At 34.7% G+C, this 71,346-nt stretch overlaps 6 protein-coding genes and 1 non-coding gene across 9 annotated transcripts; 2 read left to right on the top strand and 5 right to left on the bottom strand.

The window, feature by feature from the left end:
* Nucleotides 1-924: 924 nt before the first annotated feature.
* LOC131645096 (ribosome biogenesis regulatory protein homolog) lies at nt 925-4,336 on the bottom strand. Its single transcript, XM_058915753.1, has 8 exons — nt 4,048-4,336; nt 3,800-3,950; nt 3,636-3,695; nt 3,403-3,523; nt 2,775-2,892; nt 1,614-1,797; nt 1,365-1,478; nt 925-1,252 (listed from the first exon to the last, which is right to left on the bottom strand). Exons 1-8 carry the CDS (start codon nt 4,140-4,142, stop codon nt 1,112-1,114), a joined length of 984 nt encoding a protein of 327 aa, XP_058771736.1. The 5' UTR covers nt 4,143-4,336; the 3' UTR covers nt 925-1,111.
* An 8,561-nt stretch (nt 4,337-12,897) lies between these two features.
* On the bottom strand, nt 12,898-15,546 carry LOC131645097 (probable protein phosphatase 2C 10). The gene is made up of 5 exons (XM_058915754.1): nt 14,901-15,546; nt 13,862-14,092; nt 13,480-13,756; nt 13,234-13,388; nt 12,898-13,154 (listed from the first exon to the last, which is right to left on the bottom strand). Exons 1-5 carry the CDS (start codon nt 14,934-14,936, stop codon nt 13,017-13,019), a joined length of 837 nt encoding a protein of 278 aa, XP_058771737.1. The 5' UTR covers nt 14,937-15,546; the 3' UTR covers nt 12,898-13,016.
* A 3,309-nt stretch (nt 15,547-18,855) lies between these two features.
* On the bottom strand, nt 18,856-28,763 carry LOC131645098 (calmodulin-binding transcription activator 2-like). Its single transcript, XM_058915755.1, has 12 exons — nt 28,604-28,763; nt 26,413-26,532; nt 25,721-25,836; nt 25,437-25,525; nt 25,101-25,140; nt 24,637-24,814; nt 24,127-24,419; nt 22,871-23,398; nt 21,839-22,491; nt 20,823-21,402; nt 19,326-19,649; nt 18,856-19,237 (listed from the first exon to the last, which is right to left on the bottom strand). Exons 1-12 carry the CDS (start codon nt 28,641-28,643, stop codon nt 19,124-19,126), a joined length of 3,075 nt encoding a protein of 1,024 aa, XP_058771738.1. The 5' UTR covers nt 28,644-28,763; the 3' UTR covers nt 18,856-19,123.
* Nucleotides 28,764-32,323: 3,560 nt separating this feature from the next.
* LOC131645101 (copper-transporting ATPase PAA1, chloroplastic-like) lies at nt 32,324-35,126 on the top strand. Of its 2 annotated transcripts, none has more exons than XM_058915760.1 (5): nt 32,324-32,606; nt 32,693-32,746; nt 33,458-33,614; nt 34,693-34,742; nt 34,909-35,126. In XM_058915760.1, the coding sequence occupies exons 1-4, from the start codon at nt 32,358-32,360 to the stop codon at nt 34,710-34,712; spliced, it is 480 nt and encodes a 159-aa protein (XP_058771743.1). In that variant the 5' UTR covers nt 32,324-32,357; the 3' UTR covers nt 34,713-34,742; nt 34,909-35,126. The 2 variants fall into 2 exon arrangements, with proteins under 2 accessions (XP_058771743.1, XP_058771742.1); XM_058915759.1 differs by having other exon boundaries at nt 32,325-32,606; nt 34,906-35,126.
* A 1,136-nt stretch (nt 35,127-36,262) lies between these two features.
* LOC131645099 (potassium transporter 7) lies at nt 36,263-43,360 on the bottom strand. Its single transcript, XM_058915756.1, has 10 exons — nt 42,919-43,360; nt 41,531-41,759; nt 40,954-41,202; nt 40,721-40,771; nt 39,466-39,726; nt 39,158-39,210; nt 38,930-39,044; nt 38,559-38,813; nt 37,337-37,859; nt 36,263-37,155 (listed from the first exon to the last, which is right to left on the bottom strand). Exons 1-10 carry the CDS (start codon nt 43,186-43,188, stop codon nt 36,618-36,620), a joined length of 2,544 nt encoding a protein of 847 aa, XP_058771739.1. The 5' UTR covers nt 43,189-43,360; the 3' UTR covers nt 36,263-36,617.
* Nucleotides 43,361-44,122: 762 nt separating this feature from the next.
* Nucleotides 44,123-49,407, bottom strand: LOC131645100 (uncharacterized). Of its 2 annotated transcripts, none has more exons than XM_058915758.1 (10): nt 49,220-49,407; nt 48,816-49,026; nt 47,760-47,885; nt 47,511-47,669; nt 46,643-46,769; nt 46,425-46,466; nt 45,876-46,058; nt 45,726-45,768; nt 45,486-45,563; nt 44,123-44,653 (listed from the first exon to the last, which is right to left on the bottom strand). In XM_058915758.1, exons 1-10 carry the CDS (start codon nt 49,303-49,305, stop codon nt 44,587-44,589), a joined length of 1,122 nt encoding a protein of 373 aa, XP_058771741.1. In that variant the 5' UTR covers nt 49,306-49,407; the 3' UTR covers nt 44,123-44,586. The 2 variants fall into 2 exon arrangements, with proteins under 2 accessions (XP_058771741.1, XP_058771740.1); XM_058915757.1 differs by having other exon boundaries at nt 45,867-46,058; nt 49,220-49,406.
* An 8,530-nt stretch (nt 49,408-57,937) lies between these two features.
* Nucleotides 57,938-58,044, top strand: LOC131645390 (small nucleolar RNA R71). Its single transcript, XR_009297015.1, has one exon. It is a non-coding gene; the product is annotated as a small nucleolar RNA R71 (small nucleolar RNA).
* Nucleotides 58,045-71,346: the final 13,302 nt, after the last annotated feature.

A 71,346-nucleotide genomic window follows, 5' to 3' on the forward strand; every position in this document is an offset into this window, starting at 1 on the left:
TTTGATGATGTGTGTATGTTACTTATGTTACTTTAATAATGTATTCTATCTTATGCCCGACATTATTTATATAATGTTTTTTTTTGTATACCTACTATGGTGTTTAAAATGCATTACTTTAATTTTACATTTTTGTAACCAAAATTTAGTTTTAAAATAAAATGAACATGATTTGAAAATATAGTTTTGTAGATGCATCTATGGAACACTCTTTTGTAACCACGTTTCGTAGATGCATCTACAGAAGCTTTCCTCAACTGAAATCATTTGCTTTTAAACTATACTATACTATTTTTTTTAATGCTTCCGTAGATATATCTACGGAAGAAAACACATTATTTTGCAAAATAGAGGTGCTTTCGAATGTGCATCTACGAAATCAATGGGCAAAATTAAAATTTCGCGTGGTGTCTAAGAAATATATGGGGTGTATTGAAAAATCGTCTTTGTAAGAAACTCATATAATTTACATTTTGCTGGTGCTTTAAATAGAAATATATTATAAGAATATTAAATTTAGCACAAAATTTTATATAAAAAAATTGTAAAAGGGTTGTATACGCTACTTATAGAGGAAGTAAAAAATTGTAAAAGGGTTGTATACAATTTACACTACTTCTTTCTGATTTTTTATTATAAATTGTTTTAAACTTTTCATACATATTAAAATACATATACTAAAGATATGTAATTAATTTCGTATGAAACAAATTAAAAGAATGAGTAAAATATAGTAGAAAGCATAATAAAAAAGTAAGATAAAAACAACATACAATTTTAGACAAATTTCTAATGGTATGTTTGGAACTGCTTTGTGTAACTCTGTAAGAAAATGCCACATTCAGAATTTGGGGTTATTTATAATGATAGTAGTTCATTTTGAAGAGGTCAATTTGTTTAACAAATCTGTAAAAAAAGATAATATGACAATAAATTTGCTCTATTGATACAAGTAACTTCTTGTATAATAATCACTTGAAATATCTGATGTTCTGATAGCTTAAACAACATGCAAAAATGGTTAACAATAGATATATGAAATATTCTTCTACAAAACTTCAAACCACTAAAAAGTGTTTCCAAAAAACTACAAGCTTCAATAAAATCTAAATTACTGTGCTTTTGGGTTGCCTTTCTTTGCATTTCCCTTCTTAAAAGACTTCTTCTGAGGTTTCAATTTGTTGCTTGATGAAACCTTGGATTTATCACTCTTCCTGTTTTTCTCTTTCTTCACATTGTGCACTGTGACAGCCTAGAATACAAAAAATACAATTATGAAAAGAACAAAAAAACAGCTAGCAAAACGTGATAACAATGGAAATCAATGTCATTGGTTACTAGTAGATGACTTAAAATGAATATACCTTGTTAACATTGAGTATATCATGGTTATTCTTGGACATGATCTTGTTCAATATTTTATCAGTTTGTTCCCTCTCCATTGATCCGATCCCTGTTCCTTCTGCCACTGGCAAGAACTAGATGAAAAGAGAACAAAAGGAAAATAATCAGCCAAATTAACGAAAGATAATGGCTTCTACACATAATAATTTATATTCTTTTACATGGATAAGATTAAGATAAACTAGTTTCTGCAAGAGTATAGTGCACACCTTTCGGTATTTTCCTTTATGTTGTGGAGGCTTTTCTCCTGGCAATTTCTTGTCAAATTTCCCACCACTAGCTGTGGCAGATGCTGCAATTCCTGCTACATTGCCCAATTCATCCTTGGTAGCTTTCTTTGGGGCTGCCTGGGTTCCTGTGATGGGCAAAGATGTAGCAGCCAACTGGACATGGCTGCATAGGAAATTAATTAGATCTCATTCAAACTGTGTTTGTTACAGCCTTACAGGTGTAAAACAATGAAAACAAATAAGAGTGAGGGTCGCAACAGATTAGCATGAGTTAGTTCTATGTAACAGCTTCTTTTGGCCAGCTAACGTCTTGCATATTGAGCACTCTAATAAATCTATGATGTTCGTAATTGGTTATTTCTTCCAACATTATCAATTTGGCCGTGACAGTACCTATGATTTTAACTAGGTCCAAAAATGCACTTAGTAGTTTAAGGATCTGGGTTGATTGGTTCTTCCTATGTATGTTGACAAAACCTAAAACATTATTAATTTTACACATAGCAGCAACTAAAGTGAAACCCAAATTACGGTAATCAAACATGCATTTTTGACACGTGACAACATCAAATTTGGCACCCAATCACATCTCTAACACCGCTTTTCTACCTTAATCTCAGTTTTATGTTTCAAAACTCATCAAAGCTAAGTTTATTGTTCGAGAAACGTTATGGGTGTAACAAATTTCTAGTAGCTACCAACCATGGACCCTTTGGCAATGGACCCTTTGTCCAAATTGGCTACTTTTCATAGTCATGAGAAATGGAATGCAAACACTTCATTATCAAATATTTATAGAGAAAACAAAAATTACTAGGAAAATTCTATTTATCTATTTAAATTTAGCACTGAAATAAAGTTCCAGGTTTTGATGGAACCAAAGAGTGGAAATAAAAGAAGGCTTGTCTTATATTCTCTTTGACAGTACTAAGGATTCTATCGGTATGGGAAGTTACTTATGTGTGGAAAAATAGAGGGGTGTCAATTACGTTCAAACAAACCTCGAGGGAGATTATAATAACTTTCCCATACAATAAACTGCATGCACAAGTACAAGCATACGGTGATGGATAGATACAAATAGAATGCCACCATGCAACAAAAAACTCAAGGCTAATTGTAAATAGTTAAGAGAGCAACCTGGGTAAGGCCCCAAACTTTGCAGCATTCTTCAAGTTTTGTAGCCGATTTTTCTCCTGTTTATCAACTCTTCCCTTTTTGTTTTCTCTTCTTTTGGCAAAAGGATCCTCATCTGGATCTGCAAAATGTTACAATACCATTATCAATATAGAATCTTATAGCTTTGAATAGAGTACAAATAAAATAGTAAAAATGGGAAGTATCAGTTTGAACATGCACTCATTAAAAGTAAAACATAAACGGTTAAAGTAGTCTGAAAAATAATAACAATAACGCAAGAGGCTCGCCCATATCATTTGTAAGTGATTTGAAATAAATACATGTAAATCTCATTCGAACTTGATCTAGATTATCACAAACACAAACATTAATGTCCAAAATACATAATGCAAAATTTAGTACAAAAAAGATAAGGTGACTGTCATGTTATGCTAAGTATTTGCAAAATATATATAGACCAGAGTTCCAAATTCTGAAGTCATAATCAATGGATATACAATGTAAGGATGCATGATACACTACTCTTGAAATCTAAGAATGTGACCGTATGTTATGATTAATCATTAGCAACAACAAAGAAAAAAAATAACAGCAGCCGTGGTTAGTGAATGCATATCCAATTACTTACCATCAGTAGGTTTAGCTTCAATAATAGGTATAGCTTCTTCATCATTTGCACGGTCATAACCATGTCTGCGTTTCCATGTTCCAGATTGCTCATCAAACACAACTTTGTCCTTCTTCCGATTCTTAATGCCTACAAAATAACACACAATTAACCGTTCAGCAAACAATAAAACGAATTAAAAAAACAAGTCTAAGCCAAACCCAAATCAAATCAGAAAACACAAACAACGGGACGCAGCTAACCTTTCTTTGAGCAAAAGCTTCCCATTTAGTAGGAGGCTTAGGCCTTGGAAACTGAAAACATTACAACACTATATGAATGAGCAAATGATTTCAATGATTAATAGCAATAATAATATTAATAATAATGAAACTGAACATAATTGAAGGGTTAATACGTGTTTCTCTCTGGGTAATCTGGTAGTCGGTGGAGGCAATTTAACAAGCGGTCCATCAATATCTTCAGTTGACGGTAAAGTAAATAGAGAATCAGCAATAGCTTGAACTAACTCAGTACCTTTCTGCAAACACTCGTTCACTAGTTCAACCCTAGAAAATTAATTAGGGTTAGAGAAATAATAACATCACATGAATCATAGATTGAAAATTGAAAATCAAAATAAGAAGAACGAGAAGGAAAACGAACCTGGATTGTTGTTGGGAAGGAAAGGGATGGTGAGAGTCGAAGGCCATTAGGTTACCGAGGTCGACCTCGAACGTTTTGTCGCCTTCCATCTCCATCACGTTCAGAGTTCAAAGGAGAGACAGAACCCTAAATAGTGAAAGAGGAATGGTGAAGAAGAAATGTAAATTCACAATAGGAACCAGCGGCGGCGTGATTCAGTTACAGTGGTGAGTGGTGGCGGCGTGGTTGAGTTACTAGGTTAAAGGAAAAGGAGAAGAACTGAAACTTTGTGTACAAATAACGTGATGAAATAGGAAATATATTATTTAGTAATAAAAATAAAGAGCATAAATTGAATAAATAAATAAAATATATTAACAAGATATTTAGTAGGCTGGTGAATTTTTTGTGAAATGGAAAACTTATAAAAATTATAATAATAGTTTTATTTTATAATCGTATCATTAGAATTTCTGCATTATTTGTTGCATAATAATATATTTAGAGAAAATATTTTTATTAAAAAATATTAATAAGTAAATTATTAAATTTGTTTATGAAAATTTAATGTATTTTGTGTTTTGCGAAGGAATCAGAATGGGTCAGTTACCAAAGGAGGATGAGGATTGCAACGATGAATTTGAGTTTCTGGTGCGGTGGGAGAAGGCTGACCTGCAAGTTTAACACTTCAATGCTCAAGTTAGTATGAGAGTAAGATGAGTGAATGAAGTTCGAATTTAAATTGTACATGAAAATTGATGCGGTTAACTCTTATATATTGGGGTGGTTATAACAGCTTGCTAAACTTTAGGTGTCAAAGGTAAAAATTCGTCTAATGGGTCTTAGATTTAAATCACCTGCACTTTAGACTAGGAAAGCGTCCTTGCTCCGTGAGTGAAGCGGTGGATTAGTGTGCACTCAAGTTGGTAACTATTGGGCCTTCTGACTTGTCTAGAACAATTGCTCTCAAAGTCATTGCATCTGCTCTATAGGATGAGGATTTTGTTGTGTTTGTCTTATTTTGTCAATCGTAGTCCGACTTGAGTGAAAAGTCAATATCTGATGTCATTGTTATTGGGAACTTGCACGGTCATAGCCTGGATTTACTAAGGGCTCGGGGAGGAACTTCCCTAGTATCTAATCCTAAAGTTGAAATTCTTGGGAGGTACGTGAAGGGTGTTGCGCACTCCAAGCATTCCAGCTCCAATTTTCTTGGCTTGTCTGAGGCATCATACTCCAAAGGAGCATCAAGTGTCTATTTCGGAAGAAGATTGCGCTTACCTTGTTAGCCTGGTTGACGAAACCCTCGGTGAAGAGTTGTCGACCATGACGTATTTGTTTACCCAGAAATATGGTAAACAATCGCTAGTTTCCTTTTTAAAGGTTACTTTTGCGGAATCAACTAAAATATTCCAGGACTAATTGTTTTTCTTTGTCTGTTACGTGTATCTAATTTGTATTTAATGCAGCAGTAATTTTACAGTAAAAGAACACACTGAAATTTAAGGCTTTAAAGTAAATAAGAACGATAAAACGCAGTAAATGTACACTGAAAATGAAGCATAACGTAAATGATTGCATAAATTAAATTGGTGCGCATACATACATTCCAAAGCAGCACTCATTACTCATTTTTAGGGGTGGCAAAACGGGCCCGGCCCGCGGGAAAAGCCCGTTTTACCCGCACTTTTTCGCGGGGCGGGGCAAGATTTTAGGCCCGTTCTCTTTAATGTGCCCGCCCCGCCCCGTCCCGTTTTTTTGTGGGCTTTTGCGGTCATTTGTTTTTTCATAGAATTTTACTATTTTTAGGCCTAAAAAGCCGAATGCCCGCGGGCTTTCCCCGCCCCGCCCTCACTTTTTTGCGGGGCGGGACAAGGTTTTAGACCCGCACTCTTAAAAAAGCCCGCCCGCCCCGCCCCGTTTTTTCGCGGGCTTTTACGGGCCGGGCCTAAACGGGGCGGGCATGCCCGTTTGCCACCCCTACTCATTTTGCACAGAGATTTGAGTTTCACTTGTGTTTTGTAGAAAATGCGGACCCTAAACTATTCATCTGAAACTTGCTTAAATAGTAAAAATAAAATAACTACTGCTAACGGTCGACTAATTACTAGCCAACACGTGTCCTCGACATGCAGCATCTTCGTCTGTGAGACTTCCACGCGTCTTTTAGAAACTGCTGAAAACCGTCTAAAACTGTTGCTTTTGACTTCTGATATCTTCCGACTTCAAGTCTATACTTGGCAAACGCCTAAGTTTTCTACATATTTTAGTCGACCAGACATGGCAATTTGTCAATTTTAGTCGAACCACCTCGACTGACAAGAACTCTTTAGTCGAACTGTTTCGACTTAAGACATTTCAAAGGAGCAAGTACGGCTGGATCAGATTGTTAAAGATGGGAAAGGCAATCAGAGATCCTTGGAAGGATTTGGCTAAATTTTATGAGACGTGTTCGATGTGCAAGTCAATTGATGTGACCGAAGACCGAGTAAAATTAAGATGGCTTAAATTCACTTTTGGTCCCTGTAAGTTAGCGAGTTTTTGATTTTTGTCCCTGTTAAAAAAAATTGGTCTAAGTCCCTATATTTCACTTTCGCGTTCGTTTTAGTCCCTAAAATCAAAATTTGCAAGAAAATCCGCAAGAAACCTGCAGATTTTCCTGCGGATTTTGGCTTTAGGGACTAAACCTCAAGCAAAAAGTAAGATATAGGGACTCAAACAAAAAAAAAACTTACAGGGACGAAAATCAAAAACTCGCTAACTTACAGGGACCAAAAATGAATTTAAGCAAATTAAAATTATTTGGTTTTTCTCTTATAGGTCAAGTAAAAGATTGGTTGCAATGAATATCAACTAGTACGGTCTAGACTTTGAAGGAATTGGAAGACAAATTTCTGGAGATGTTTTTCTCTAATGCTCAGTTTGTAGAAAGGAAAGCATAAATCTCAAATTTCGACCAAGGTGAATTTGAGCCATTGTCTGATGCATGGGAGAGATTCAAATTGTTACTCCAAAGATGTATGAATCATAATATGAATGTTATGAAACAAATGCCACATTTTATCAGAGGTCTCAAAGTTCAAGCGAAGTTTTTTTTTGATGCCTCAGTTGGATGTATCATAAGAACTAATAATGAAGACGGGTAGAAGAACTAATTAAAAAATGTGCCAAAATGAGTATTGCTCAACAAGTGATCGAATAGTGAAACCAAAGGGTGTGCTTGAATTAGATTTAAATACAACAATGTTAGCTCAACTTAAGGTTATTTCAAAGCAGTTAGCTGCATCCGCACTCGTTCAGACAAATGTGAGTCAGGTTTAGTCACTAAGGTGTGATTTTTATGGGGCGAGACATTAAAATGGAAACTGTGTACCACAAGGAGCTAGTATAGAAGGTCAATATGCAAACTTTCAGAAGAATAATCCTTATCCCAACACATATAATCCTTGAAGTATGACGAGAACATTGCTTTGGAAAAAAATACAGTGCAATAATCCAACAAAAGCTTTCACCAAAAGTCACCTTATGCGAGTAGATTTATTATTCCATGTTTTATTGGTTCACTAACTATTGATTATGCTTTGTGTGATTTAGGAGCTAGCATTAATCGATGTCATTGTCTATGATGAGAAAGATAAATTGTAGGGAACCCAAGTCAACTCATATGACTCTAACATTAGCTTATCGGTCTATTACTTACCCATATGGAGTTATCGAATATATACTTGCTAGAGTGGATGATTTGTTGTTTCCAACACATTTTTGTGATTCTTATATTTGTCAAAAGACTCTCAAACACCATTACTTCTTGGAAGGTTGTTCATTAGTTCCCTTAAGGACAACTTACAATGCATCCCACATAACTTTAGCAGGTTCACAATGGGAAATGTAACACCCGAGGCCAACAAGGACGGGGAGTGGTTGTCGGTGCACGAGGCATGATAATGAGACATTCTCGAGGCCGAAGATGGCGAGGAGTGGTCACCAAATTCACATCAAAATGAGAGGGATCTTAAGGTTGTGTAGGTATGAGATTGCATGGTTGAAGAAAGACTTATAATGATTGCTTGGTACTACCTATACCAACAAGATGCATCTTCTTTTTGGTAGCCTAACAGATAATAATTCCATAGTTAAGTGTGCTTGACTTGGAGTAGTATTTGGATGGATGGCCTGGAGTAGTATTTGGATGGATGAACTTTTGTGAAGTTTCCCAGAAAGCGTGTGAGTGAGAACAAAGCATGCTGAAAAGACCCGTGTTAGTTTGCGGGGTCAATTAGTAATCTTGAAAGAAGTCTAGGGCGTTACAAGAAACACGATAATATTCATCAACACCAAGAGCGGATATGAGAATATTTTGTGCTTTCCAACTGTAACCCCGTTTTTCTTATCATTTTCATACCATTGTGGTTTCGGTTTAGGTATGACAACACCATTATCATCAATTATTATAATTTCAGTTGGACCATTGATAATAGCGTCCCATACACTCTTATCATATGAATTGATATGAATGTGCATACAAGCTTTCCAATATTCATAGTTTTTACCAGTGAAAATAGGCACTTTATTGTACGCCCCTTTCTCGCAAACTGAGCATTTCTCCTTGGACTATTTGCACAAGGACCTCTTTCGGGAGGTGGAGGAGGTGGATATTCCATCGTTAGAGTAACAATGGGAGTTGTTGGAGTATTATTAGAAGTTCCCTCGCTTTCTTTTCTTTCTTTAGCTAGTTGTCTTCTTCGCCTGGTCTTGCTACTATGTTTACGAGCAATTCTTTCGATTTTAGGATTGAAAAGAAGTTGATCTGCATGTACTCTTCCTCGCATAAACAGAGTTCTGAAAAGCTAACCAAGCAAATTAAAAACACAAGAGATAAGATATGAGATAACATAGATTAGTGCAAAAAGACTTAAAACAAGATAAACTATTGCAATGCCTGCAATATCATAATAACAATCCTCGACAACGACACCATTTTGTTTAGAATATTTCTCAGTGAGTATTTATTTTATCGTATCCACAGATATTGTAATGATATTACCGTTGTTCTACAGTTTACAATGTTTTACGTTATGATTCGATTGGTTTTGGTTTGGGAAAAGTAACATTCATAAGATTTTGTAGCAATGAGTAAAGTTATAGAAAGAGTAAGGTTTAAAGGGGCATATCAAGACTAGATTTCAGCAACCTATATTGTATGTATTTGATTAATCAAGCATGTGGACTCATTTATAATCAATATAACCAGGTATCGCTCATCTATACTACTTATGTCTAAGACGGTATTCTGATTTTTACCGTATTGTTTTATTAACGATATCTCAACCTATTAAAAAACACAAATAACTTTTATGAACCGATACAAAGTGAATAACAAATTCCACTTCCATGTTTAGACTTGGTCTTTGATAGATAATAACATTTGATCAAGACATAAGAGATGCATCTCACAATCCTTTAAACTACAAATATTCAATAAAAGAAAAATATTATCATATATATATTGATTATCAAGTTGTTCACGCACAGATGATCAAAGGAAATACATACAAGTGAAGATTGATTACATCTAATCTTGATACAAAAGAAGTTTTGCTATCCATTGACATGGTAGCTTGCTTGATAAGGAAAATGAGAAGATGATCAAGCATCAAGGAGGATTCCTCGATGATTGATGCGTAAATCAGCTCTAATTCTTCAAGATTCAGCTTCTATGTTGTTTCTAAGATATTTTTCTCTCTAAAAAGTAGTAAGTTCCCCAAAATATATGAATGGTTCTATTTATAGAACCCAAAAATACGCAGACCGCATTTAGCCCAGAATAGCACGCTTTCACTTAAAAAATACCAAACCGCCACAAAGCTCGCTAAGCAAGATATTTCTGTGCTTAGCACGCTCACCCCAGCCAAGCCTTCAACCTGTGTGCTGACACTGCACTTAACCCAACATGCAGCTTGATTTTCTTCACAAAAGTTGCACTTGAAGCCATTCTTTAGCCTTTCAATGCTCAATGCTTCATCAATGCTATCAAACCTACAATTCGATCTAAAAAATGGTTAATCTGCACTATATTTACTCGATAAACCAAAATGCGATTATTTACACTAAAAGCAAGGGGTTTTAACAAGAATATACAATGGATCGAGCTAAAAGGAATCACAAAACTATACGAATTATTAACACAATTTGGTCCCTAACAGGGGGTAAAAACTGTCTCCAATCCACCCCGTTGTCATGCCTACTGCCAAAATCTAACAAAAAAACTAATTTAATTGAATGTAGATGTGAAAAAATCGAGTTTTTAATCACAAGAGCGGGATGGTGGTGTTAATATTCTTGCCGCATCCACGCTGCCCTGCTCAGACATATTAAATTTATCTTACTACCTTTATTTTTAATAATTTTATTACTTATTCACTTCTTAATCTTAAGATAGCAAGTTTATTCGATTTATTTTCTTAAAATACAAATCAAGTGAAAATGACCTATTAAAAATAAAATGTTAAAGACAACGACGAGAAAAATCACTAAAACGTCACGAAAAGAAGCCAAGCCCTATATAGTTGGTAATTTGACCCAAATTACACTCATTAATCTCATGTTTTCAAGCTCCTAACGATATTTTATTTGTCAAGCACAATTCGTGAAGCATTCTTGACCAATAGCATCGCTATAAATAGTATTACTCTTATTAAAATGATCAACTATTTAATTTAATTATTGATTTTTGATGCTATAAAAAACATGCATTTAAAAAAAAAACTTTTTTACATGTGGGTGCGGAGGCAGAAAGGGAAAACCTGTTCCTCATTGGAAGTAGGTGGGTGATCAATTGTTACCTCCGAGACTGTCGTAGCGATTCATAGCATGTCTTAAACAATTACTGATAGAGCAGAGGTATGATAGAATATAATGGAGAAAATTATTTTATTAATAAATATGAAAACAGAAAAGAATTCCAGAGCTGCTGCTCCTCAGTCAGAGAAACAATTCTCTCACTGCCTAAACCCTAATAAGGAAAACAGAAAATAATAATCATACTAGCTACTACCCCATACACTCCTATTTATATGGGGAATACTAACTAAACTAACTCCTATTTATTTGGATGATAAAAACTAACTGACTAAGCCACTCCTAATTATTTGCGGAATAAAAACTAACTAATTGAGCTAACTCCTATTTATTTGGTTTGGACTAAGGCCCAAACCAATATCCTAACAATACCGGCAACCAAAAATACAACCTTGTCCTCAAGGTTGAGATGAGAAAATGTCCTTCAACATATAACAATGACATGCCAAACACTTCCCTTGCAAGGTAATGATGGGTCTAAAACAAGACCAAATTTGCACTTCAGCAAACCACAAAACCATACTTGGAGTTCATTTTCTTGAAAGATAACAACAACACTACTATAGCTTTTGCATCTCCCTGGATCCCATTGTTGAGAACTTGATAGACCGACTTCAAATAATCGAACCTGTTGCACATCTTCATTCTTACTATCTCTTGATGATCTGCAGCTTTTCTCTTTAAAACCCCTTTGAAATTGTCGCTTTTGCCTCAACTTTTTTGGATCCTTCCCTCCTTCAGCAACCATGATGCACGCTAAACTGATATTGTAACCTGCATATGGCGGATCTGGCGGCGGCAGCCGCATGCACATGCGACGCCTCATCTTTTTCATCTTTCCTCTCTTCTCTACTCTCTCTCTGACCACGGATTCACTGAGATCTGGCGGCTTGGCCGACGGTTTTTGCTTTAGAAGGTGCTTCACGAATGAACCAATGTCTGGTGGTTTCGGCGGCAGTGTGCGAGCCACCGATATATAATTTTCGTGCTTCTCCTTGGCTTGCGTCAGATGTAGAAACTCCATCCATGATTTCCACGAATATGATGATTTGGAATGGGGGGACCCTCTTCCAACAATATCTGACCGGTGACGACGCGGTCAAAGTCTTTTGAGATGGAGGTGATATTAGTGACTCTAAACTCTGTGACTTCATCAGTCTCTTCTCTGGCTTCTCAGCCACAAGGATCACATCTTTGCTGACCCCATTGGTTTCCTTCTTCTCCATTGCATCTCCCTTTTCCGACTTTGCATCTGTATGAAACTCTGTTCCACAGTTCTCTTTCATAACATTTGGTATCGGCAACACACTCCAATCAGAGCTAAGATTCTCCGCGGGAATATGCCCCACATGCTTAGCCAGCTCTGTCCTTAGCAATTGACGAAACTCCAACTTAAAGGATTTAACCGATTCTTCCAATCTTCCCATTCTCAATTCAATTGCGTCAGTTCTCTCAACCATTCCTTCTTCTAACACTTCTTCTTCTGCAATCATCTTTGAATGACACAAATGCTGGCACCTCGACGATCCGGTAGGTCGGACCAATTGATAGAGCAAAGGTATGATAGAATATAATGGAGAAAATTATTTTATTAATAAATATGAAAACAGAAAAGAATTCTAGAGCTGCTGCTCCTCAGTCAGAGAAACAATTCTCTCACTGCCTAAACCCTAATAAGGAAAACAGAAAATAATAATCATACTAGCTACTACCCCATACACTCCTATTTATATGGGGAATACTAACTAAACTAACTCCTATTTATTTGAATGATAAAAACTAACTGACTAAGCCACTCCTAATTATTTGCGGAATAAAAACTAACTAATTGAGCTAACTCCTATTTATTTGGTTTGGACTAAGGCCCAAACCAATATCCTAACAATTACCGTATTCAAAATAGCAGCATAAAACTTAACAATTAAACTCACTCCAATTTATAGCCATACTCCAATATTCAATGTCACAAACAATGCAAATTACAAAGAAAAGAAAAAACACTATCAATCTACATAGAAGAAATCAATAAATACTAATTTGATTCAAGAGCTTCAATTTTTTACATAGGAAAAAAAACCAAACCTATGTAACATAAAAATTCCAAACTTGAGATTTCCAAACTTGTATCATCATCACTTGAAACGAACTACAATGCATGAAATATCATCCCTACTCTCTCTTTTCAGTGCCTCTGCAGTTAAATGCTTAGCTGCTTTTTGTGGATCTTTTATCTTTATTGCAATATCAACTGCTTCTTGGTTCGCCATTACCTGACACGTAACCACTCGAGCTTAAACTCGAGTTCAAAGACGACGAGTACAAAAAAGATTGGTTCGAGGTTTTACTTACCTTCCATAGACCGTCACTAGCAAGTATCAAGAGCTCAGTATCTTGATCGATATCGTCGGGTTGTACGTCTGGATCAGACCGCAAGTGTGACTTCAGGTTTCTGTCTCCGAATGCTCGAGAAACTGCGAGCTGTCCATTCACTCTTGCAACATCACCTGATATAGCAGCATATAGCAGCAGCCAAGAGTGAGGAACATACGATAAACTCTATACCATCTTAAAATTAATTAAGGTTTATTAAAGAACCTGGAAGGTTTGAGACAAAGCCGCCTTTATTCTCGATTATGCGTCTTTCAGTATTGGGCTCGTGATCGATGCTCATCTGTATAGCGGCCCCTTTCCTCGACAGAACAGCTCGCGAGTCTCCAACGTTTGCTATCCATAACTTCTGGTTGTTTATAAGAATGGCAGTCACTGCAGTCGATCCTCCGCGTCCCAAGTCAGGACTGTGAGAAAGAATGGCCTGATCTGTTGACTCATACGCTTCAATGATCGAACTGTTCGGATCGGTCCAGAAGTCTTCCTACCATAACCAATCAATTCCAAAAGACATTACAACATATATGTAAACATAGAACGGAAAAGAACGGAATCAAACATGACGATTTAAGATCGGTTGAAAACTCACTTCCTTCAAGATATTAGCGAAGAGATGTTTTTGTAAGTAGGCAGGCACGGTGTCGCCCGAGTGTCCGTCAAATATGGCGAAAAGTCCTAACTCTCGCCCATGGAACTGTACGATTTTCGCAACGTGAAAGTCCTCCATTGGGTGATCTGGTTTCCCTTCAACTAAGCAAAAACCATACTTAAGAGGGTACTGATTGCTCTTGCCTTTGCCAGAGCTACATGATCCAACAGCCTAGAAATTCGAAAGTTAAAACACAATTACAAAAGAATATACCACTCTTAACAAATACTCCATCTAGTCCATATTAATGACTCTAGACTATATATAGACTAGATATATTGACTACTTAACGAATAAGGACCAGAGGAAGTTAGACCAGATATATTGACTACTCAACGAATAAGGATTAGAGGAAGTCGTTTTTCTCTTGTAATAAGGACCAGAGAAAGTAATTAGCACAAGTAATTTCAATGGATAAATGCAATGCAAGAAAATAGGAATCATATACAATGATTCATTAAATAAAACACAAAAATACCCTAAGTACTCAATTTTGGTTCCTATATGAAAGTAAAACATATTTACGGAAATTGAACACGACATAGACATAGACGTCAACACTAGTAAAAATTTGAGAAAACATTAAGCTCATTTACTCGGCATCGTTACAAGTGCCGTCTTAAGTTTTTAGAGTCCTACGTAGGTTTGTCACCGTCACAGTTCAACCATGACAAAACAATTACAGATTCTATTTATCCATGTTTTAACAATGAGAAAGATTTTATGAAACCCTATTTAAGTACAGTTTAACGAATTGTAGACCCTGGGCGATATCTCGCGTTGCACGTCCTCACAAACAGACCTGTTTGTTAGTATTATGAATATGATGTTACTGATGTCCATAAGTTTCAAGCTTTTTCATAAGTAAGCTAACAAAAACAAAATTTGGGACTATCCTCAAATCACCAAAACTTTTATACAAATAAGAAAAATTCAAAAACTATTTCAAAGATTAAAGAAAGAGATAAGAAATCATCACCTTGCTGACAGAGTTGAAGCAACAAAGACTATCCATTTGTTTCAACTATCTCTCAACATCTACTTCTTCACCTGTCAAATTCTCCACACCCCAGATGATCAATATGATGAAAAACTCACAAACCAATCCAAAAGCTTCAACTTTTTGCAGAATAACAAAGAGGGAAGATCTATATAGAACGTGGGTGGTCACGGATTCTGCCGTTCTGTTGCGGAAAGGAAGAGAAAGAGACAAATTAATCACTCAAGAACAAACACATAAAAGCTTATTAAGATAGAAACTACAAAAACAACTTATTAATATTGAGAAGTCCAAAAGTCATGTTTACTTTCAATGGCTGCAAAACACAAAAAAAAAACAAAAAAAAATAAGGTTGCCCTTGTTGACTTTTTGCAGTTTTTGTGGTACAAGTAATAATTTATTTGAAGATAATAATTTGGTCTGCATATAAAAAAAAAAAGTCAACCCTGCAGGTTTAGTTTTTTCAGGTAAGTCTTTTGTCATGTTTGGAGCATAGTAGTACAATGAGGAAATGAAGACAAGAAAGTGTCATGGGTTTAATCTTCACTTTTTTTTAACTTGTTTCAAGTGAAAGATATGATGGGAAATATGAGAGAGAAGGAGTTTGTTTGGTATGCTTTGAAGAGAGGGAATCTTGTGAGGCTGTTGTTTGTTTGATTTGAGATGAGGTTAAAAATTTGTTGAGGGTGGAAAATGGACTTTGCTGACAGTTTTTCTGAAAGTCAAAAAGTTTCCTTCTCTACATGTATAGCTTTTGTTTTTTGTGTTAAATCCATGTATTGGTGTATAGTATATAGGAGTAAAAGGTAAATGGTCAAATTACAATGGCAGAGTTATTTGATCATCCTTGGGACCTAGTACTAGTAGTACTTACCCTATGCTCAAGTACTTACTCCTTGCTTAGTAAAAAATTTATCATGATAAAATAATTTTATTTCTCCATATAACTCATAATAACATAATAAACTTGTCATAAATCAAATGTTATAGTTAATTAAAGTCAAATTATCTGGGTGTTGTTCACTATACCTCATGTAATGATCACTCACCTTTGAAAATTTCAAAATGTTCTTTATATTGTCTAGATTTTTAAATTTGAACACCCCTTTTATTTACATTAAATTACTAAATCAGAAAGGCACCACCATTTTAACCAAAAACGTATTTGAATTTTAATCGAACAAATCCTATGCATTGATTGTGCATTTTATCTATTTTCATACAATGAGGTGTGTTGCCTATGTCTTTTATGTGTTGCCGAAAAAAATGTCCAAATTTTAAAATTCGGACAAACTCCATAACAGTATTTTACCCCCTTCAGTAAGTTAGGAGAAATTTAACATTTTTTAATAAATTTTACATTATATGTCATTTATAAATCAATCTCACAATAAATCATACATATTTGTCATTCAATAATAAGATTAAATATTCAAACAAAATGTCGGTAACCTATACATCAGTATTCAAAAAATACGACAAACCATAATATAAATTTTTAAAATGTTAATATCAGAATACAAAATAAAAGACAACTAATGTGTATATATGACACTCATGTTCCTCCTCTGTCTCATGTACAACAATGCATGTTATGTATCTGCTAAGATGACATGTAGAGTGGTCATATGAAGAGTGTCTTCCTCAAACTCTTATTTATGAGGTTGTCCCAATAGCCACAATATAGTTACATATCGGCAACACATCAGCGACATGGTCCACCCTTGTCTGCTCCTCTTCTAGTATCTCTTGATGAGCTAGCCTAGGGAGATCTCCTTATGTATTTGGTGTCATGTAAGGATGTGACACTTTATAAAACCAATGGATATAGTCATATATCGTACTCCATGGATGAGGAGCTGGCACACGAAGTACATTCTCTAGGACCAAAAAATCATAGTATTTCGCTCCATCAACATCTATGTGGAGGACAATGGCAGCAGCAACAACCATGGAGTCTCTAAATATACCATGAATATACTCGAACTGATATAGGACTTGCTCAGGTAGATGATATGTATATAAGTCGAGACCCGCAGACTAATCATCTAGAGTACAAGAATATCCAGAGTACAAGAATATCTAGAGTACACAAGTAATTAAGAATTTATGCTGATTTTTTCTCCCACACATGTCTAGCAGCATGGCCTGGATACAGATGAAGTATTGAAAGGTCTAAGAGGCCTCCCGAAAAACCATCAAGCACGGCAGCATCGAGTTAAATAGCACGGATTGGGGCAGCAAAGGCTTTTGGAGGAAGCAAGTGATACATGAATTCAAAAGGACGATGTGTCAGCGTTAAATAAAGTTTTTTCAACTATGAGTCGCGATGGTCTAGCTTTCTCCCTGCGAACGAAAGCATATTCAATCATTTTACCATGTCTCATTCTTTGTTTATTGTAATTTATTTTTTTCTATAATCAAACAAGAAAAACTACATCATAATCAAATAAGGTATTGACAAAACGAACTAAAAAACAAAACTAACACGTAAATTTGGATTTTTTTTATCCAAACTAAAGGTGGAATGGACGAAACCAGCATAGACGAACCAGACATAAAGAATGCATGAACCTTAAGCTCAAACCTTCAAAATTGCAAACCAACTATAATTAGGACAAAACTAAAATGTCAATTTTATTGCATGTAACCTAATGTAGCATAACTACAACTTATTTAGTCAATGCATGCATAACAAAAATGAAGAAATGAGAAACTTACCAAATGCCATAGATGGAAGATTCTGGAGTAGATGTTGATAGATGTGTTAGACTTGAATGCAAGAGAATTGAAGTAGTGAGAATGCTTGAATTTTTTTGAAATAAAAGTACACTCACGAGCTCTGTTTTACATAACTACTCAGAAGCTCTATTTAAAGTGATTTGCTCATCAGTTCAAACACAAAAATTATTTAAACCTAGTAAAAATCAAACTCAAGATCTTGATAATATCAGTTCAAACACAAAAATTATTTAAACCTAATAAAATTCAAACTCGAGATCTTGAAAGTATCGCTTGTGATCAAGTCATTACCAACATGACAGCTCCTAAGGTTTTTTGTTGATTAAAAATAAACTCTCAATTTCAATTGAAAAAAGGCACACCCAAATAAATATATTATAGTTGACGTGTAATATGACTCATTTTTTGATATGAATATGTTTATTTTTGTTAACCCAGTGTAATTGGAATCTTTGACCTCAATAAACACTTCAAAGAATCTCCAGAGCTTTGATTTTTTATATATGCTATGAAACTATCCCTCAAATCAAACAGGATATCTATTTTTTTTTCTAAATCAAAGTTGAACTTCCATTCAAACCGTCCACTCCAGAAATAGAAACATGAAAATGGCCACCTCCACTTGCATTGCATCAAGTAGTGGATGGAAGCCAAGTCAAATCTTACAAAGGTATAGAAAAAAGAAAAAGAAGATGTGGTGTCATGGTCATCATCATCATTATCACAATGGCAAGAGTTTCCAAACGTTGAAATAGTCATCAATAGTATCATGTAGTACGAGGTGGGGATTCTCCGAGCACATGTAAATGTTCCCTCTCATATACTCCTTCCATCTCATATTATAAATAAGCAAATTTTACTTTTTTGATTAATTAAAAAATTAATATATCAGATCTATACTAATTATTCAATGAACCTAAAAAATAAAATTTGCTTTAAAAAATGAAATTTGCTTATAATATGAGATTATAATATGAGACGGAGGGAGGGACGTATGCAGGAAAATTCGTGATGGCAAAAGTAAAAGACTAATCAAATTGCAAGAAAAAATTGTTAGCAATAAACAAGCAGGATACTCATAATTAGCACTTGTGGTTATAATTCCTCTGGCCACACTTGACTTTTTGTACAAATTATCGCAATAGTACATTAGCAAGCTAAGCTACAACATTATATTACAACCCCAACCAACTATGAACACAATCTCATCCTGTCATAGTAAAATCACTGTCAATAAAATCCAACCATGTCTCCTTAGTTTACAGTATCTGAAATATAAAATCAGAATGCATGCTACCTATTAAAACCTATGTATATATTCAGCCTTTGATCCAGAGTGATTTTGATTAGAAATATTTACATCAAGATGATGTTACATGTTAGGACTTTCCCTCTTGCCCAATAAAGCCAACTGGCCGTATATTAACAGTAGGGACGATAAGAGTGATACCAGTAGAGAATCAATCAAATGCTATGGGAATGAAATTATCGTCATCTAAAAGCATATCAATATCGATCAAATCCTCTACACCATCAACTGTCTCTTCAGAACTGATCAAACCCATATTAGAATCCTGCCAGATATAAAATGATTGTGATGAGCATGTCATCAAGTTTAATATTTTAAAAGTTTAGACATTTTTCAGATGTAAGAAAATTTACCTTCTTTTGACGGAAGTCTTCGACAACATTTAGCACGCGCCGGTATTGAGCCCGTGCCTCTGGATACTGAACCATGGACTTCACTCTAGAAAGGGCCTTTTGGATCTTTTCCTCTTTTTGTTTCCGTCCTTCCTTTAGATAATCATAATCATCTTCTTTCGGAGAATCATTTTGTTGACTGGGGGCTTTATTAAGGGTTTCTGGTCGAAACCCACGTAGACCACTACCCTTGCGTCTCCAGCGTAATATAACCTTCTCCAGGATTCCCACAGACCAGATGACAGTTTTATACTGCTTCCTTACCTGGTGACCTCTTACATGGGCCTTAAAACCACAAAATTACAGAGTCAGTGGAAACAAGTCAAATGCATAAGGATAGAAAAAAAAATAGATAGCAAAAAGGAAACAATGAGTACAAGAGGTCTTTTTCTTTTGGGGGTACACAGGTGCAAAGAACCCCACAGTGGGGAAATGGCAAAGTTAGCTTGGCAAACATCAACATCACACCTAAAACTTGGGCTAGAGGCAATTGAACTACAAGCTTGTAGGTAGTCCCGGAATATCTTGTCTAGTAGCTTTAAAATACTATTTTATTTTATTCCTTTTCGGGCGGGTGGTGGCAGTACCGTAATTGAGGAAATACTTCAATGAAATTGTGCTACTGATGATAGATTGATATTACTCTATGGTATACATCAGTTTAAGTAAAATTCCACTTCAAGGGTTCTTAATTGCGCCTGAATCTTCCATGAAATCATGAAATGGGAATAGGATCACTTTTATGACCTCAACTTGGTGCCCCCAAGCATATGATTTGATGAGGAGGTTTTAATGCATGTAAATGCATTGAAAGATGAACAAAATATGAAGATTTTTTTAACACGTGCATTCTTCACAATTCGAATAGAAAAAGCATGGTTCTAGATAGAACATTATGGCAAAAGTTGATCCATTTAGCCGACCCCTCTTAGTGGGACAAGGCTGTGAAATGTGTGAAATGAAATGCTTTCTTCACATTGCCTTCTCAAATTTGAAAATCACAATGTCTGATCCACGTGTTCATGAAAGTTATCGAAGGGGTAAACATAGATAGAAAAGTAAGTATTAGAAGTTAGGAAAATATCTTAGAGTATCTAATAAAGTATCAAAATTCTAAAATCATATCTTAAGATTAGTTTTCATATTATTGAGTTATTATCCTAACTAGTTTTCCTATTTAATTAAGATAACTCTTGTATTAGTATAAATAAGAGTAGGTGTTTAATCATAAACAATTATGGCAAATTACAACCATAATCCATAGTCTTCATTTTTTATCCCCTCTTTATATAACTTCAACAGTACTACAAAAGCATTTTTGCATTCTTAACCTAAGTATTTATCGAACAAATTCTCCAATATAATCAATTTGGCACCTTCTATAAGAACATCTAATCTATGCAAAATAATATCTGTAATTTTAAAATTGAATTAAGTAAATAGAACAGATCACTTAACCTGGATTTTAACAATTCTTTGACGAATGATCAAGAACTCTTTCCTCTTCTTCCAACCACGAAACTTCTTCTGTATTTGAGTTGCAGCGGTATTGAAGAAACCATCTCCTTGTCCTGATTTGGACGACTTAGAATTTAGTAGGGAGAGAGCCCGCTGATCTAACAAACCAAACTCATCATCCTCATTCTGAGTTAACTGTTTCCTCTGAAAGGACTGCATTCTGAATACTTGATGTATGCGATCGGCAGCTTGTGTAGCATTGCGGACAGCGGTTAGAGAATCCTTCAGACAGAGGGCATCAGGCATATCATTATAGACCACAGGTGTTGCAGTTCGCTCCAAGACTGTCTGTACTGTTTTCATTCCTGGAACTTCTTGCTTACCTTTTTGTTGATCATCCACTGTGAGGGTTTCAAGGTGGCTTGTTAATGAAGACTCCGCTAGAAAACCAGAGAGTCCTTTATGCCCATTGCTAGAGGCGAGATCTGCGGCTGTTCTACCTGAAGGAAATTCTGGAGATGGATCCGTCAATGCTCCACAATCTGCACCCATGGATACAAGGACACCAACTGTCTGCTCTCTGAACAAAGGAAGACAGAAGATATATGAACCGATTTAAGTAATGCTTGAATATAATACTGAGAGAAAAATTATAGAAAGTTCTGTAATCTTCCTTTAACTGGTCAAATTAATTGCTTTAGGGATAGCTCAGAGTGACTAATGCACATGCATAAGGAAAACTGTTGTAATGTTTAGCACCCAACAGTTTAAAGCACGAAAGGGGGGAGGGGAAGGCAAGAATTCTGTTCGCGCAACATACATAAATTTTCTTTAATCAGCTTCATATGCCAAGGACAAGCTAAATTTGCAAACAAATTCACAGTTCAAAAAGTCTTAGAATATTAAAACAAGAGTAGCAAAGGAACATCTAACCAAATTAGCGGACAGAACTTCTGTTATGCTCAATCAACTTAACACAATAAAGAGAGGGAGGGGGGATTGTCAAGTACCCTAACCTGCCACAAGATGCCGCCCAATGCAAAGCTGTCCATCCATTCACATCACGGAAGTTGATACTAACTCCAGCAGTTAAAATTGGGGTTATTGCCCAGTCATAACCAAGAACAGCTGCTAAATGTAGCACGCCCTGCCCATCCGTATCTAACACATTTGGCCCTTTACCACTCTCGGTTAACTTATGAAGTAGCCACGAGTACAGTTTCTCTTTAACCTGCTTGTGAAACAGAGACTGCTCTTCCTTACTTGAATATTCTTCTTCCTCTCTTAGTGAAATAAGTTTAGAAATTAAGTTCATTTTCTCCACACTGCCCTCAAAGGTTTGATTTGAAGGGTGCGCTGGTTTTAAAGAAAGAAACTCCTCCAGTCGCAAATGAAGTATCATGCCAGCCGAACTGTTGAAAAAATCGGTATAATCTACATTTCTAGAATAGCCCTCTCTGAAATCAAATTCACGCACTTCGCTGCAAGCTAACCTATTGGAACATGTTACATAGAAAGGGACCCGGCCAACCTTATGAGGAGGAGCTTGACAGCACAGAATTCCATTAGCTACAACCTCAGCAGGAACCTCAACCTCCCCAAACATACAGGACCAGTTACAGGTTGTCACGTCTGATTGACTTTTCAAAAACGATCCAATAATCAACACCTGCGCAGTTTTGGAAAGGATAAGATACTTTAAATTGAAAAGAAGTGCAACCAATAACCAAATATAGCATACTAAAGGAGGATAAGACTGTAAATACGTATTACAAAATTCAAAGATGTAAGAAATACTACAAAAAATATAGAATGGAGAACATTAAAACTAAGATATTAAGAGAGAAAACTGCTTGCATCTAACCAGAGAAAACTAACATATTTATTCTCATTATAGAAGAGGGTGAAAAAAGGAAACCAAAGAGTAAGGAAATTATTGCTGAATTTTTTAATTGTAATAACGGTTGGTAACATAGTAAGAATTGATATATTGGCTTTTCATCATTTACTATCTATATTATTGAAAGTATTATCCCTGAAATAAGTACCTCAATGTCCGACTCAGCACAAGCCCATTTAGGTGAAAAATCATTTATGCTATATAGTTGGTCCTGAGACAATGATGGGCTCAGTGAGGTATCATCTATGACATGCCCACATTCATCTGTACTCCATGAAATACCACTTGAGGACTGCATATTCAAATTATCCACCTCACCAAGTGCTTTAGTAATCCATCGATTGAAGCTATCAACCTTCCTCAAGCTCTCATCCCTATCCAATAATGTGCGCCTCGCAGATAAGGGATAGCTAATAGTTTCTTCACTAAGAACTTCACTTGTAGAATTGGACTTGAGGTCATCTTGCTGTTGTTCGTCTACCTTTTCTTCCAGATAGTTTTGCTGTGCAAGCTTCTCTTTTGGCTCACCGTGAAAACTGAACATGACAGGATCAATTTCAGAACTTTCATTACGATCTTCATTCCCTAGTAAACCAGTTCCATAATCAGATTCAAATTCCAAACTCAATGACTGGGTAAAGGTTGGCATGTGTCCTGTGTTGTCTTCAAAAGGAATCTGTGTCCAATCAATAACAGTATGAAAATAGTTAAATTGTTGTCGCCTAAAACTTATAAAGATGAGTAGTTCGAACATTAAAACTACATATAAAATAAAATAAACAAAGAAATTAAAATTACAAAGTTTCAAATTAAGCAGTCAAAAGATAAAAATGACTCCAAGAGTCCAAGCCAAGTTAATACATGGTCACCAATTAGATATTTAGGAAGAGCACAAGTTAGTAAAAGCTCATCTCAACAGCAATATGGATACAGATAGTTCTGGAGAAGGTTTGAGTCACTTAAAAAAATTTTAAAATGTAGTTTATCACTGAGTTTGACTGATGGAAATCCGAATCTGTATCAAGATAATGAAAAGTCCCATGCTTTGTTTTGAAATACAAAATGCAGAAACTAGAAAGATAATAGCCTAGGCAATTAGAATGTGTCTAGTCTCTCCCAACTTAACCCCTGTAAGACTGTAACTGCTACTTCCTCACTGTATAACCCATCTTTTGAATCACTCACACACTATCATCCCCACTGCTAACTCAGCAATAAATTAAATCATGGGAACCTTTCACTTTCTTGGCCGTGATTCCCTGCATGCACATAATTTTCCTTACAACGCCTTAGTTAGAATAGTGTCCTATCAGTCTCGAATATGACTTTTCAATTCCAAAATATAATAGCCACAGATGATGCTGTTGTGTACTGATACATATATTAGGCAGTAGCACAAAATACCTGCCAATTAGATTGGAGAGGCTGAGAGCTCCCTGCTCCAATAGTGAGACCACTTCTGTTCATTGAAAAGTCACCCAAGATGTTATGTTCTGGGTCAAGGATGTTTGCCAGTGAACTAGATGGAATGGAAGGAAATGATACAAGAGAAGGATCAGCATGCAAGACTGTGTCCCATGAAGCCAGGCCATGTGCTTTCAGGCCATCAATACCAGTAGCATCATTTCCCCGAAATTTATCCCTATCAAAATGTGGGATATATTCCGTCCCAGAAACTGATGACTGTCCATAATCACCTGAATATATTTTCAGTATACATAAAAATTGAGTTGAGAGGTTACAAAAATAATCATGTCAGATAACAAAGATCAATTAACATAAAGCAAGGTGGCATGCGAAGGGACCATACTTACAAATATTACATGCAAAAGTACACCAAGATATGAAAAACCTTAGCTTATTTTTCCATTAAAAAATTTTGAAAATCTGTGAACAAAATTTAGACAGAACTACCTGAATCGGCATCTTCACGTAAAGATGTCATGCTGCTAGTTGGGCTCATGGAATCTGTACTCAGTGAAGGCACACTACTATAACTTGTAGGAAATCCAGACGACGGAGAATTGACCTTTTGAGAATCTGATATGACCCCATCGCTATCAGCGTTTCCTCCCGTATTTGACTTGTTACCCTGAAAGATAAAGAATCCACAATACATAAGTCATAGAGCAAACAAGTTAATCAATACCAAACCTACAAAAGAAAGATTCCTATATGTTGAACAGCTTAAAATCATTTCTGTCTGATTCAAGACTAGCATGATAAAGGGCCCACTGGTTAATGCTTTAAATAAATGATTTCAAACTTGACTAAAAAAATGACTATTTCTTCAAAGAAAAGAAAATATATTAAGCAAGAAAAGGAATATATGAAGAGTAACAACAGAAGTAATTTTATTAAGAAAACAAAGAAAATACCTTAACTTCCAAGTAGTGGACAAATACTATGTGTGTATCCCTGCAGTAAAATATACAGATATATTCTGATCAATCATAAGGAATAAAATACTTTGACATATGTATGAAAACTTAAATACAACCCCAAATGACGTTAAAATAAAAAACTCCTATCGCCAAATTTTAGACATAACGCTAAAATTACAAGGACAAATAGGTAGATTACAACCAAGTGGAGTATATCGGCATGTGATATGATTGCAAATGCACTGAAAATAAAAATACGAAGCGACATGTGTGTAATATCACTGTAATTTCCATCATACAAAATCTTGAAGTAAATTAGTTCATACTCACTGTTCAAGCATCCAATAGCTTCGCCTTTGAAAATTTTCGTTTTCTTCTCCATGTGCGTAGTAACAATGTAACACATCAACACTTCCCACCTAAATTTGCTTGAAGGATATAATAACCCCAGTGAATAATTATTTAATGGTATAGAAACTTGCTTTCTAATTAGAGAAGACTGATTGATAAAATAATAATTAACGTCTTACATATAAGCAAGTTTTACCATGACTTGATTATATGTAAGTCCTAAAAAAACTAGATTCATCAACAACTTTCAAATTTTGGGTTACCTTTAATTTTTCATGAGCTTCTTTTACAGTTTTTCCATCTTTTTTCTTTCTCCAATTATGCCCATCCTTTCTAAAGTATCTCAAAACCTTCCGGTCAAAAAGAAAAAGTGAACCGCCTGGAAAATACAAGTCATTAAGAGTGTGTTTGTTTTAAGTTATGTAAAAATAAAAACTATTCTAAGCAATGAAGTTTCCTTCTGTTTGGTTCAAGTAATCAAAATTATTAATAGGTATTAGTTATTCCCGGGAATCTAGACTAAAGATGTTTTTCCCACTTTCTATTCTCATCTCAAGGGGTGGGAGTATTATACTCCCATCATAATAGAAGTTATTTTTTAATTCCTCTAACGATATCTTCCCACTTTTACATTCATTCTACTATATTTTTTATATTTATAATTTCATTTAGTTTTGAACTGAAAAAAATTTAAGAGCATTCTTAGAAATGATATATACTCACTAAATATATTTTTTAGGATTGGGAATAAATGTTCCTGGTATTAATGTTATGAGGAAAACCATTCCCATGAAAACAATCATATGCAAACCATAACGTTTAACAAAAATCAGCTAAATAAATCTAAGGCAAACAATCATAGGTGATTTGTTAACCCATGCATATTTAAGCTTAGGCTTTTGGTAGTAAATAGAGGTGCAAAATAATTTATCAATAATATATGCAATAACCGTACTCGGTGGCCTTATATGAGGTTCTGATGTGATATGAAACATCCGATAATTACGAAGAATTTCACAAATTTCTGCAGGTCGTAACCACCGATGCTGGGCTTCAAATTGTAATTGCTGGATATCTGCACATAAAATTGTAATATTGTATTACACTCAAGCAACCCTAAAGAAGAACTACAATATAGCTGCAAAAAGTCATATGCATCAATAAGAAAATAATTAGTTACTGACGAAAAGGAGAGATAAGACTGAACAACACAATGCTTCAGGCTACTGGCTGAATATTGAGGTCAAAATGCCCAGTTTCTTCACACCTTAAGCAATCATTTGTTTCTAAAAAAAATACTTTTGCTACCAAATATAATCTTTCCTTCAGAATCTTGTTGAAAGTTTTAAGCAGAAATGTTTTTCTGAGTAAAATTTGAAATCAAAATCCTGTTGAAAGTTTTTAGCAGAAACGTTTTTCAGAGTAAAACTAACTAAATCCAAGGAGACACTGAGTCATCTTTCTTTTCGGAAACCAATAATGATTGTTAGCGGGTATGGTCAGACCCCTTCTCCCCAACCATTTCTAGATCTAACAGAAATGAGAGATGTATGTCAAATCATCTACATGATAAATAAGTAGCATCAAATAATATCATGAAAAAACTGTTGGGTTGGTTGAAATTATTAAAATCACGTTACAGATGTAAGCCTTCAGTTTAACTGCCACTTTGAATGGCCATATATGTCAAGTATATAAGAAGTGATGCAAACTTAAGCTATAAGTCTTCGATAGAAACTACCTATTTAAAAGAATACAAATCCACTAGACAAATAATGATTCCACAACCAGTGTTCCAGACCAACCACCCTTTTTCTATTTAAAAATTAAGTCACGTTATCAAGACATGCTTTCACCAATTGCATATTTTTAATTTACAATCTTCACCAATAAACCATTTCTTTACCTACATCATTACTAATTTTACTTGACTCTTCTTTCAGCAGTTACATAAATAGAACTAATTTAATTAGTGATATGTTCACTATCTATGTTATGTTTGAAGCATTGTACCCTCCACTTAATTCCTTTTTCCTCCCCTAGTGGCATGGCTTCCTTAGTAGATTTATATGCATATTCATATTAGATATTATAAAATACCACTGTTTGAATCCAACTAGTTTTTTTTTTGTACAAATAAGGGTAAATTATGGTGCTTTATTTTGTCCATATAAACATTTATGACTTTTGAAAAGTTGATGCCACTACCATTACACTTAAAATTTTCTCATAGGACTTTATAATGACGCTTATACTCCTGTTAGGTTTTATATTTTCATTTGGTATCTTGTTAACCTGCCGTGTTAAATCCTATATTTCTTCAGAGACATCTCCACTTATCGTGTCCTGCCATATCGATTCATAACTGTGTCTGTGTCCAGTATTCCTAACCCATTTTGGAAAACTTAATCGTTTCTTATGGTTGGGTAATAAGAAACTATAGTTGAGATACTTAAAAAATCCACTTTCCTAAGGCTCCCATCTCTATCAACCAAACACCATCTTCTGTTCCTTGTTTCTCACAACCAATCTGAAGTTTTCTTCCCTGTGGTATTACAGAACAACTTGACACAGCTCAAATGCAAGTGCTTTCAAGTCTAACTAAGGTCATACTTGAATAACAAATAATTTAATTTTTAGCTTATAGCATAATCACTTATCATGATAAAGCACATAAGTATAACCAATTTACATAACAAAAGATAAAATAAACTATAAACTATCTCAGAGAGCTTATGAACTCAAGTTGAAAACAAATTAGGAACATGCATCATATTAGAAGTGATATAATACTCAACAAACAGAGCCTAGTTTCAGTACAACTTATCCAAGTCTAATTTCTCGATAAAAAACCCTAAAAATCAAAATAGAAATTCACATAAAACAACCAAAACCCCAAATCAATTAAGCTTCAATTCTACTATAGCTGAAACAGAGTTCCATTAGCGAAACCATTATCATGACTGACTAACACTTAGCCCTAACATAGCTGAAATTGAAGTTCAACAAAGCTCCATAAAAAAAAAATATCCAAAAACAAAAAACAAAAATAGTAACAAGATCCAAGCAATTAGTCAAATTAACACCGATTAACAAAGAAAAAAAGTAACAAATTATGAAAACCAAAAAGGAATTGAAAAAATGACCTAATCGAGGACCCAATTCGTAAGAAGAACGCTCCGCCATAGCGATGACTGAATCTGAAATCAACGCGAACGGAGAACGACGACGAAGAAAGAGAGAGAGAAGAGAGACTCTGTTCTTATTTTATTTTGTTTTTTGTTTTTTTGTTTCAACACTCGAGTGACGTGTCAAAGTGAAAAACTGACGCGGTATATTTGACATTTTTTAATTTTTGGGTTTTTTTGTCTGAAAATTGTTTATGGAAAATTGAGTTTGAAAGTTTTGGAAATTAATTGTAAACTGGCCAATAGTTTTATGACGCGTGGTGGATAGGTGGGTCAATTTCAGACCAATATCAGGAATCACGGACGGTTTTTATCTTTAAATAAACGTGGATAATACAAATTCTGCCTCTTTGGTGCTTCCCAACAAACAAGTTATACTGATTTTGGTTCTAATTGTCGAATAAAATTATTTTAAAATTATAAATTATTTTGTTTTTTATTTAAAAATAATTTATAAGTATCAATTATTCATGTTTATTTACTTTCAGAGTACAAATAAGTGGTAGAAATCAATAAAAAGCTCCACCTTTTTTGCCAAGTCTTCAAGAAAATGCGAGCATACAAAAAAGACTAAACCCCAATAAGTTTAGTTTTAGAGTACATGAAAGAAAATTACTTAAAGTTTATTTAGTGAACAAAGATGAAAGAAAATCACTTTAATAGAATGTTGATTACACTATCACAATTTGCATCAAAATTCGCTGAACATGCCTTGTCATTCAATAAAATACTAAAGAAATAAACATCATTCGAATGGACGAACGAGTGTAAGAAGACCTTGACACAAATGAAGCAAGTCTTATCCCAACTACTAGTGATAGCAAGATCATCCCAATGAGAAGTGTTATATGAGTACTAACTATGGACATGCCCTAAACTCAATCCACCAGAAACTCAACCCAATGATATACAATTACGATCCTTAGCCAAGAAGTCGATATTCTCAGGAGCCCTATAAAAAGACCTCGAACACCATAGGTGGAAGTACACAATTTTCTACTTTATTTACCTCTACCTTATCATTTTGCTTACTGAATTGAATGTCGAAGTATTTATAGGTATTGTCCCCCATCAACATACATAAGCATTTATTCGACTATCTTCCTCAAAGTCACCTCCTTGATCCATTTTAGATAAGGAATAATAATCAAATTTCCAATAATAAAAAAGACATAATTCATATATGATAAAAACACCTACTAACATAATGGGGAAGTAAGATTAAAGGTGTAAGAACGAAATCAATGATCCCCTAAACTAGATGATCTTATCCAAATTAATAAAATAGGTTCAATAATTTATTATGTTTGAACATAAAATGAACAAAATGAGTCATTATTGATTTTACTGTTGATTTCACTTAATTCAAACTAGTCATTCATGCCATAACCAAATTGTGATATTTTCTTTTATTTCACGATATATTAGTAGTAGTATTTATAAAAAAATGTTTTATTTATATATTTTTAATCATTAAATAAAATTAATTTTATTTTAGTCTTAGTACTTATTTTAGTAGTCTAAGTTGATGTAGCATATTCCTGCTTTTGAGAAGGTGAAAGTGCTTTGGACGGCTTTATATAAGTTTCTTTATATAAGATCCATGTTGTGCCATCATGGTGTGCTCCAGACAGATCTATGTCCTAAATGTCATCAAAATGCTGAGACAACTCTACACTGTCAGGGAACTGTGAATTTGCTACTCACATTTGAAAATCTATTGATTTATGGGTTAAATATAGGGGTGATCGCGGTGCGGTTTGGGCGGTTTTGACGAAAAAATCATCCGAACCGCAAGCGAAAAAATCGTGCGGTTTGGTTTGGTTCGGTTGGCTTTTAAAAAAAATCCGAACCAAACCAAACCAAACTAATGCGGTTTTGTTCACTTCGGTTGGTTCGGTTTTTATAAATATTTTATTGAGCCATACATACACATATAGATGACAACATAATTTTGTATTTAGACATTCATACACTATCAAATAACAACAAAACTCGTCATATTTTGACAACAATTTTCCATTTAATATGTAAAAATTAAATTAGACAAAAGTGGAATATTAAACATAAAATAATAGCATAAAACAATATAAAAATATTATAATGAAACAGAAAAATAGAAGAGACGAGAGGTAGCGAAGGTGAAAAAGAAAAAAAGTTGAGAGATTAGAGAAGAAGATGGGCGATAAAAACGAAACTGAATTACAGAATATTTACATAAAAATGAGAAGGTGAAAATGAAAGAATATAAGAGAGTAGAGATTATAGAAGAAGAGGGAAGATGTATGTGACAAAGAAGGTGCGATAATATTATTAGAGATTTGAGAAGATCAGGACTGAAAAATATATGTGTAAGGATGAGAAAAATTGTTCGTAATCATAAGGCTAACGTATAATAGGTTTAAGTTTGGGTTCGTTGTGAGTAAAGTAAAAGTTAGGTTGTAACATAATGCGGTTTGATTCGGTTTGGTTCGGTTTACAAAATACAAACCGCAAACCGAACCGAACCGTGCGGTTTTGTTAAATGATGACCCAAACTAATCCGAACCAAATGCGGTTTTTTGCGGTTTCGGTTTGGTTTGGTTTGGTTTGCGGTTTTCTATTGGGTTGGTTTGGTTTTGAGCACCCCTAGTTAAATATGTTTTTAGTCCCTATAAAATTACCCAAAATGATTTTAGTCCCTATAAAAAAATATTGACTTTTAGTCCCTATAAAATTATTTTTGCACTCAGTTTTAGTCCATGTAGAGGGACCAAAAGTGAGTGCAAAAGTAATTTTATAGGGACTAAAAATTAATATATTTTTTATAGGGACTAAAAGCCAAAATTGATATATCTATAGAGACCAAAAACATATTTAACCCTTGATTTATTGGACTTACTATTCTTTCAGGAAGATAGTTTATATGATTTGATTAAACATGACATCAATGATGACTCCGTCTTTTTGGCTGCTTGCTGGTGGTTGTGACGCGCGAGGAATAAATTGTGTCTTGCTGGTGGTTATTAATGGTATTTTCTTATACTTTGAAATTCATCATAGTGAATTATGTTCATCTATTAACTAAATGTGTTCTCAAGCATAATTTGTCTCATCCAACGAGAACGACATGTTGGAATGCACACAAACACAGTAATATGACATTGAATGTTGATGGTAGTGGCCTCGGGTTTCAGTGGATTGATTCGAAATGCTAACGGTGCTTGGTTTTATGATTTTGCAAGTAATATTTATTATTCCAACATCCTTCAGGCTGAGCTAATGATACTATATCATGGTTTGCGTATGACTTATGAATTTGACATCAAATATCTGATGTGCTATTCTGACTCCAACTCTACTATCAAGCTTATCTCAAAATCAATTAATATTTGACATCACTATATCACAATTCTTCGCAACATTAAAGAAAATTTCACTAGAGAATGGCGAGTTCAAATATTTCACACTCTTAAAAAGGGCAATACTTATGTGATCATCTAACAAAATATGAGGCTAATAATGATGCAGCGCACCGATCTTTTACCAAACCTCTTATACAAATCATCACTCTCTTACTAGATAACGCTCAGTGAACTTTATTTTGGAGATTTTTTTTCACTATCTAGTACCCAAAAAAAGAAAGAAAAATATTGAAAAATAAAAAATATCAAAAACGGATTTGATCTTATATATAATTGGACAATATTTGGTCTTCAAATAATCTTCAACCATGTCATCTTCTTCTTCTTCGATTCTTGTAATCCAAATTCCTACAGCAACAACGGTTTCTGCTGTGAAGCAGATATCACTTTTCAAACCTCTTAATCTGAATTTTCAAAAAGGCAGAAGCATCCAACGGCAGCTGAATCACCATGCTCCCTGCCACAACTCAGTTAAGCCATTGCGGTTACGGTGCTCAGCTTCTTCCAGTGGTGGGGACCACCTCCATGAAGATGATGCTATTGTTCTCCATGTTCGGGTCTGTACTCATTTTCTCTTTCTTATCGTATTTTTTATTTTGACATGAACGAATCAAAGTGAACTGAATTCCAATTTGTTATGCAGGGAATGATGTGTGAGGGATGTGCATCTAGCGTCAAAAAAATTCTCGAAACTCAAGTATGTATATTTCATTTTTGTTATTCATGTTTTCTATTTTCACCATTAATTATATCTGCGCAATTGTAAAGATTAATCTCTGAGCAGGTGAGAACTACAATAGACGGTAAAACTTACACTAAAAAAATTTAACACTATCCAAGTGATACGAATAGTGATAAAAGATTAGTTAGATAAGTGAAATTAAGATTGTTCATGGGACAGACAGTTTGTGCGAAAAACTGAATCGAACCAAACTAAATTATAGAAAAAATTCACTCGAACCGAACCAAACCGTTTCAATTTACTAAGAACCGAATGGAACCAAAATTATTGGTTTGGTATGCCGTTCCGAAATTCCAAACCGTACCGAACAGTTTATCAAAGAACCGAACCGTTAAGCTATTTTTCAACTTTTTTTTTTATAAACTTATTTTAAACATTTTTCATTTTTCAGTCTTGGTTCGGTTCAGGTTCAGTTTCGGTTTGGTTTTAGTTTCAGTTCGGTTCTAGAACTGTTTGGTATTAAGGTTTGATTCACTAACCAAACATAACAGTTTGGGTATTTAAACTTCAGTTCGGTGTTCGACAGTTCAATTCAGTTCTTGAATTTTTTTACAGCCCTAAGTATAATTCATGAAATAATTATAAAACTAAAACTACTACATATATAATAGATGATTTTTTTTTAAAGCTATGATTGCAATGTAAATGTATGTTATTAATGGACAGCCACAAGTGTTATCTGCAACTGTGAATCTAGCATCAGAGACAGCACTAGTTTCACCTTTATTATCTGAAGATAAAACTCCACCAAATTGGCAAAAGCAGTTAGGAGAAACACTTGCAAACCATTTAACTACATGTGGTTTTGCAACTACCCTTAGAGGTTAGTATACTTTCAACATTCTCAGCATATCTTACATATTTCATTCACTTTTCTTATGCTGTTTCATTGATCAACATCTGCACATGCTACTATATTTGTTGGTTTGCTTTTTGTTTTCTAAAATTTCATGTAATGCAAAGATGTTGCTTGAGTTTATAGAGCTGATTGTGAAGCATGACACAGCAATAATTTTTTATACATGAAGTTGTATTAAGTCTGCATAAAAAAAGGTGTATTGAAATTCTATCATATAGCCATATTATGTCTAACAGAATCAAAATGAGCTTTCTGCTTTCTCTCCCAGTTTCCCTAACAAAACAAATCAAGTATGATGGGAGTTGCATGAGATTTTCTGGAAGCTTTCTGGTTGCTCTATTCTTTTTCATTTCATGTATAATGCTTGCATTCACTCACTAAACATCCCTTTATTGATACCTACACAATTAATGGTATATCCATGGTCTATAAATGAAAATATGAAAATTCACTTATATATTTTTTAGGAACCATACTCGTAATGTTTATGAAACACCAATGATAACTTTACTAGTAAGGATTAGTAAAGCCATAGTCGAATAAACTAGGGAACTGTGAATGAATGTTTCTCTATTCACTCGTTTATTCGACTGCGGCTTTACTTGTCCTTGTATAGTAATTCTGACCAGCCTCAGACAAAAGCCCACCAAAGGCTATTTAATGTGATTGATCCTGATTGATATGATCTCTTAATGGTGATTGAGAATCAAGATTAGTTGTTTCCAATTCCATCCGGGATTATGATTTCCTCTCATCCGCCATACATGCGCCCCCAATCATATTTCAATCAGATACTTTCCTATACCAAATTTGGGCCGGCATAACCAATTTCGCTCATGCCCGCTTCATGACCCGCCTCAAGAAACTCGACATGTACATGAACTTTTACCTTGATTCAGTTTTTAAATAGTTGCTCATGATAATGGACATTCAATCTGTAGCTAAATCTACTTGTTATTCATTTGATAATTACTACCCAACTGCATGTTAGTATAAAAATAATTTGATTTACATGAAGCATGGTGGGTTGGTTAATTGGCAGGTCAGGAAGATAGTCGCTAAAAAGTGGTCATCTAAAGTCAAAGGTTTAAGGTATGCTGTTACTCAACAAAAATGAAAGTGTTTATGATATAATAATGATAAAATCCTTTAAACAACTAAACTGTTTTCAAATCTTTTATCCTTCAATTTTAGATATGTATAAGATCCTGATTAAGAACAATTTGTGATGTTATAATTTCTACCTTCTTTTCAGTAGGTGATTCTGAGGCCACTTATGGTGATTATTCGACCTGCGCGCTGTAGAATTTACTGATGTTCAATATCAAGAAATTTGTGGACTCATTTATGTGAAAATGGTTGGGTTTTGTGTGCACTTTTGCCGTAAATAGTATATGTGTAACCTCCACTGATTTTGGATGCTTGAAAAATTTTACAAAAGGCTATTCGAAAAAATTGCAAGCAACTTCAAACCAATCCTTGTGATCACAAAGGTACTAGAAAATGGTTATCCTTCTAAGGAATACCTCTATTGAATTCTGTTATGATACAAACAAACAGTTTTAAAATTGGTGAAGAGTACACAAACGAGGCAGCCATTTTTAAACTATGGAAAGAAATTAAATTAACATGATGCAATTTTAAACTAATCATGGATTATTTGGTAAGCCACTTCGAAGAAAAAAAAGGTTTTATAAAATCATGCCTTGTCAACACTACAAATTTTTTTCATACACACGTCTACAAAATGACCTATTTTAGAGAAATACATCCACTTTTTATTTGGTGTTGAAAAACCAATTCTACCAGAAACCAAAGCTTTTAATGTATCGTTATGGATTATCGTATAACCTCGTGCAATTTTTTTAATCAAGTTAACTTTTTGATAAAATGTTGAAAAGTATCGTTATGTATTCTCGTATAACCTCATGCAATCTTTCTAATAAAATGTTGATGAATAAATGTATGATTCTCTTACCCCTTACATGTTAAATTTACATAAAAACAATTTTAAAATTTAAAAGAGTGATTCTTCTCATAAGGATGGCAAGAACAACTCCCAATATCCTTAACCACACATTAACATATTCAGGATGAGAAGTACACTCATCTTTAAAAATTAACATGTTTAATATTAGTTCCATAGAATATAAATACTAAATATATAAAAAAGACTAAATTACCCTTTCTAGAATACAACAAAACCATATAATAATATCATTTAAAACATATCAAGCAACTTAGTTGCTTTTAAATAGGCTACTCACTCATACTCTAATATTTTGAAATTTCCCAATTTTAGTCATTTGTTGAAATTATTATATAAAAAATCATAATGTGATTATGCTTTAAATCTTGTAACATAGCACTCATGTCATTGATGTAGAAACATTCAGATAAATTAATTATTTCGATGCTATTGATTAAATTATAAAGTAAATCATTTTTTAAAATTAAAAATTAATCTTCTCATAAAAAGTGGCATTGAATTTTTCTCCAGAATCAGTGAAATCAAAAACCAAAATACACAGGACACATCATCCAAATATTTTAGATGAAAAGTAAATATGAATTGAGTTTCAGTCAAAAAATGTTTCATAAAAATGGGAAGCAAACAAGAAATTTATGCGATCTTAATATATTAAAAGTAAAACTAAGGGCAATCCAATGCCACTGTACAAGACTCAGTGTCCACAGATGTGTATACTTAATGCTGTATTTTTAACATATCTGTTCTTATGTTTATCAGCCTATTTCGATTCCGTATATGAAGATGGCCGACGCAGCCATAACAAACACCAGTGAGGTTTCTGATGATTAGCTAGACCAAGACCAAACGACTAGAAAGGATCAAGCAAACAAATTGAACTGTGCATTTCAAAATAAAACCTTTTGAGAGCCTCTTCACCGTATCGCCCAGTGGTTTCCAAGTGAATTGCTGTTCCGTTGCGCTGTAAAATTGATTTTTCAAACCATGTAAGTCATGCTAACTTGCATCAAATTTGAATGGGGCACACTTAAAGTTGTGATCCCCCTTCTGCAGTTCTTTCTCAAGAAGGCGTAGAAATAGTTTATTACTAGCTTCTTGATAAACCAAGAGTCCTTCCTTGCTCTTATATCTCCGTGACCGAGAAGATAAACAACTCCAGATTCTTTAGCCTTGTGAATAAAAGATAACTCCCTTTCAAGGCTCTGCTCAGCATCAAACACCGAGGAATCGGAGGTGGTGCGGCTTAACACCTCTGATGTGCCTGCTTCTAAAACAGAGGTGTTGCTTGTATCCTTAAAACCAGCAAGAAGAGGAACCCCGAGCGAGTAAACACTACCATTGGGAGCAATTAGAACTCTGGAGCCAGAGTACTCATCCTCTGAATCAACATCTTCATCCCTGTCACTTTCTAGTGATCTTTCCTGAGCCTCACGGCGTATAAACTTCTCTAGGCTCTCAATCAGCATCTGCTCAAAAGTCTGGTGATTTTCTTTTCGAACATCTTTGTAACCATATCTGTTGATATGAAAGCACAGATAAAAATACTTTTTATTAAATGATAACAGCATACATTATTAATTCTTTCAATAAATGATCCACTTAAAGTGATATACATGAAGCTATTGCACAAGTTGGATCTAAAAGAAGTATTTAGGAGTTCGATTTGGATGCAAAGCAGATAGTTGGAGTTAGATACCTGGCTATACAACGAAATATATGATAACTTTTGAGGCAAACTCGCCGGAAAAGGAACCTTTCACTTTGAGGTACCACAGGAACCGGAACATACTTGATACTTACAAATATGATCATGGAGTGAATTGCCGGAAGTGTAGTCAGAAAATGTCCAAGAATTGCTGGTATTCCTTTGACCAATTCATTATAAAGCAAACCGATTCCAGGAGCACGTATTGTCCCAAGATTAGACCCTAATTCTCGCATCAAATCCATCGACAGTTTTTGCTTGACTTCAGTTTCATATTTGAGATTGCTTCCATAATTCCATACATACATTATCAGAAACATTATTACAGAGAAGACCAAAATTATCCAACTTCCATCTGCCACACTCCATAGAACAGATGAAAAGAATGTCAACTCCAATCCCAAGAAGACTACTGCAAAACACAACACTATGATAATGTGTATTTGCCATATAAGAAGCATAACAACGGTTAGTAAAACAGTGGTCGTCATCATCACCCCCAGCTCAGCAATTCCTGAAAGTGGAAAAAGGAAAAAGCTGAATATGAATTCATCAATAATACAGAATAACATAATATAATGAAAACTAGGTTTAGAGCCCAAAAAAGCCAAAGAAAGCTAAGCTGTCCAGCGACAATCTCCCTATCTAGATTTCCAAATCAAATTATTATCGATCAGGATCTATTCATTTCACAAATTCAAAGTTCAAGATGAAGTGTTTCCCGTAAATTCAACAGAAATGTGACCATACCCATTTGAAATAAAATTATAGCCATAACTACTACCTCTTAAACATATACATAGACTGACAATCGGATATTGTTCCTAGCTTAATCCAGTTTTTCAAAAAACAGGACAACAATACAATAGGGTTTAAACTTTAAAGTCTCAGTATGCATGGGTTTCTCTAAGCAAATCAGGTATTCTTTTACAAGGCTCCGGTTGTATTAATGATTCTTAACTCAAAATTAATATGAGCGGAGGTACAGTAACACATGCTTTTGATTCAAAGCATTTTGTTCTGAATGTTAACCTCAACAAAAAACGTGATATTAACATTATCACAAGCACTGTAAATATTGCTGATATATTTTAAAGATTATCTGTATATATGAAAAACATTAGGCCTTGCTAACTTGCTCCTTAAGGACATGTGTTAAGTAATCTAAAACTATAAATATTATATTATTACAAAACATTAAAATAATCATTACCATAGGCATTTCCAATCTCATCAATGCTGGATATTGAGCAGACAAGCACTAGCGACATAGCCAGGAGAAACCAGTTTAGGACAGGGATATAGATCTGGCCCATAAATTTCCGGGATGTGTGAATGATTTTAAGACGAGGGAAACAACCGAGTGCAGTTGATTGCTTTATACATGAAAATGTTGCTGTTGTCATAGCCCGGCTTGCAATAAGTGCCGCAATGTTAGCAATAAGGAAAGTTGGCCAGAATGCACCACCTGCAGACAGAGAAAAGTATTACTTGAAAATCCTGTAATTTGTTGAAACGGCCAACTGTAAAAAAAGATAAATTGCAAAGACAACCAGTGCAAAGAATGATATTGTCAACACTTACTCGGAACAGATGAATAAAAGGCCTGACCAACATCAGCATGGTTTTCCATAAGGTATGCAGCTTGACCCAAATAACCCAATAGCAGGCATGGCAAAACAAGAAAGATAAACGTAAGCTGCAAAGTAGCACCATCAGTATCACATATTAGTACACAGGAAAACAAAGGAAATAAATAATAATAGATATGAAAGAAGCACGATACTCTAATAAATACTAGTACGACTTTACCTGCACTGATCGTACAGAAAAGTAGCAAAGATCTGCAAACATGGCTTCAGAACCTGCAACACAGTTCACTAGGAATTTTAATAAATTGTACAGGTGGTGTACAGCAACAGTTACATTCATATTACATATTCACCACAATAAAAAAGTGAGTGTGGGAAAACTTAGACAGTGCCAATCATAATTGCTAGCAATGCATTGTATCTAAACAAATAAAAACACTATCAGTACAGCTAATCTACCTAAGTGGCAAGATAAAATCTATACTATTAATACACTCCTAGTTTCAAGATCCTGCGTATTTTGTTTACCAGTTGCACACAGAAGACATCCCCCAAGAGAATACCATGCTTTAGTTGAGTTCCTCTTGAAGAAATAGTAGATATGCATAGGATTAAATGCCTTCAAGACACTTCTGTCATATTTGACAAGATTGTATATCCCAATACCCGCAAGAGAACAAAACCATATGAACAAAGCAGGTCCAACTGCAAGTCCCACTTTACTCGTTCCAAACTTCTGTACACTGAACAAAACAATCAAGCAGGCAACTGAAATCATCACCACTTCATCTGCATAGTTAAAATTGAAGAAAAGATTAATGCAGTTATATAAATGACCAAACCATAAGCTTATAAATCAACTCAGCTTGTATTTAATACGCCTACCTAGCTAACCCCCTTCAGAAATAAAACTAAAACAAAAAAGGTTTTCCATTCTCCCAGACCAAGTTAATAGACTGCAGTAGTAAATATTTGTTGTAAATTGTTAGAAACCAAGTATATATAGGACAGTTATGCTTGTGTGCTATCATGTAAACATAGTAAATGCTGTAGAACTGGAGTTGAGGTCAAATGATTGGCATCATAAGCAAGTCTCATGACCTCTACCAACTCACCACCCATCCTCATTGTTGCAGTAACACAAATTTCCCCTTATAATATATGCTAAACCGCGTTACCCCAGCTTTGCGAAGTTGCATAAATTGGTTCCAAACTTTCCCATCTATATGAACTTTGTCTTGTGAGTTGTGTCAACACGGGAAACATGCTTGTCGTTCATTTTCATAATCAAGCTAAGCCTCCTTAGTCTTTTCCGACGTCTAGGGTCCTTGACTTCTATATTCATTCTTAAGACTGCATGTGGAGTGTTTTCCTTCCCCGGGTAATGCCAGCTATGGCAGAAGAAACGCGCACACTTAAAAGTATGGGAATTCAGACAATATTCTTCCTGGAGGGAAGTTGATTGTTGGATGTCACCAGATTTACAGATAAAGTTGGTCTTGATGGTAATAATGTCAAACCTAGGTATCAATAACTATTATTACAGACAGAGCCGTCCAACATTGAGTAAGGCCTAAAGCAAGTTTTGAGAGAGGCGTTTGAAATGAGTGACCTTAAAGTTGGGCATTTTTCTATCATGAGGGGCCTTCCCTTTTTTCTACAAAAAACTAGTTAATAACTTTAAGAAATTTTTTTGTTAAGGCCTAAAGCCCTTACTTCAGTGCCTTGGACCGGCCCTGGTTACATATATATAACAGAGTTGATTTATAGGTTAATGTAATACCTTGCTTGATTGCATCTATCCCAACTTTTAAACCACCAACAGATGACAATACTGCAACAAGTCATAGATAGAAAGTGAGAATTATTATACAAAAGAATACACTAAACAGTATTCAAATGGTGATGAAAACACTGGTTGTCCACAAACACAAGTAACAAGGTATCATTACTGGTATGTTATGGGTATCAATAAGACCAGATTTTTGGCAAAATAAAGTAATAGCAGTTAATAACCTGACATTGCTGGTGTTACAACACCATTAGCAATCACCATAGAAGTACCAGCAAGCACTATTATCAGCAAAGTCTTCTTTAGAGTTAGAGAACCCTCAAGTCTATCCTTGATTTTTAATGACCTTTCAAGCTCAGGGGATGGCACCTTAAGCCTAAAGCTTGATATACGGGTATCTGATGCCAACTGATTGGGGAGAAGACTCACCTTAGCATGACGACAAATTAAGGAGTATAAGGCAAAAGTACCACCTGCAGTAGTTTGAAAACAACTATGATATTGAGAACATAATTGGCAGAATACCATGATAGTCAGAGAGAGAAAGGAAAGTAATATTAAAGGTTTAATTTAGAAGAGATTAATTAATATGCATTGACCGACGGTGTAAAACTTTTTTACATGTGTATCCAATTAAATCACACATTATAGTGTCACTTTCTTAAGTTAGTTCCTAAAGCGTCTCCACAAATCTCTACATGCAACACTATGGTGTGATTTGATAGGATGCAGGCGTAAAAAAGTTTTACATTGACAATGTATACAAATTAAAGCCATTTTAGAATATTTAGTTTAATATACCTTCTCCATTATCATTGGCCCACATAACAACCAGGACATACTTCAGCAAGGGAATCAAGATCAAAGTATACAAGACAAGTGATAATGCTCCAAGAATGTCTTCATTTTCATCTATAGGGGCCTTTCTAAACATAACACTGAATGTATATAATGGACTTGTTCCGACATCACCAAATACAACACCAAGAGTCTGAAAAGCCAATACAATTTTCTTTCCTACACTGATGTCCTGCAATAAATTATAAAGACAAAAAACATTAACATTTTTTTTATGTTTCATTACATTTTACAACTTTATACTCTTATGAATGAGTAGCACGAGGTTTTTTAAAGGGTGGACACAAGCCTTAAACAAATGTATTATGTATCAGTTAATTACGGAGTAGATTTCATATAATCCATAAACTAAACAAAAGGATGAAGTATCAACATCCAAAAACAATAGAAGTGAGCATCACTAGACGCTAAACATTACTAAGTAGCTATTATTATAAAATCACTAGTTAGTTTCCTATTTATTGTTAAAAAATAATAAGACACAATACGGTGAATCAAAATGCGTGATTCAGAGCATTGAGCAAATACTTGATACTTGTTTAATCTTCACCAATCATCGTGTAAATTATCTCTCTTTTTTGCCTGTGAATGTAGGCTGAAGGTTGAACCGTGTTAAATTTCAGAGTTTAATGGACATACACCGTCAGTATAAAGAAATTTTACACGGTCGTCGAATAAGAAACCACCAATCTGCCAAATCATCCAAGTCGTTTTAAAATATCTGTATGATTTGGTGCGACGCACGTCGTTCATTAGAAGGCTGTGTAAAGTTATTTTACATCATCAACACATCTCCTATTTTCACTAAATTTCATACATATTTTTCTTCTCTTTATTTTCCATTTTTGTGAACTATAATCAGCTTATAATACTCAATTACCAAATTAACAAAATAACAAATAGTATAAAGTTTCACACACACACACATACATGGATATCCATTCTGAAATTTCAACTTATGATTTAAAATCAAATTCAAAAAAATTGACACCAAAATACTTTCTAGCTATTACAATACAACTAACTAAACTCCTCTGTAGCATCAACACCTCTGAAAAAAGTGTGTCAGTTTCCGACACTGACACTGGATAACGGTCAATTTAATATACTTATTTTTCCAAATTATTCTTGGTGTTGATGTATAGACTCGGTGTCTGTGCTTCATAGCTAAATTCTACTCAATCTCAATTATCATCTTTGAAATCAAAAAACCTTATAAACTAGCATTACAATTTACTCCAATTCATCAAAATTCGACACTCCACTCTAAAATTAGCAACAAAAGCATAAAAAGAAACCACAAATTTCCACTACAGAGAAAAAGTAACGACCTCATAATCATTTCTCGGAGCACCGGGAACATCAAGAGCCTCCACATCGAACGAATCGATTCGAGGACCAGTCCGTATCAGCTTCTGTTCGAGATTATCCTCGTCTTCTGAATCCACTACAGTAGTCCGTCCTCTCAATCTCAAATCGGCGTCGTATTCTTCAATATCCGATACATCTTCGTCATCGTCATCTTCGTGGAAAACCCAGCGTGATTCGGTTGAGTCCATCGAGAATCCGCCACTGATTTCTTCTCCATTTTCCTCCGCCATTGATTACAGTGATGGATGCGAATCTTTAGGGTTCCATGCGTAAATATGGTTCGATTTTGGAAAGTGAGGTGCCATATACATTAGGAACTGTTTGCATTTTTTTTGTTTTTCAGATATACAGAGTTTGAAGAAGGTGGTGATTCTGCGTGAGATAGACACCAACGGAAAATGAATTATATTATAATATAATAATAAAATGTAGCCTCATAAGATATTCTTACATTACTAGTATTTTTTTTGATAGATTAAAAGTATAATCATCTGATTTTAGTAATAAAAGTTATAAAACTGCCATTGTATTCATAGTAATAAAAATTATTTTTATAATCAAATTAATTTATACACGTAATTTTTTATAATTATTATTAATTAATGTAAACGTTTTATATAATTAAGAAATTTTATTTTAACTATAACTCATTTAAAAGTTATAATACTGTAATGTAACTAAACTCTTAAATTATATAAATGTTGTTTAATAACTTTACGACATCAGTGGTGTAAAGCAATGACACCTTTATTCTATCTTTTTGATAAAGTTATTCAGTTCTATTCTACTCGTGTTGTCCAGAAAAATAGTATCTTGAAAATTGTGTGAACCAACAAACAGTCAAACAGTCTTAGGATAAAAAAACATAATCCGATAAACCAGGAATTCCAATTGATGCATATCAAATTTTTATTTGCCAAAAAGTGATCAATTAAATTATTAGAACCGACTGGGTTGGGTAGGGGGAAATATTATAAAAGAAATAAAAAAACACTATTCTAAGTGATTATAGTAAATTCAATTATTTAATAGATTAAGATTGTTCCATAAAACATAATATAATTGCTACGCAATAAGTTTAAAACAATACAAAAGTAGTAAATACACAAAAGGTGGACAGATTTCAGAATTTGTAGCATAGTTTGTGGAATGAGAGAACCATGATTTGTTTTACTGTCTAATATTTAACAATGGCAGTGAGAGAATACATGGTGTAATAATAATGCATAATACATTCACACTAAGAAAGAGTGATTAATCAGCTTATGTAATAACACTTGAACTTAAACAGATTAGGAATTTGATGCGTAAACAGACAACTGCTATTTTTGTTTCTGCAGTCATAGGGTTTTCCAAGCTACATCCAGAACCATAATAAGGTTTTTTTTCCATTGAAATGGCAACGGGAAAGTGTAATTTAGGTGAGTTTTTAGCCATTACACATCAGCAACCTTAAAGAGGTAAAGGCAGAAGAAAAACATCTGGAGCAGCACCTAAACAAGTACAAAGTGCCCCGCATACAAGTATCTGCAAAAAGATCAATAATGCTACTGTCTGTACAAATGCCACTGGAAGACACCGACTGTGAGTATGCTATAAATTGTCTGTACCACTCTGAAACAGGTCCCTCAACTCAAATTGGATGCAACCTCGTTAACTTCGGCGTAGGCGCCAGTCTCCTCATTAAATGAGTACCTGTATTAAAACAAAAACAAACATTCCCCGTGAGCAATAAGACCAAAAAATGAATCCACCACAGAATGTAGTAACTAAACTATACAACTACTACTCAAGAGCCCTTGAATGAAAAGACATAACTCGTAAAGTTTAACCTGAATTCTCAAGAACTAATCCTAGAAATAGAAAAATGTTAAAAGTCTAGAGGGAGATCTTAACCACTCGTGTGAAATGTTAAAACTCTACACAGTTTGAGAGCTGCAATACCTGATTATTAATATAAAAAAACTATCCAGCTACTTTTACAAGGTCCATCCAACATGGAATACCAAAAATCCAAGAGCCTGTGTTTAAGATAGAGACAGGTAAATGCGCCTCTTTTCTAGAATTCCCTTGATCCTTAGATAATAACAGTGTTTACCATCACCAACAAACATACAAGTAAAACCTTTTTCCATTAGGTAGGGTCGACTAAATACACCAAAAAGTGGCATGCCATGGACCATGTCTGATCTGGTTCTCAATGGTTTGAGCTATAATTTTCTTTGATTTCCTTCTCCTCTAGCTATTGGTATATTCTTATCTTGGTCTACCACAAGCAGAATTATTCATGTGTCTTTTAATTTTCACCCAAGATCGAGCTTAAAAAGTAAAGTACAAATTATAAATATTTCTTGATATAGTTTCCTTTCCATATAAGAAATATATATCTAACCAGAATAGGATTAGGATTTAAACAAAGGAGTAAAGCATTCACATCTAAAGGCATGTTTCAGATGGCTAATAAAGATACTACAAACATAAAAAAGGACACATGACATGCACTAAGAGAAATCATCAATACACATACCATTTCCCTGATTCTGCAGAGCAATAAAGCCCTGTATTTGGATCATAATAATAGCCCAAACTGCTGCTGTAATAATACCTGGACCAATATATGAATCGATGTCAGATCGGATTTTCAGTATAATTTATTTATAAAAGAATTCATCAAGGAAAAGAAGAAATGAGTTCTAAATGAAGTTTTTTGCATTAAAACATAGGTGAATTATATAGATCATTTTAGAGTATAAGAGAAAAGTTGTACCCAGAAGATTCATCATACACATAATCACTCTGCAAAGCTCCGCCTAGAAAGAAAAGTAGAACCAGTTAAAAGCTTAAAGATAAAATTCAGCAAAAAAAAGTTCCAGTTCAGATGCCAAATTAATAGAGGCAACGTTTTTACCCTCTGTACCAGAATTAATGGCATCTGATGGTGGTTCACTAACTGCATTATTTTCAACTGTAGATGGTTCAGCGGCAGCATGCTCATCGTCATCAGCAAACATATCAAAATCATCAGCACTAGCCAAAGGTGGATTTGGAGTGTCCGTGGATGTGCCTTCTCCTCTTGCCCTGGCTAATTTCTCATATCCTTCTGAAAAAGAGAGATTGTAAAAGGCATATGCATTAGCAAATAGTGCTCCAACGGAAACAGGTGACATTCCTTGTAAAGCTATGCGTCGATATCATAATTAATGAAAGAAGAGACGAGAAATACTGCCGAGAATGTTCAAAAAATAGTTTTATTGCTATCATAAACTATGATGATAGGGCAGCATATTTCATTTCAAAACACGGCCATAATATGACATATGTAGAATAGAATTATGTAATCAAAAGAAATAGCTGAACAGTTATATATCAAGTTATGAATTTAAAGCAGCATATTCCATCATGTTAATAAAGTAACTCGTGTCACAAAACATAAGGAACACATAAGGGCATTATATAATACACTAACCTGCTTCGCGCTCAAAAACCTCTTTACTTTCATGATAAACATCTGCAAGAAATACAAAGGGGGGAACATAAGGAAACTAATAATACACATCATATGGTAAAACAAAAATCTTGAAGCACAAGAAGCTGGACAACATAAAGGGTCCCATCAGGCTACCATAATGAATACATGTATTAACCATGGATATTATCCATGGAGCAAAATGAGAACGACTTAACTGTATTCACCATTCTCCATAAGCTTGGAAGCATCCTCGGTTAGCTGGTCAAACACAATCTTAGTCTCACCGGACATTTTTGTCTTTCTATCACCGCTACCTTTTAACCTTCTCAAACATTGTAAGACCTATTGGGAAAAAATATCAATTAAAACAAACCAACAATTGACCTTCAACATCCCTTGACAAAATAAATGTAAATATGTACATAAATTCTATCGCCAATTATAGTGATTTCCCATGGCAGGACTTTAAGAAAAAGCAATTAAATATTATATAAAATTAACAATGATAGTTAGCTACATGCTAGATATAACTTCCTGCCACAATAATTTGTTGCTTTTGTTTTTAAGAACATCGGTAACCCATTTTAAGGGTAAACTGAGAATAGTATGGTTTTTCTCTGCTAACCATGAGGGAGAGAGAAAAACACTAACAAGTCAGTTTTAAAGTGACATTGAATAGCCTGCTATGGAATTTACAACAAATTCCACTTTTTTCATTTTTGCCAGTCCCTTGTTCCAACTTCGAAATCATACATTCTTTATACATTTAAAGAATAAACTAAACCCTAAATATTGTAAAAATTGTCTCAACAAGAAACACCATTGCCATAAAGAAAACCAATGTTTACCAAAAACACATATATATAGATGATATACTCTGGAGTGAGTTGACAAATAAATGTCACATTCTATAATGATGCTTCAATATAACAAAGACAACAAATCACAAAACATTAAACTAAGGGTCTGTTTGGTTTGATAAAATACTTTTTGTTTTCATTTCTTATTTCACTAATTATAAAAGCACTAGCTCGTTCTCTTAAATTAATCAGATCTAAGAATAAATTGAATGATAGAACATACTGTTTCCTCTGACTCAAGAACATCTGCAATGCGCCTCTTCATGATTGCCACATCTTTAGAAGAAAGTTCTTGGACCTCCTCCTCCTCTTCATCATTTTTTGTTGCAGAGCTTAATGCAGCATATCTAGGATCAACCTCAACATTATCAAGCCATGCATCCTGCAAAAATCCTTGAAATTTACCAATAGAATAAAAAAGAAATAGTCGTGAATAGAAAATGAAAAATACTAGAAAATAGAAATACCTCACCTTAATCTCATTTTCTCTTACATATTCAACAAAATTTCCGGACGCATCAAAATAACCTTCTTCCCTTTCTTTATCTAGGTTGAAAGGCTCAATTTGAATTCCATCATCAACAAAATCTTCATTATCCTGCCAACACACATTACCAATCACTGCTTGCTTGCCTATCGTTTATATGAACCCAAGAACATATAATATGGAAACAAATTGACGGTAAAATTACTGCCAATTTAGGAGAGAATCACAGTACGGAAATGCATTTGAACAAAAGCCAACTGGCTACTAACTTCACAAGCATATAATTTAGGCCTACTAAAATCCATTACAAACACTCCATACAACAAATACAAATTATTTCAGAAAAAAATATTCCCAAGCATTGCCAATTTGTGAAACGTCCCAAGTGCTGAAATTTGGAATATTTCAACAACCTGTATACATTTGAGTAAATTCAAAATCCCAAGTAACAGCAAAGTGCATAAACATAAACTGAATAATAGTGTGTTTGGTTCAACTTTTACAAATCACGTAAGCCAAAAAAACCACATCCTAGTGTCTTTATTTGCTGTAAACCTGAGAAGCAAGCATTCCTAGCTTCCAGTAGACGCACGTACGACAAGTATTTGATGTGGTTCCAAACATATACTAGTTCATTCATCAACACTCATATTGTCATACACCATATAAACAATAATCTTATTACGAAAATCTACTCTACATCATTTCTAACTCCATCAACAGATAATTTTTGCAAACTGTTTAGTTATCGGACAGACACCGTCACTTTTTTTATTTATTTGTTCAAAATTCAAATAATTTATTCTGCATGAAGTTAATTTAAATTTTTTGTTAAAAACATTACCTGTGAAGCACAGACACTGGAAACACGACCCTGACACATCAACACCAGTAATAATTTGAAAAAGATGAATAAATTAAAAGTAATCACAAGTGTCGGTGTTGAATTCTAACACTGACACAGAGGTGTCAGTTCTACAGAGAATATTACAAGTAGTATCTATCAACATAATAACTCAAAGAAAACCCTAAAAAACAAACCTCATAAGTCACTTCAGCAGCCGATATTGAGACACCTCCATTCTCCTCACTGAGAAGCTCAGCAGTAATTTGATTCCTGCGTTTCACCCTCTCTTTCGCAGCAACAATAGGGTTGGACAAATCATTCACATTCTCCTCAGTAATCACTTTCTCCACTACTACATCTACTTGCTTCCCTTTCTTTTTCTTTGGAAACCTCTCCCTCTTTGCTCTATATGATAAATCAATAAATTCAAATCAACTATCGTAAAATCAAGTTCGAGAAACTCAACATATCAATCTCATGAAAAATCGAACAGAAGGGAACATATATATACAACATGTGATAATAGAATGCGTAAAATCATGTAGGTTTGATTTTGGATTAGGGTTTGAGAGTTGAGAAAAGGAAGGAGAAAACTCACGGTAGGTTTTGATTGGGATTGTCGTCGTCGTCGTCTTCCTGACGGGGGCGTTTACCGGCGGAGCGAGATGGTCCTCCTCCTGACATTGAAGCTTCCGATGAAGAAGCGGCTCAACACTTTCAGCTTCTAAACAAACGGTGGCGAACTTTCCTTGTTCTCATTTCTCCCTTCTTCTCTTTTTTTATTTTATTTTTGGAAATAAAATGAAAATTTAAATTTAAATTTTAACTTTTTTTTCTTTTAGAAATAAAATGAAAACTTAAATTTAAATTAGAGAAAATTAGAGTGTTGGTGTCCTTTCAATAAATTCAAGGAGGTGACTGTAATTTCTCCTTTAAATTAAAGACGACAATCAGACATCTCATTTTTTTTTTTTATGTCTGATCTGCAAAAAATTTCATTAAACGGCAGGATGAGGTAGGCATTGAAGAGAGGATGAGTCGAAAATCTTGATTAGCTTCATCAAAAAATGAGTCGGTAGAGGGTCGATAGTTTCTACTGCACCCTTAAAGTTTAAAAATGACAAAAAGTCATGTCCTTCTAGCAATGTCCATGTCCATCAAAAAACAATCAAAGTGTTGCTTTTACACCTATTTTGTGTCTTATCTCTAGCACATATAAAACCAAAAAATTTCTCTCTTTATGTCATAAATTGCCGAAAATATTCTTGCATATTTTCGCATATCCACATGATAACCTTTGAGAAACCTTGAGTGTCTGTCAATCACGTAAATCTTCTTTCTCATATTAACCTTGAAGAAAAACTTTGTTGGGTGTTCATTTCTTATGTTTGTAAAGTTGTTTAGTGATATTTTTTTGAAAAATTTATCTTTTTTCTCAAATCAAAAACATCATTTATGAGTGTTGTTCAATTCTAGGAGAACGTTTGAGATATGGTTGAGAGGAGATCCATTATGTGTTATATTGTCCTTGTGAAGATTATTTTTTAGATAGAAGAATCGAGTTATAGATATTTGGAGATTGACATCCAATGGGGAAAAAGAAGAAGTTCTTCTCCAATAGGTCTTGGAGTTTCTAGTTTCTATGAAACCTTCGAGTGTTTTGATTCTTAGAAAGTGGATCGATTCAAGATTGTTGATTGTCAAGTAACGCTAAAAGGTACTCAACATCACTTTCAAATCATTAGATGTCTTCAATTTAAGCATTGTGAATTGTAATTTTCCTTCATTGACTATCGAAAGTGAACAATACTCAAACTTGGTAACTTTATGGATATTGCAGGAGAGTATTCAGTTTAGTTTTCAGATCGACGAGAAGTATGTCCTCGCAAATCTGAAATTAAAGTGGGAGTTTTGTGTCATTCAAACACACAAAAGCAAGATGTGGATATTTAGTCATTGTGGTTTTTATAAAGAAAACAGACTGAAAGACCCCATTTATAAAAGTTGTAGAGCAATAAGGATCTTACATACATGATCATATCTGCATGAAATACTTCAGAGACACATCTAAGAATCTGCCTTATTTATTCAAAAATTAAGGGTCTCTCCAGAGTTGCATCTTCGAATGATCCCATATTTTGTGTTTTTTTTTTAATTAATAAAGGAGTATCCGGAGATGCATCTCCAGATCCACTTAAAAATTATGAAGAACATAACCATGCTAATTATGTAGAGCAGAATTTGAAAAACAAAAAATATCTAAAAATTACAATCAAAATTTATAACATTATGTGGTGCGTTACTTACAAAATAACGTGTTACATTTTTAGATTACAACTAAAACGCATAAAAAGTTGAGTCACTACCCAAATCTATTGGTGGCTCAATCTTCGACCTTTCCTTATTTGCCTCTCGTTCAATGTAATTCAACTTGGTGGACTCTTCCATCCTTGGAAGAGAGTGATCCAAACATGTTTCAGCATCTTGTGTGAAATCTGTCGTCCACTTCCATGATATGTTTGGTATAGGACATCTTGATTTCAAATAAACCTGAACAAAATATTGTTTTTTGATAACTAATTGTTCTGGACTGGCTTAAACGTTCCAATTGGCCCAACCCACTCTTTGGCGAAAACCGATCCAATAAGTATTGGTCAAAACCATGATAGCCAATAGGGTGGACTACTCCCCCGCGTTCCGAGCACGACTAAAGGATAGTCGAGCACGTCGGGATCTCGTCCCTAGCAACGACTGGTCAAGACCTAATCAATAATCCCCTATATTCTGGGTCGGAAATCACGCTCGGGCCCACGAAGATAGGAGATCCACTCCATTCCAACGAGAACACTTATAAATAGCCCTTTATCCCTAGAGGGCAAGGTAATCCAAACTTTGCCCAAAATCTCATACTTTATGTTGTACCTTGTTTTTCTCTTACTTACTTTGGCATTGGAATGCCTTGCAGGTACAACCTCCTTTTTCCTCAACCATCACTGAAGATCAAGCCTAACGTTGCTGCCACGTGTTCTGCCCGAAGCGAACACTAACCAACACACATGATGTGTTTGAATGAAGTGTGAGGTGGCTTACTCCGAAGTTGAAATAATGTTTTTGAGATACCATATTGTGTTAAATCAATGCACACCCTATCATAAGCACCTGCTATAAAATTCTCATTTTCGGAAAGCTCGTCCATTTGTCAAACAAAGCCGAACCACTAAGACAAGGAACAAGAGCATTGAGACTCGTATAATTGTTTTCTTTGTTCCCGTATAACTTTCTGTATGAATCCCTAGTCCCTATGCATCGTCATCTCTTGTATAAGATGATGAAAAATAACTTGGTTATCAATAAGGAGGTCAAATTGATCAAGACCAAGGTTTCCAATGATACCTCTATTAACGCAGAACTGATAGCATTTGCTATCATAGTGACGAATCCTTCAATCAGAATAGGTGAAACTTCGTCTTGCATGATGCGCTCGAAGTTTGCTAGCATAAATGTAATAGCATTAACCGGACGATTCTGAGAAGTGCAGAACATGATGAACAATTCTTCTCTGGAAACTTCAGTGACATTCTTAGGTTTACCAAAAATGTAGTGAGCGATAATCTTATGCAGATATCTGAAAGCAGGGTTATGAATGTTCTCGGAGTGAAATTCATGCTCTTCAGGATTATCGTTTCCAGTAATCTTACCCCAAAAATTTTCCAACTCCCAGTAAGCAAAAAGTTCCTCTTGAACTGTGGTGAATGCACCCGCTCCATTAGGGATTTCTAACATAGCAGCAAAATCACGGACACAAAACTGATATTCCAATCCAAAGAGCCGAAAGAGAATAATTCCTCTCCTCACTCCTTGTCCTCAGTTAGGCAGATAAGTCAATGAGCTCAAGAACTCCAGAGTGAGCTTTCGGTAGGTACAGAATTTGCGGAACAGGTGAGAACCGGTCCAACCGATTTGGTTCAGCAAGTACATGACACTTTCTTCAATTCCTAACTTCTTCATAGTCGGGTGATGAGGATAGCGAGTCAAATCCATTTGCCTCTGAGCTAGCTTAGCATATCTCGCTTCTTGTCCTCTTCCTCGGAACACAACTTCCATATTGTCAACTTCTTGCATCTTGATAAGTTAGTAACTAGATTAGCCTATAAGTTGAAAAATATGAAAATTAAGTTAGAATTTGGCAGTGTTGGAAAAAAGGAAAATTAAAAAGAAATAAAAATTAAAAAGATGTAACAAATTATAATAATAAATATAATTATAATTATAAAAAGTTGAGATTTTTATAACAATGATTAAAATAATGATTACAATTATAATAATTATTATAAGTGTCAAAAAAGCATAAAAATTTAAATAGAAAATTAAAATAAAAACAGGATAAAATAAAATAAAATAAAATATTTTAAATTAAAAAGATAAAGGTAAGAAAATGAAATAAAAACGTGGGTTGTCTCCCACTAAGCGCTTTGTTTTATGTCGTAAGCTCGACGATTTAAATGAAAATCATTTTTTCGAATGAGTGGGCAGCTCGTCAAGTTTTAAAAGTTGAATATTTTCATCGTTCTCGAGACGATGGTAATGTTTAAGACGTTGCCCATTTACGACAAAAGGTTCGACCATTTTCCCTCTAATTTCTATCGCTCCGCTCGAAAAGATGTTAGTAATTTCGATGGGACCAGACCATCTAGAACGTAGCTTTCCAGGGAATAGTTTTAGTCTAGAATTAAATAACAGAACTTTATCGCCTATGCTAAAACGTTTCCTAGATATACGCTTGTCGTGCCATTTTTTCGTTCTTTCTTTATAGATCTTAGCGTTTTCGTAAGCGTCTTGTCTAAACTCTTCTAATTCGTTTATGTCTAGAATGCGTTTTTCGCCAGCGGTAGTGTAATTTAAATTTAATGTCTTAATGGCCCAATAAGCCTTATGTTCTAATTCTACCGGGAGGTGACATGATTTTCCATAAACGAGTTTGAATGGGGTGGTTCCTATTGGAGTTTTGAAAGCTGTTCTATAAGCCCATAAAGCTTCATTTAACTTGGATGACCAATCTTTTCTAGATATAGCAACAGTCTTTTCCAATGTTTGCTTTATTTCTTGGTTAGAGACCTCTACTTGTCCGCTTGTTTGTGGGTGGTATGGTGTCGTTATTCGATGATTCACTCCATATTTTCGAAGAAGTTTTTCGAGGATTCTTGAAATGAAATGAGATCCACCATCACTAATTACCAGTCTTGGTACACCAAACCTAGGAAAGATGGTATTTTTAAATAGTTTGATTACTACTCGTGTGTCGTTTGTAGGAGAAGCGATAGCTTCTATCCATTTCGAGACATAATCGACAGCTACGAGGATATATTTATTTCCGAATGATGATAGAAAGGGACCCATAAAGTCTATTCCCCAGACGTCAAATATTTCTACTTCTAGAATGCCTCTTTTAGGCATTTCGTCTCGTCTCGAGATATTTCCAGTTCGTTGACATCTATCACAGTTTATAACGGCAAAGTGAACGTCTTTCCATAGGTTAGGCCAATAGAGTCCAGATTGGAGGATTTTAGCACAGGTTTAGACGTGCTAGCATGTCCTCCATAAGGGGCTGAATGGCAATGCGTTATTATACTTCCTATTTCTTCCTCAGGTACACAACGTTTAAAAATTCCATCGGGGCCTCTCTTGAAAAGAAGGGGGTCATCCCAATAGTATTATTTCAGGTCATGGAAGAATTTCTTCTTCTGTTGGTAGCTTAAATCAGGGGGAAGTACACCAGCGGCTAAATAATTTACGAAATCCGCATACCAGGGTGTAATGGTCATTGCAAAGGTGGTTGCGGCAGGTTAGTCGGGAGCGTTTCTTTCTAGTTGAGCTATAAGTTTATCATAAGGAAAATCATCGTTAATAGGTACGGTTTCAGGCTCTAGGTTTTCTAAGCGAGACAGGTGGTCTGCTACTACGTTTTCTGTTCCCTTTTTGTCTCTTATTTCTAAATCAAATTCTTGCAATAGCAAGATCCATCTTAAGAGTCTCGGTTTAGCATCCTTTTTAGTTAATAGGAACCTAATAGCGGCGTGGTCGGTGTATATTATTATTTTGGCTCCTACTAGGTATGAGCGGAATTTATCCAAAGCGAAAACTACAGCTAAAAGCTCTTTCTCAGTTGTAGCGTAGTTCATTTGAGCTTCGTCCATAGTTCTGCTTGCATAGTAAATAACATGAAGTTTCTTATCTTTTCTTTGACCTAGGACAGCGCCTATAGCGTCATCGCTTGCATCACACATTATTTCGAATGGTTCAGTCCAATCAGGAGGTTGCATGATGGGTGCGGAGATTAATGCTTCCTTAAGGGTTTTGAAGGCTTCTAAACACTTGTCATCAAAGACGAAATCGGCGTCCTTCATTAATAGTCCGGTTAACGATTTAGTTATCTTCGAGAAGTCTTTAATGAAGCGTCGGTAAAAACCAGCGTGTCCTAAGAAACTTTGTATTTCTCTAACGGTTTTAGGAGGTTGAAGGTTTTCAACAACTTCTATTTTAGCTCTGTCTACTTCAATTCCTCTATTCGACACTATATGTCCTAGCACAATCCCTTCTTGTACCATAAAGTGACATTTTCCCAATTTAGGACTAAATTAACCTTCACGTAACGTTCTAGAACTTTTTCTAAATTCGCAAGACATCCTTCGAAACTTTTTCCATATACGGAGAAGTCGTCCATGAAGACTTCCATAATATTATCTAGGAAGTCAACGAATATTGCCATCATACATCTTTGGAATGTCGCAGGTGCGTTACATGATCCGAATGGCATTCGTCGGTAGGCAAAGGTTCCAAAAGGGCAGGTAAAAGTTGTTTTCTCTTAGTCATCAGGATGGATTGGGATTTGGAAGAAACCAGAGTAACCATCTAAGTAGCAGAAGTGGGAATGTCTGGCTAAGCGTTCTAACATTTGATCTATGAATGGCAGGGGAAAATGGTCTTTACGAGTGGCTTTATTTAGTTTTCTGTAATCTATGCACATTCGCCAACCAGATTCAACTCTTTTGGTTATAGTTTCTCCTTTCTCATTCTTTATCACCGTGACTCCTCCTTTTTTAGGTACTACATGAACAGGACTAACCCATTTACTATCGGATATGGGGTATATTATCCCAGCTTCTAATAGTTTCAGAACTTCCTCCCTAACCACTTCGCTCATGATCGGGTTAAGTCTCCTCTGATGTTCTCTAGAGGTTTTCGAGTCTTCCTCAAGCATAATTCGATGCATACAGACAGAAGGGCTTATTCCTTTGAGATCAGATATCTTATAGCCTACAGCTGTTGGATATTTCCTCAGGACTTCTAATAATTTTTCGGTTTCAATCGGTCCTAAGTCAGCATTGACTATTACAGGTCGTTCAAGTTCGGTATCTAGGAATTCATATCTTTGATTGTTAGGAAGTGTTTTGAGTTCGCCAGTCATTTTACTAGGAGCAGGTGTAGGTTCAGGTGTTAGTGCTAAACATTCGGTTAAACTTAGGTTTTGGTTTTCTTCTTGCGTGTTATCATCAGATGTTTCGGTCATTGGGATTTCTAGGATTTCAGGGTTTTCGAGTGGTTCGATCTTCGTTTCTCTGACGCATTCGTCAGTGATGTCCATAAAACAACATGTGTCGTCAATTGCGGGTGCTTTTAAGAAGTGAGATAGAATAAATTCAATCTTCTCTTCTCCTACTTCGAAGGTTAGTTTTCCTCACTTAATGTCTATGATTGCACCAGCAGTTGCTAAGAATGGTCTCCCTAATATGATTGGGATGTTAGAATCTTCCTGGATATCCATGATGATGAAATCAGTTGGGATGTAGAATTGACCTACTCGCACATGGATATTTTCCAACATTCCTAAAGGTATTTAACTAAACGGTCAGCCAGTTGAAGAGACATTCTTGTGGATTTAAGCTCACCTAGTTTTAGTTTCTTACAGGTTGAAAGAGGCATCAAACTAACACTAGCTCCTAAATCTCATAAGGCTTTATCTATAACAGTCCTTCCTATTACACAAGGTATGGAAAAACTACCAGGATCTTTTAGTTTGGGAGGCATGTTGTTTTGAATGATAGCGCTACATTCTGCGGTAAGCGTTACAGTTTCGTTATCCTCGAGTTTCTTTTTGTTCGATAGAATTTCTTTTAAGAATTTAGCATACGAAGGCATCTGAGTTATAGCTTCTATGAAAGGTATGGTTATGCTTAATTGTTTCAGAAGTTCTACAAACTTTTTAAATTGCGCTTCGGTTTTAGATTTAGCTAATCTCGGAGGGTACGGAATAGGTGGCTTATAAGGTGGTGGTGGGACATACGATTTTTCTTTTCCAGGTTCCACTTCGGTGTCGTTTTCATTTGTTTTAGCGGTTTGATCATCAGTTAATGTCTTTTTGGTTTCCTTTGGCTCTTGTTGTGACATGGGTGTGTTTTGAGTTCTAGGATCGATAGGTCCATCGTAGTTCGTTCCACTTTGCAGTGTAATCGCGTTCGCATGTCCTTTAGGATTAGGTTGTGGTTGAGCAGGAAACGTGCCAGTAGGGGCAGCAGTAGGTGCTTGTTGTTGAGCTACTTGTGAGATTTGTGTTTCTAGCATCTTGTTATGTGTAGCTAAAGCATCTACTTTGTTTGATAATTTTTTTAGTTGCTTACTATTATGAATGTTTTGATTTAAGAAGTCTTTGTTGGTTTGTTGTTGGGAATCTATGAAGTTTTCCATCATGATTTCTATATTCGACTTCCTAGGGGCATTTGGAGCAGCTACAGGCGCTTTTTGATAGCCAGGTGGGACAGCAGGTGCTTGTCCAGGTGCGTACAACGCATTGTTGTTCTTATACGAAAAGTTTGGATGGTTCTTCCATCCAGGGTTGTACGTGTTAGAGTAAGGGTTTCCCTGAGCGTAGTTTACTTGATCAGATGGAATACCAGTCAGAAGTTGACATTCGGCAACGACATGTCCAGTTAATCCACAAATCTCGCAGTTAGGTGCTACAACAGCCGCTGTGGCTGAATGAGTGATGGTTAAGTTCTCGATCTTTTGAGTTAAAGTGTCTACTTTAGCGTTAACGCGGTCTATACCACTTACTTCGTACATTCCTCCTTTGGTTTGGGTTTTCTCTAGAGCAGCTCGTTCTCCTCCCCATTGATAATGGTTTTGTGCCATGTTTTCTATGAGGTTGTATGCTTCATCGTGGGGTTTGTCCATTAGAGCTCCGCCAGCAGCGGCATCTATAGTCATTTTAGTGTTATAGAGTAGACCACCATAGAAAGTATGGATGATCAACCATGGTTCGAGTCTATGATGAGGGCATAGTCTAAGCATGTCCTTGTATCGTTCCCAAGCTTCGAAGAGTGATTCGTTATCTTTTTGGGTAAATCCGTTGATTTGACCTCTTAGCATAGCAGTTTTGCTAGGCGGAAAATATCTAGCTAAGAATACTCTCTTTAGTTCGTCCCATGTAGTTATGGAATTAGAAGGCAGGGACTGAAGCCACGCTCTAGCTCTATCTCTCAAGGAGAAGGGAAAGAGGCATAATCGAATAGCTTCGGAACTAACGTTGTTAGCTTTGACAGTGTCGGCATATTGCATGAACACGGATAAATGGAGATTAGGATCGTCTGCAGGGCTTCCAGAGAATTGGTTCTGTTGGACAGCTTGTACCAATGAAGGTTTCAGTTCGAAATTTTTCGCCTCAATCGTAGGTGGTGCGATGCTTGAGTGCGGTTCAGCTTGTGAAGGAGCGACATAGTCTCTAAGAGGACGAGGGGCAACCATCTCTAACTTCGGGGTAATTTGATTGATTTGATCAGTAAAGACCAATTCCTGAGAAATTGGAATTGGTGCTACTTCGGGAAGATTACAAGCTCGACGTCTTACATTAACAAAACGTTCGATCTCGTTAATTCGTTGTATCAGCTCTCCTCCTTGTGAACGAGTACTTGGCATACAATCGTTCAAACAGAAAGGAAAGAATTTGCCCTAGTCTCTACGGTGTAACAGTGAGTTATGATATCGACTTAAATAGTCCCCGGCAACGACGCCAAAAACTTGATCGCAACTTTACGTGTCTATAAATCTGATAACTGCAAGTGCACAGTCGTGTCGTGTAGTTTTAAAAGATATTGAATCCACAGGGACTATGAATCGATCTACTGTTATCTAAGGTTACTATGTAAAGCTAAGGCTACTAATATTTTGATTGTTTCTAAAGGGAAGGTAATTGTAAATTCTAAGAAATATAATAATAAACAGATATCAGTATGTATTTCTTTTAACTTAGGCGATCCGAAGGTCCATTGGCTATGGTATTCATTCGATTAAAGATCTTTATTAATTCTGTTGTTTAAAAGTCCTCCTCTCAAACTCTCGCTCGATTGATTTAGACCACTATCCTAACTCATAATGTACGCTCTCGCCATCCCGTTAGATTTAGAAAAGCTTTTTGAAAATAACATAGTTAATAAAATGCTCGCTTTATGAAGTCATTATCTACTTAAATCTCCTAGTCTCAAACTCTCGCTCTGTTGACTCGGCTCATGCTAGTATTCCCTAACGTACGCTTTCACCATCCCGCGTCGGGTTTAAAAACACTTTTTGAAAGTAAATAATTTCTAATTAGTTTTAATACGCTTTTGCCATTCTTAAAACTAATGTCCTATGTCTACTATCCAGTTAAGAATCTCAAACTTTCGCTCTATTGATTTTAACCTTTGTCGGCCTTAAAACCTCAAACTCTCGCTCTATTGATTTTAAGACTCTATTAATTAAATTAGACATAAAACCAAAAACAAGTGATATTTAATAAAACATAATTAAGACAATTTATTTCGGATCCCACGATTAACTTACTTTACATACCGATATCTTAATTAATTAGCCAGACATATTGATACTGTTAAACATGCATAAATTTGTCCGGTTTATAATGAAAGGCATATTAAAAGGCATACAATATATCATGCAATTAAATAATATAAAGGCAGTAAATAAATAACCTGAATAAAATAAATGTGAAATAAATCTGGATCTTGGAGTACTCGAACTTCCGCCACAGGTTGGCTGGATCGTTCTTCAGAAATTATTAGGCGTAAAATTTAAAGGCAAGGAAAATAAAAACTAAATCTAACGTAAGGTTAGATCTATAAAAGGTTCACAACAATTTCCGGTGTAGAAATTGTTATGAGAAAAGAAAGCAATGAATAAAAATGCAGAGAAAATTAAATGCTTGAAAAATGAATTCGGCAGCACTTCGTTAGCAAAAATTCAGACCTGGAGAACTGAAGTATCACCCTCCTTTTATAGGTGAGTGTAAACTCGGTTTTTTGAGGCGAACTGACTCCTTGCTCTTTCTTTTTTTTTTGATTTTTTTTATTTTTGCAAGAGTTGCCACCGACTTTTATTTTGTCCAATATTTAGGAAAGGCATAAAAGAACAGAAAAAAGACCTTTTGACAGATTTTGGGTTCGGGGGGTTGGTTATACAAAGGGAAGGTTTTAAGCACCCTTTGTATCCATGGTTATCCATGGGCTCTTAATTGCTTAGCTCACTTTTTTAAATGCTTTGTTGATTTGAAAATAGAAGAAGTGAAGATGGACAATAGGTCACATAGGTCTCTGAAGAGTTTCACTGGGAATAATGCCCTTCAAATACCAGATGAAAGTTTTGAAAATAGATGAGAAGTTTTGAAAATACGTTGTTTGAAAATGAAAAATGTTTGAGCAAGCAATTAGGAGTTACTTACTCTCAATTTATAAGATCCTTCCTATGCATTTAATACTTTTCTTAAATGATGGTATGATTAAAAAAAAGTAATAAGAGGGAAAACCATAGAGGTGCAAGTGTGCAAAGTGCTTTTTTTTAAAGTTTTATCTTGATTATTAATGTTTTAGCTTAAAGGTAAAAATAAGGTCCAAGTGGACAAAAGGAAGATGACGGAAACATAAACAATGCGTCCAAATGGACAAAGAAAAAATAGCGGAAGCATAAATAATATGTCCAAATGGACAAAGAGAAAATAGCGGAAACATAAATAATATGTCCAAATGGACAAAGAAAAAATAGCGGAAACATAAATAATATGTCCAAATGGACAAAGAAAAATAGCGGAAACATAAATAATATGTCCAAATGGACAAAGAAAAATAACAGAAATATAAACAATATGTCCAAATGGACAAAGTAAAAATAGCAGAAATATAAATAATATGTCCAAATTGACAAAAAAAAAGCAGAAATATAAATAATATGTCCAAATGGACAAAGAAAAAATAGCAGAAATATAAATAATATGTCCAAATGGACAAAGAAAAAATAGCAGAAATATAAATAATATGTCCAAATGGACAAAGAAAAAATAGCAGAAATATAAATAATATGTCCAAATGGACAAAGAAAAAATAGCAGAAATATAGATAATATGTCCAAATGGACAAAGAAAAAATAGGAGAAATATAAATAATATGTCCAAATGGACAAAGAAAAAATGACAGAAACATAAATAATATGTCCAAATGGACAAAGAAAAAATGACAGAAACATAAATAATATGTCCAAATGGACAAAGAGAAAATAACAGAAACATAAATAATACGTCCAATTGGACAAAAAGAAAATAACATAAACATAAATAATACGAATGATAAAATAAAGTATAAAGCAAGAAATATAAAGAACAATATAATAAAATGCGGAATTTAAAGTTAATTGTTAGTATGTTAGCACGCGAATCATCTTGAAGCTAGTCAAGTATATCCACGATGTTAGTGAAGATCGATGGTGAGTGAATGATGATCTCGGACTTAAAGTTAATGAAAATTTATCAGAAGCTTGATAGAATCATAGCGACTACACGATAAATTTCCAAAAGTCTTAAATCAACTGCATACAATCTCTGCCATATTTGATCTTTTATTCCAATTCGGAACAAAGAAAAAGATAAGAAATAATATCAAATAATATACAAAAATAAACCTGAAATTGTGAAAAATTTACGCAATAATAAGAGAGATATTTTGAAAGTATAATTAGGTTAAGAGAAAATAAAATGACAAAATCTTAAATCTAAAACAAATTAAACCTAATTCATTTTTTTTTGTGATTTTTTTGGAATTGATTTTAAGTTAATTAACAAGCTAATTAAACAAATAATTATACAAATAATTAAACTTAACAAGAAAAATATTATTTTATATGTCAAAAATTAGATTATAAAAAATATAAACCTAAATCTAAAAGGAAAATATTTTTGGAGTTTTTTGATTGGTTGAAAATAATTAAAAAAAAAGCAATATTTACATAATTACTAATTAATTAAGCAAAATAAATTAATTATGAAAAGAAATAAAATATTTTTATGTTAAAAATTAAATAAACATTTTATCAACTTAAAACTAAAATTAAAACATTTTTTTTGAGAAATTGAAAATATGCATAAATATGGAGTTTTTAATTCATGAACTCCTAACACTACTACATATTAAAAATTACATTGTACTTACTCTATAATGTCCCAAGAGTGGAATAGAGTGATTGAAATTGATTGAAAGTGACTATTTGAATGAGCCTTGATTTTTACAAGTTTCTTGAAACTTTTGCAAAAAATATAAACTTAAACTATGACTTTGTGGTGATTGTTGTTGTTCTTTGTGTTCCTCCCCCTTTTTTTTCCTCTTCTTGAATGAAGAAAATGAAGTTCTATTTATAGGCAAATGATTTGATATGGAAGCCTTGCAAGTTGGAATTGTCATGATTAATTTTGTGGAAAAAGAATGGAATATTCTTTCAATGAGTGCATTTCTTTAACCATGGTTAAAACACTCAAGTGTTATTCTCTTCAATCTTGCAATAATATCTTTAAGCATCTTGAATTGGTCTTGATTGGCAACCATAAGCATCTTTGATAATATCTTTGAATTATCTCACTTTAATTAAACTTTAAATGAATAAAATTTAATTAAAATGAAATAAAAATGTCATGAATCATGGATAGGTCGTGGATGCCCTTTAGACATATGGGAATCAAGATTGAATCACAAAAGAATTGACCTTTTTGAAAAAAAAATCAAATTCTGGTCATTACTTGTTTCATGCATTTTTCAAAAAAAGGCCAACTTCATCAAGGCATATCTCCCTCAATTTTGATCCTATGAAAGTGTTCTTGTACTTTTTGGAATGCCCAAGATGTCCTCTACAAGCCACTTTGGAAGTGTTTTTGCATTTGGAGAATTTAACTTGATGATATGGGCTTTGACAAAAAACTGCTTTTTGTTGACTTTGAAAATGACCTGTAATGTTTTGGCTTATATCTCTTAGGCGGAAGCATTTCTTGACCTTGGTCCCAACATCAAAGTTGTAGAGAATTGAATTTCCTTGAGAATGAGCTTTGGTTGGAATTTTTCTGATAAATTATGAGAGCGTTATGGTCGGTCAAAGTTCAGTTGACTTTTAGGTAAAAAACTCTAATTTTGCAATTTTGAGTTTTGTCGATTTCTGAACTTTTCTTGATGAATTATGATCAACCATTGATCACATGATGAATCTTTTGACAAAATATGGATGTTGACAAAAAATTGCATTTTTGACTGTCTGTTGACTTTTTGGTCAAACTGGTCGTCTGTTGACTATTTGAGCTGTTGACTGTGCGTCCGAGCGAATCGAAGTTTGAAAATTTGTCTGGTGGTACTTTGAGACATATGGAGATCCATGAAATCCATTTGAGGTCTCAAAAACTCGTTCTCCTTAAAAAAAAACAAAAACCCTAGTTAGGGACTGTTTGTGTAAGAGACAGTTAGGCGTACCTGATTTTTGTGCAGTGTTGAGTCTCTGTTGATCACGTGATTATCAGAAGACTTCTAGAACAAAATCTTGGAAATTTGAAGTGCGAAAAATTGATTTGAGTGATGGTACAAACACGGAGAATTGCGCTGATAGCGGGTTTGACTGGTAACTAGCTGTCCGGGTATTAACGTAACAGTTAAAGTGAAAACTTAACAGTTAAAGTTAATTTTTTCTTTTTGTTTTTTTGTTGTGTTAATGGTGAAAAATTTATTTACCTGAGCTGTTAGAAAAACACAAACATAATAAATAAATAAAATATACTGTACGCAAACGAAATTACCGATAATAACCTTGAAAAAATATTTAATGCACAGAAAAATAAATATTTAACACACATAATATTATCTTGATAATTAAACTACCATACAACAGATAGTACAACATTTAATACTAACAGTACAAATATTACATAATATAATGAACAGTATGACAAACAAACGGTACATTATCTGAGAACAAAAGATACGACAAACTTTAAAAATGACGATTAAAAACCCATGCTATAAATAGCAACATATAGATGATCGGGAGTGTAAGCAATGCATGTCCGCATTTTTCAGGACTGTGCAGACAGAAAAAGGACATGATCACCACCAAAACAGTGATGACCATAAGAAAACACGTATCCATCCACTTCGCCATTTTTGCCGGGGAAGAAGAGAAAATAATTATGAGATAGAAGTTTGAGAAATTTGGGAGATGAGTGAAATTTGATGTGAGAATTTATGGAAAAAATGAGGAGTATTTATAGAGTGAAAAGAGAGAGATAGAGACGTTGAGAATGGAATGGTACCGTTTGAATAGTAGTAGGATTTGAAAAAAAAGTATGGTAAGTTTTGAAAAGAAAAGGGGTATAGAATAAAGCTAGGATTTGATTTGAAAGAAAAAGAAAGGAAGATATTTGAAAAGAAAGAAAGAGATTTTGAAAAAATAATATAGTATAAAAATAAAAATTAGTGGGAAATAAAACCAATAATAATTTAATTGTTACCAGTATAATCTGAAACCCGGACTCCGCGCCTGCAAATTTTAATTCTGTACCAACTGCGTCAACATTATTTATTTGAAAATAAATCTCAAATAAACAGTGTATGAAGTGATAAACAGTATTTGGCGTTTATGTAAGAATAAATTTAACAGCGAACCAAAATACTGTATAAAAAATTCTAAAAATTGAGTATTCATAAAATCAGGATATTTATGAAATAAAAATCCAAGATTGTATAAAACTCCAAATTTTTAGACAGAAGTCTTTTGACTTCTCTTTGAAAAAAAAGACGCGGGCAAATTTTAGGGTATAACAATAATGATCATAACACTTAGAAAATGATGGGATCTCAGAGGTCAAAAATTGGGGTGCAACAGATGCCCCTATTTAAGTTTCTTCTATCCGGAGGTGTGAAGATTGGAAATCTTCGTTTCGACGTGATTGAAGAGACTTAAATATATATAAAAACACAATTTTTGAACCTGAGATGCAATGTAATGCTTATGATTATGAATGCATATGATTTCCACGAGATGGAAACAGGACACCACAGGGGAGAAGTAAACAGACTCCGTTGGGGAAAAGGTATAAGTTATCCAGGAATAGAATCGGACTTCACAAAAGAAAGAAACAGTCGACAGAAGCTTTCAGGAGTAAAACGTGAAAGGAACTTTGGACAGGAATGTCATACCCCAATTTTTGACCCTAAGATCCTATATCATTCACATCTCAATCACTAATCAAGAGCTTCACTTGGAAGTTTTGTTTATGGTGTTGCACTCACCTCATCAATAAGAGGGACCATCAAGCACCAATGATTGTGTATCTTGTATGCTTATACTAACCCAAATACCAAAAATATTGCTTTGTTTCTTTGTAGACTTTTGTTTTGTAGGTACCAAGCCAAGACATGCAATAAACAAGGCATTTTTCACATTTTTGACTGATGAAATCGATTTCCCTACTGGGTAAATCGATTTCCCTGCAGCAATCTTCACCAAAATCACATTCTGGACAGCATGAAATCGATTTCCCTCCTGGGTAAATCGATTTCCCTAGTGTATTTTGCGCCAATTTCTCTTCTGGAACAGAGTGAAATCGATTTCCTTCCTGGGTAAATCGATTTCCTTCAGGCAAAATTCAAAAAATATAAGGAGGGAAGCTTGACATCATTTTGGCACCTTTTTCTTTGATCATTTTACCAATTTTCCACCTCATCAAAATTAACTCCTTCATTAAACCCACTTAAACCTCATTTTACCTTTTCTTATCATTTAAACACCACTTTAATCATCAATTAAACACAAGCTAATTACCAAAGGCCAAATGACCAAATTGCCACTACTCTTGCTCCAATTCTATAAATAGAGGCCTTGCCTCTCTCATTTCTCAAGCTTTGAGAGCCAACAAATCCCTTGCAATTTCTCTCCTCATCCCTACCAAATTCACCAAAGCTCTTTTTCTTTCATAAAGTTTGTGAGTCACATCTTGAACCTCACAAACTTTGAGCTAAGCCACCATCCATTTCACTCTTTTTTCTTCAATTGTTGAGAGATCAAGATTTGTGTTGGTGATTCTTGAAGTAGATCCAAGTTTGTGCAAGATTTGGTAAATTCTCTTCATCCTTTTTGTGTATCATGATGTAGATCCTTTGTGGTTTGTGTTCAATGCATCTTTGATGCTATATTGGTGCTATTTGTTGTTGATTTGATGGAAAATTCGTGCTCCAATTGATGTGTGATCATAAGGGGTTTGTATGTTTGTTCAAGTCAAGTTTTATGCCTCTAAATGCTGTTTTTGCTGGATTTTGCACTGAGGAAATCGATTTCCTTAAGGCTGAAATCGATTTCCTGCTGAGCGTGACCTGTTTTTTCTGAAAACTGCACTATGGAAATCGATTTCCCCCTGCATGAAATCGATTTCCTGCTGGCAGAATGTGGTTTTTTGCCTCTTTTATGCTTGTTTTGGTGTCCTACTTACTCCACTTCATTAATATCATTGGATCTAGGATGTTGATAGGTTTGAAATGACCTAATCCATAATATTAGATGAATGATATTAATGATAGTGTGAGTTGATTATCTTTTATGTTTTCATTCTTATTTTCATCTTATCTTTCTTTTGATCGATGAAAGTCTTAACATCTTGAGAATTCTATGAATTCTTGATAAAGACTAGATCAATTTGTCTCTATTCTTATCTTTTTCATCTTGTTTTCTTTTGATCGATGAAAGTCTTAACATCTTGAGAATTCTATGGATTCTTGATGAAGACTAGATCAATTTGTTTTCATTCTTGTGATTATCTTTTGTGAATTTTATTCTTCTTCCTCCATTTCATTAATATCATTGGATCTAGGATGTTGATAGGTTGGAAAGAACCAAATCCATAATATTAGATGAATGATATTAATGATAGTGTGAGTTGATTATCTTTATGCATTTTACCTTCTCCTTCTCCTTTTTTCTTTTGATCGATGAAAGTCTTAATACTTTGAGAATTCTTATGGATTCTTAGTGAAGACTAGATCGTTACCTATTTTCTTTTCGTGCGGTATTGCTTTCGGAAGGCGATCTACATATCGTTCTTCTCGCATGCATTAGCACATAAAGTTTTGACCGGCCTCGTTGTAGGGTGATTTCTACATAAATCACTTGGCGATCTGCTTAACATAGCGCAATATTTCGTGTCCCGAATAAAAAAGATCAAATGTGGAAGAGAATTGTATGCGGTTGATTTAAGACTTGTGGAGGTTTTTATCGTGTAGTCGCTATGATTTTATCAAGCTTCTGATAAGCCCCATTGACTTTAAATCCGAGTACATCATTCACTCACCATAGATCTTCATACTAACTTTGATAACATACTTGACAAGTTTCAAGATGGTTATCTTTAACATTTAACAACTAACTTTAATTTCCGCACCTTTACTATACCGCTCTTTATATTACCGCTCTTTATATTTCTCGCTTTATCGCTTTATTTTATCATTTCATCATATTTACTTTCCGTCATTTTTCTTTTGTCCACTTGGACCATACTCTATTTTTCTTGCTAAAACACTAATAAATAACCAAAATCTAAAAAATACATAAGGTTCTTTTTGGACTATCGGTTACTATCCTTAGCAATTTGGAGATTCGGACTTATGGACCTAGTACCTCTGGACCTATTCTATTATTATCCTGTGATTGTTCTGTCTGTCTGGCATTGTGCTGTTGTATGTTTTTGTGTGCAGGTATTTCCTTGAAAGCCCTTGATGGTTAATTCCAAGGCATTGAAATAAGGATTTTACCCGAAAACAGCCGTTACTCTGCCCGATCTTCGTCAGAACCTTAATGTGTTTAATGCAAAGTGGTGCTAAGACAATAAGTTCATGTGGATCCCCAAGTGTTAATGTGTTGGTATTGATAAATCCAAAGGATGGGAAAACTACCTTGGCTCTTAATGTCGAGTGTTGGCTTCTTATTTGGTTAGACCGTTTCTTTCCTTAGCTTTTATTTTATGCACTAGGTTAGCCTCTTCATCTCCTCCCATTCTTAAATTTTCAAAATCTTCTCCCTTTTTCCAAAACATTCTTATGTTTGCAAACCTTTTCAAAACCTTTTTTCTCAAAAATATCTTTCGCCCTTAGTGGCTTTTCTTCAAAAGTTTAGACACCGTTAACTGTCGAAACGAGTGGTTATACCCCACGATTTTGAAATTGATTGATAATAACGAGATCTTTTCCGCGTGAGAGAGCTAGTGGCATACTCGTTGATTTTATCCGAGTTGGAGCCCTTCTTTCATTTGCGATGCAAAGAACTTGTTTGTTCTCATGCTCAAGATCAATGGCTGAGTATTTCTCTCTAACGACACCAAAGTGTTTATTCGTTTTTAAAACGTTTTTCCCAAAAGCGGAACTACATTAGCTCTGACTTCTCCATTGCACCGAGGAGGTATGTAGGCCCAAAGCTTAACGCTTTGCCGAGCTTATTTTGAAAATAAAACAAACCGTTTTTTAGCACACACACAACACAGATTTTCAAAAAGGTTCCCGTGGAGTACCACGGATATGAGGGGTGCTTTAAACCTTCCCCTCATATAATCAACACCCGAACCTGAGTTCTCTTTCTTGTTTTAAAAAAACAAAACTTTGGGTTTTACGTTCTTTTCCCTTTTCCTTTGAAAAAATAAAGCGCGGTGGCGATTTCAAAACGGAATATTGATTCGAGTCAATCCCATGGCTTCGATGTCAGATTTTCCCCGCTACAGAAAAATGGCGACTTCACTGGGGATCCAGTTTTAAGTGTGTTAAGCCTATTTTTGTTTATCTGTGTGTTTTTATCTGTATATATTGTTGTGTGCTTTGTTTGTTATTTTCTTTTTTTTCTTTTTGGTGCTCGATGGTTCCTCTGTGATGAGATAAAGTTCTAACCCGAACTTTGGTGAGTAACTTGAGATAGGAGGTGGTAAGACCAATAGTCGCATGTCAGGAGCAATCCTTACCATGAGCGTCATATGGTGGAACCCCAATCAGTGGAGGCCTCATGGAAGGTAGTAGAGGTTGTTACGAACCATCGTGATAACGCTATTACTTTCAATAGTGAGTGTCCGTAGAAGCTGAATGACCTAGAACCTTTTTAACCCATCTAAGCCTTTTTAGGATGTAGTGCAGAAACAAGATCAAGTACCAATTTGAGCTTGTTGTTATGCGATACTACGCTCAGACGAGGTCTTTTTAGGCATATTATTGGCGCCCATGAGCAATTGTGCGTGCCGGTAATATCCGATAGAAGATTGAAAACTCTGGGAACCTTTGTAGAACCCGATTGGCAGGTACAAAACTCCCTAGATCATACCTTTTGGGATGGTTAGACCATGGCTCCATGCTCGTGACGTCGAACCTTTGAACTATGATCTTATGTGACCTTGCATGCTCTTGATTGTGGTTGATGCATAAACCATGCATTCATGCATCCATGAAAACTCTTTTTCTTTTGATTTTCAAGGAACTTAGAGGTCTTTCCTTGTAAACATCATAAGTTTCATCAAACTCAATGGATCTTGGGTGTTGATGGGGTGAAAATTCTAATCCACCAAAATGGATGATTGATTTTGATGATAACTTAATCAAAGCTTTAGTCCAATGTTTGAGTGTTTACAAGTTAATATCTTAAGTTCCTTGAAACTCAAAAATTAAAATAAAAAAAACAAATTATTTGCATTGCATGCATCATTCTGCATTTGGTCTTGCTCTCTAAAGAAGTTTTTTCCAGAGCCTTATTTCCTTTCTCCTGGTATCATCAGTGCAACGCTCGTGCTAAGAAGAAATGGAAAGTATCAAACAAGAGATTCTTGAACTCCGCAAAGAGGTGGTTACTTTGAAGGCTGGTATGGAGCATCTGACTGCTCTGGTTGAGGCTCTAGTTGCTGCCCAAGTCAATCCTCCTATGATGGAAGAAAGGATGGCAAAGGTCTTTCTTGAAACTCTGAACTCGTTCTTTCCCAAGGGGACAGTAGTCAGTACACCTGCTGACTTTTATAGAGAGGTGGATATGGAAGCGCTTCTAGAAAAGGATGTCCGAAAGGAATGTTTGTTTGAAGAAGGTAACTTAGCTGGTAGTGTGAAGAAGTTTGGTAATGACTTTTCAAAGAAGAGAATCAGGGGAGGAAACAATCATCATCAACATCATCATGTTTCCTATATCATTCCTGTATCCAATTCAATTCATGCAACTCCAGATTATCAGCAAAGTACTCGTCAACAAGCTCCTCCACTGAATGAGCAAAATCAATCTCGAAAGCCTAATTTTGATCCTATCCCTATGACCTACACAGAATTGTTCCCTGCTCTAATTCATAAGAATTTGGTTCAGACAAGGTCACCACCTCCAATTCCAGAGAAGATTCCATGGTGGTACAATGCTGATGTTACTTGCGCTTTTCATCAGGATGCTCCCGGACACAGTTTAGAAGATTGTTGGGCTCTAAAGGTTGAAGTTCAAAGATTGACTCGTGCTGGTATTTTGTCTTTCCGAGACATTGGCCCTGATGTTCAAGCCAATTCTTTGCCAAAGCATGAATGAATCACTATTGATGGTAGCCTGAAGTTTGAAAGATGTTTCCTTCAGCACAAACCCAGATGGAGAAAGCCTTCTCAGTTTTTTTAGTATTCTTACTGATTTTCATTTGTAATATTACTTGTTTTTCAAATGCATTGTTTGCATGTAGAAACTTGTTTATTTTTGAATGTTAATGCTAATGCAACAATAATGTTTGTCTTGAAGTAATCCATTCGTTTCACTCATGTTTATTTGTTTTTATGCATTATGATACCAATTGCTTTTGCCAAACTCTTGCTTATGCAAAGATTGGAGGGAGGATGATGATCTGAAAACGCAAAATTTCTGGTTATATGCTCTTGAATAAAACCCTGCTGATGATGTACAGGCATTGTTTCAAATCCCCAAACACCGGAGATATAAGGAAGATAATCCCTTGTTAACCCCTTTGAGCCTTGAAGTAGGAGTTTCTTTTCTAAATGAAAAAACCCTAATTTTTAACCTGGGGCAGGGTAGTGTTCAGTTAATTTGACCGAGTGTTCATATTTCAAAAAGGATTGTGCATCCAAAGGTCAAGCATGTCATATCCACATCAATGGTTGGATCATGGAAAACCACAATGGTTATTCCCCACGCATCAAAAGGCATGGAAATGTGAAACCACAATGGTTATCCTCCATACGCCAAGGAGCGAGGCAGTCACAACCCTCTCAACAAGTCAAGACAAAGTCAATATCACATGATTTGTTCAAATCAAAACAATAAAAAAAAAAAGAGAAGAAAAAAAAAGAAGAAGAAAAAAGCTCGCTAAGTCAAAAACTTGAAAACAAGTGA

Source organism: Vicia villosa, linkage group LG1, assembly GCF_029867415.1.
Source record: "Vicia villosa cultivar HV-30 ecotype Madison, WI linkage group LG1, Vvil1.0, whole genome shotgun sequence".
Taxonomy (NCBI): Eukaryota; Viridiplantae; Streptophyta; class Magnoliopsida; order Fabales; family Fabaceae; genus Vicia; species Vicia villosa.

Coding starts and splice junctions, on each gene's coding strand:
- LOC131645096 (XM_058915753.1), bottom strand. CDS start 4,142: ATGGAGATGGAAGGCGACAAAACGTTCGAGGTCGACCTCGGTAACCTA. Junction 3,951..4,047: donor CCTTCCCAACAACAATCCAG/GTTCGTTTTCCT, acceptor TTAATTTTCTAG/GGTTGAACTAGTGAACGAGT. Junction 1,798..2,774: donor AAGTTTGGGGCCTTACCCAG/GTTGCTCTCTTA, acceptor TTTCCTATGCAG/CCATGTCCAGTTGGCTGCTA.
- LOC131645097 (XM_058915754.1), bottom strand. CDS start 14,936: ATGGATAGTCTTTGTTGCTTCAACTCTGTCAGCAAG. Junction 13,389..13,479: donor CTTTGTCTCAAACCTTCCAG/GTTCTTTAATAA, acceptor CTGCTATATCAG/GTGATGTTGCAAGAGTGAAT. Junction 13,155..13,233: donor CTAGTGACGGTCTATGGAAG/GTAAGTAAAACC, acceptor GTTACGTGTCAG/GTAATGGCGAACCAAGAAGC.
- LOC131645098 (XM_058915755.1), bottom strand. CDS start 28,643: ATGGCGGAGCGTTCTTCTTACGAATTGGGTCCTCGATTAG. Junction 24,815..25,100: donor TCCACTACTTGGAAGTTAAG/GTATTTTCTTTG, acceptor TTTATCTTTCAG/GGTAACAAGTCAAATACGGG. Junction 19,650..20,822: donor AAAGAATTGTTAAAATCCAG/GTTAAGTGATCT, acceptor TGTGGTTTTAAG/GCCCATGTAAGAGGTCACCA.
- LOC131645101 (XM_058915760.1), top strand. CDS start 32,358: ATGTCATCTTCTTCTTCTTCGATTCTTGTAATCCAAATTCCTACAGCA. Junction 32,607..32,692: donor CTATTGTTCTCCATGTTCGG/GTCTGTACTCAT, acceptor TTTGTTATGCAG/GGAATGATGTGTGAGGGATG. Junction 33,615..34,692: donor TTTTGCAACTACCCTTAGAG/GTTAGTATACTT, acceptor GTTAATTGGCAG/GTCAGGAAGATAGTCGCTAA.
- LOC131645099 (XM_058915756.1), bottom strand. CDS start 43,188: ATGGCGGAGGAAAATGGAGAAGAAATCAGTGGCGGATTCTCGATGGAC. Junction 41,760..42,918: donor CTCCGAGAAATGATTATGAG/GTCGTTACTTTT, acceptor AATTTATTGCAG/GACATCAGTGTAGGAAAGAA. Junction 39,727..40,720: donor GATAGATGCAATCAAGCAAG/GTATTACATTAA, acceptor TTAACTATGCAG/ATGAAGTGGTGATGATTTCA.
- LOC131645100 (XM_058915757.1), bottom strand. CDS start 49,305: ATGTCAGGAGGAGGACCATCTCGCTCCGCCGGTAAACGCCCCCGTCAG. Junction 47,670..47,759: donor TAAGAGAAAATGAGATTAAG/GTGAGGTATTTC, acceptor GGATTTTTGCAG/GATGCATGGCTTGATAATGT. Junction 44,654..45,485: donor TCTGCAGAATCAGGGAAATG/GTATGTGTATTG, acceptor GTTTTAATACAG/GTACTCATTTAATGAGGAGA.